Source organism: Chiloscyllium plagiosum, unplaced genomic scaffold (assembly GCF_037043375.1).
Source record: "Chiloscyllium plagiosum isolate Xiang-an unplaced genomic scaffold, Cpla_swu_hap1 HiC_scaffold_48, whole genome shotgun sequence".
NCBI lineage: Eukaryota > Metazoa > Chordata > Chondrichthyes > Orectolobiformes > Hemiscylliidae > Chiloscyllium > Chiloscyllium plagiosum.
The window spans coordinates 25143936-25216024 of NW_028270186.1; the positions used below are offsets into that span (position 1 = coordinate 25143936).

The 72089-nt window shown below is 41.2% G+C and overlaps 1 long non-coding RNA gene across 4 annotated transcripts; it reads right to left on the minus strand.

The window, feature by feature from the left end:
- Positions 1-32077: 32077 nt before the first annotated feature.
- On the minus strand, positions 32078-59696 carry LOC148135757 (uncharacterized). 4 transcript variants are annotated; one of them, XR_015754943.1, is made up of 6 exons: positions 59629-59696; positions 58969-59074; positions 56745-56827; positions 54933-55032; positions 37202-37319; positions 32078-32852 (listed from the first exon to the last, which is right to left on the minus strand). It is a non-coding gene; the product is annotated as an uncharacterized LOC148135757 (long non-coding RNA). The 4 variants fall into 4 exon arrangements; XR_015754944.1 differs by lacking the exon at positions 59629-59696 and adding an exon at positions 59246-59321; XR_015754941.1 differs by lacking the exon at positions 59629-59696 and having other exon boundaries at positions 58969-59309.
- Between the last annotated feature and the right edge of the window lie 12393 nt (positions 59697-72089).

Sequence of the window (72089 nt, forward strand, 5' to 3'; positions counted from 1 at the left end):
AACAAATACAAGTTGAGAAAATGTTGGATTGAAAAATAATTCAATTGACACTTAGATATTTTCAAATCAACTCTGAGGTGCTTTGACACATCTCTGTTTAAGGTGGGAATTGAACGCCTGCCTCCTGGTCTATTAGTACAGACATTACCCGAGCCCTCCATAATGTTCCCATGCAGGAAGGGCAGTTCTATAATCACAAACTTACTGTGGTTACTCTCAGGGAAATCTGCTCAGATATTTATTGTGATAATTGGACTAGGATTGTATTAGACAGTTCCAGTGTGTAATGGATAAAAAGAATTAGTAATTTCTAAAAATGATGGAACGAAGCGACAATGATCTTAAATAAATATAAGTTTCATGATAATCAAATAATTCAATATGTTTGAAGCAGTTATTCACATACACAAATTAAAATTAAACTGCTTTGTAAAGCACATGATTTGGAAATAAAGCATTGGTCATTCAATGTGACTACTCAGCGAAAGACAACTTCCCTCAGTTTCACAAAATTGTGATTTTAAAGATTTCAAGATTTATTGTAAAATAATAGATCAAACTTTTGTTAATTCTGGTTTGTGTACACAAGAAACACATGAAATTTAAATAATGTTTAATGTGAAAAATGGTTATCTCTTTTGTAATAATCAGAAATATAGAAATGTTAGCATTGAAGTGAAATACAATCAGTAGAAGAATGCAAAAAAACTGTGGATGCTGGAACTCAGAAACAAAATCAGTAATTTCTGGAAACCAACTCAGCAGGTCTGGCAGCATCTGTGGGGAGCATTCAGTGTTAATTCTTTGGTCCAGTGACCCTTCCTCAGAATGTATTTTTGCTCACAGCCAATTTAATCCAACTAAGCTTCCACACTGAAAATTATTTTGCTAAGATTAAGAGAGTGTAGAGTGCAATATTGTTTGTCAGTTGATGTATTGAGCCATTGTTCCACATCGACAGCTGGATATATTGCATTTAAACAATGATTACCAGTTAGACATTAGCAAAAATTAGTTTTAAAATGGCTGAAACCAAATTTAAGGTTGACAAGAAAATCCCTATTTCAATATAATTGTGCAGTATATCGGAAAAAAACTGAAATATTGAAGTGAAAAATAATTAGCCATCTCTTCATTGATAAGGCTGATTAATAATCCATCCATTAATATGAGAATTCAAATGAAAGAGAATGAGATAGTTACTATAAGTGTTGGGTGAGAAAACTTTGGTTAATTCAGATGTGTTGACCTGAAAAGAATATTAATATTTCATTATGACACTGGCATTAAAAAAATAATGGATTCAACTAAAATGTGAATCTCATGATGGCGTGAGAATTGAAATGACAATTAAATTAGATTAGATTACTTACAGTGTGTAAAGAGGCCCTTCGGCCCAACAAGTCCACACCGCCCCGCTGAAGCGCAACCCACCCATACTACATCTACCCCTTACCTAACACTATGGGCAATTTAGCATGGCCAATTCACCTGACCTGCACATCTTTGGACTGTGGGAGGAAACCGGAGCACCCAGCGGAAACCCACGCAGACACGGGGAGAATGTGCAAACTCCACACAGTCAGTCGCCTGAGGCGGGAATTGAACCCGGGTCGCTGGTGCTGTGAGGCAGCAGTGCTAACCACTGTGCCATAATGTTAGAACTCAACACTTAAACTGATTCAATATATTCAAAGCAGTTTGTACTGGATATTCATTAAGATCAGTAAACTGAGAATTAAAATATTGGGTTAATTTGAAAACAAAAATCACAACTTCAGAGATTATTCATCAGAATTGTTATGCCATTGAAAAAAAAAACTCATGTATTCAAGAATTCTGCATTTCCCTCATTTTCTGTCTTTTTCCCACAAGGATCTGTACTGGAACCCTTCTGGTTACAATACAAATATATAGAAGTGACATGGATTAAAATCTAATTGGATGAGTTAATAAGGTTGCAGATGATACAAAGTTCAGTGCAGTTGTGAATAATGTAGAAGGTTGTCAAAGAATGCAGCAGGAAAAAGATAAACTGCAGCTATGGGCAGAGAAATTAAAGATAAAGCTTAATCCATACAAGTGTGAGGTGTCTCACTTTGGGAGCTCAAATGTTAAGGAAAAGTAGATAGTTAATGGCTGGACCTTGAACAACTTCAAGGGATCTTGGCATTCAAGACCATGGCTCCCTGAAAGTGTCCATGCAAGTAGATAGGGTGGGAAGGAAGGCAAATGGCATTATTGGTCAGGGAACTGGTTCCAAGAGTCAGGATATCATGTTGCAACTTCATAAGACTTTGGTTAAGGCATACTTAAAGTATTGTATTCACTTCTGTTCGCCACATTACAGGAAGGATATGGAGGATTTGGAGAGGGTACAGAGGGCATTTACCAGGATGCTGCCTGGATTTGAGAGGCGAGAAAAAACTCAGGCTGTTTTTTTTTTGTGGAGTGGCGGTTGCTGGGGGAAGAATTGATTGAAGTCTATACAATCATGAGATACATAGGTAGAGTTGTCAGTCAGGAGGTTTCTCACCAGAGTTGAAACATCAGAACTATGAGGCATGCATTTAAGGCTAGGGGGAAAAGTTCAAGAGGCATGTGAGGGACAATTATTTTTTACACAGGAAGTGGTAGATGTCTGGGATGAACTTCAAGGGTTGGTGGTGGAGGCAGATACATTAAGGCTATTTAATGTTCATTTTGATAATTTGGATGGATATGGATCAAGGGTCGGCAGAAGGGATGAGTTTCTTTTGTATTATGTTCAGCATAACACTATGGGCCAAAGCTCCAATTCCTGTGCTGCACAGATCTTTGAGAGAAAACTAATGCTTCACTCATATAACATTTAATCTAATCAATATTTAGCCACTGGTGTCAGAAATAGGAAGAAAATAAGTAGAGAACGAACTTGACTATAATCTAAAGTTAGAGTCAATGACATTTACAGAGATAATTTTATGATTTTTTTAAATTATAAGATTAATAACTTTGGAGATGAGTTGAAACCTTTTGCAGTTACTGATGTACTGAGCCAAAATTACCATTTTTAAACTGAAGATTGGACTAGAAACCTGTTAGAAAACTTGAAAACATTCAGTAAGGTGTGATGCACATCATAATTTAATCCATTGATTATTACTGCCAATACTACAATAAAAAAAAATCAGGTCTACACCAAAAAGCATCGATTTTCCATCCAATGCTCATTGGAAATATTGGAATACTACTCATTTCAACAATCAAAGTAATCACAGCCTCATCGATTAAGAGATATCTAATGACATTTCACCAATAATTACTGTTTATTTCGAACAAACAGCATTGGGAAGTTTCTTATTAACACGCAGTTCACTGACAGCATACTAATAATTTAGTTATTGCTAATATCTAACCACTGATCAATCCAGTAAGGGATAGAAAAGTGGAATTATGGCTCAGTACATCAACTGATGGGAAGATATTGCAGTGTTCACTCTCCCAATTATTGTGAATATCGATGTATATTTTGATTGATTTGATTATATTTTTCTTCAACACAAAGATTTATTGTAATTCTGATCACAGTAAGATTTCAATATTTTAAAACTAAAAAAATTTAAATTCGTGACATTTTTTGTAAACAAAACAAAATAATTTACAGGTGTTTGCTCTTTCCTTTATCAATCAGAATACATTTGGAATTGTTGCAAGTTATACATTTGTGGAAGGAAGAGAATATGTCTGCAGCTGAATAGTCACAGTGAATGACCTTTTCTTCCGATTCCGTCCGACTGCTAAACATTCTCATTATCTTTTTCTGTATAACTGCTTTAAACGTATTCAGCAGTTGTATTTTTTATGAATTTACAATAAGCTCATGATGTGTCGATTTATCTTTCTTCCAATTATTCTGATATTAATATGTAAGTAAGAGCATATGTGCTTAGTACCGTCATTATTGTGAATTACTAGTTCATTCTCAGTCCATTACACAGAAACAGTCTAATTAATTCCCAGCCCAATTATCGGAATGAACCCTGGTTAGGTTTCATTTGAGTAACCCCAATTGATAATAATCCCAACCTTCCTTGCTGGGAAGATCATGAAAGGCATTTGTGTAGTTCTAGTAGTGTGTCTCCTAAGAGACCAGATAACCAGATGCAGAGCCATAGCCTTGAAAACTCGTGCTTCCAAATAAACCTGTTGGACTATAACCTGGTGTCATATGATTTTTAACTTTGTCCACCCTAGTCCAACACCGACATCTCCAAATTATTGTTGCACAAAGGAATTCTCGTAATTTTTAAAAGAAAATATGACATTAATTAAGATCTTTAACACACGATTATTAATCCCTTCCTATATTAATATAATATAATTGCAATTGAAAAGAAATGCTCACTGAACACGGCACATACAACCACTCAAATGTCTTCCTGGTCATCTAATTACTTCTCAAGAGAAAAACCTGAGTAAATATCTTATTGTTTCTGAGAACAAGAACCACAGTAAACATTTGGTGAGCAGTTCCATCCAATAAATGTACTTGATTTCTTACATTTCACTTCAGTAATTGCACACGAAATATTTCGCTAAAACCAATAACAATGAGCGAGGACGCTAACATCAGCATACATAGATTTCCAATCCAGTTGAAGTATCGCAAAATAAAATAATGCATTTTGGCTTAGTACAACCTGTAGGTGAAAACATTTTGAGCTCGCACCTTAAAAATCTTTATCTGCTTATTCAGACAAAATAGTGAAAGTTGACACTGTAAATTTATTTTGACTTTCACTCACGAAAATACTCATGTGAATCGCTTCTCGTTTTCTTCCTAGTTCTGATATAAATGTCGAAATATTTATGATAATAAAACTTTAGGAATAATAAGAGTGTTCTTTGCAAGGACGACATGGAGATGTTCAAGGTCCTCGAATTACTGTTGAGTAGAATACTCTTCATAAGGGTCTTACTGTCTCGAGCCGATGTTTTCTGTGACTGGTATTTTTTTGACTAGTGACTGATGTGTTTTCAAATCATGTGCACTGCAGAAGGATTTTTTTAATTTTCAATTTGTTATGAGCAAAAAAACTGCTTTGAACATGTTGATTTTTTTTTACTCCAAATTTATTCATCAATGTACAATCATCACAAAATTATGGAAGTTCCCTGCATCTTACGTTCACTGTCATATGCACTTTCACTATCTACTGATTAACTTCCTACTTCTGACAGGAATGGCTAAACATTGGTCATGAACAAAAGTATATAAATTAAAAGCACGTCTCAAGAATCAAACCAATGGATGGAAACATGTCATTCTTGTAATCCTGCATGTTTGACCCAAAAATAATTCTGCTGAATAAGAACTGAATGGATCATTTTTGTGAATCCATAAAGCTAGCCATTATATTGTAATCCTCAGTTTACCGATCTTAATGAATATCCAATAATCATCACAGCAAAGTGCTTTTAGAATATTAAATCAATTTATTTTTTCAGATTATAATGTTAGTTTTCCAGTCACTGCCATTACATTAATTGCACAATTATTGGAGTTAATCTTTCTAACAAATATAGTGAGAATCGCATTTTAATTGCATCAATTGTTTCTGACTACGAACACTACAATATAAAAATCAATTTACTGTTCAGGTGAACGATCCCATATTGGAACCAATGACTTCCCATTCAATGCCTCATTGTAAATATTTGATGATTGCTCATCTGAATGATCACGGTAATCTCAGCCTGAAGCGTTCAGAGAACTGTAATTACTTTTCATTAGAATAATTCCTGGTCGTTTCTTCACATTGTTCAGTGAAATAATCAACTAAGATTTCTCAGTATTCTTAAATTAACTGATAGAATTTTGACAACCCAATTGCTGCTATTATCTAATCATTGTTCAATATAGTTCAGGGTATATCTGTGGAATTATGGCTCATACATGAAATAATGTAAAGATTTGCAGCGTGTGTTGTAAATATCAATTTTTATTTTAACCCTAGCAAAAGTTGAATTGATTTAATTATGTTTTGCTTACATGTTAACATTTACTGTATTTATAAACACAATACAAATGAATCATTTTTCATGGAACAAAATCATTTAAAATTCTTGTGACGTTTTGAAGTACAACAAACGGAACTAACATCTCTATTGTTTCATGAAATAGTCACAGTACATATTGAACTTTGGGAATTTGAACATTTCTGGAAAGAAGGGAAGTTGTCTTCAGATGAATAGTCACATTGTGTGACTAATTCATTTATTTTCCTATTCATTTATGTTGCAAAAACATTTTAATTTTCCTTTTATTCTGTGAAAACTTGCTTTGAACATATGGAACTATTTTATTGATTTTTGTTCATCAGTGTGCAATGATCAAATGATTAGGCATTTTTTCCTCTCATGGGTCATCCTGAGATTCATATTTAATTAAAGTCATTACTGCTTTGTTCCATCATTACTGTAAATACTAATTAATTTTGTCACTTCATTACACACAGGAAATATGTAATTAATTCCCTTACAAATTATTACAATAAACATCTGATTAAATTTCATTTGTGTTGCCACAGTAAGCATGTGACTATGGTCCGACCCTTCGGGGGTGGGAACATTATGAAGGGTCCTTGTGGAGCTCTGACAGTGTCTCTACGACAAGATCAGGAGGAATGATTTCAATTCCCACCTTCAGCAGAGATGTGTCAGAACGGCTCCAAATATTCATGAGAAAATACCTGAGCATAGACTGAACTGCTTTTCAAAACAACATGAAATATACTTTAATCTGCTGTGCATTTCAGTCATCACCATATCTATTACTTATTTTCTTCAGGTCACTAATAAAACGATGCATCTAATTCTGCCGGTTCGACATTCCTTGAAAAAGTAATTGAGAATGTTGCAATCTTAAAGTTGGAAGAGTCTAAGAAATGATACTCACTGATTTTTTTTTCTGTTTGAAAGAAGCTAGTTCAGACATTTCAAGCACATAAATCCTTATTCTCCAGTATTATAAAGATGAAAAAATAAACAGTCGAAATTCCTCTTCAGCAAAATAACCAAATGCAACTTCATATTATTCATTGGTCAGTTAATCACATACAATTGTAACTAAATATTGCAATTCATCTAAATGTTGTGATGTGCTTTGAACAAATTAAATTTCTTATTACTATTCATTCTTGAATTGTCAGGAATTTGTTTTTATTTTCCATTCACCTATTCATAATTCATAAGATTGATAGGCTTTCAAAATATCGACGTGTTCATTTGAACATTTAATTTGTCTCTCTCTCACTTATCTCACTTCATGCATGATAGCTTCAATGCATTTTGCTAATTAACTCTACGAAACTTAAAAATGTTGTTGACTTTACTTCTTTTGGATGCAAGTAAACAATGTAGGTACAACCATTTGTTCTTTAGCTCAAATAACATTAAATTTTAAATTATTGAAAAGACTACACTGGGGGAAAAAGAACGATTCTTCATCTCAAATATCACATTAAATGACACTTTTTCAAACCATGTGACCTCTAAAATGATTTATATTTTAATTTCATTATAAGAAAAAAAACCTGCTTTGGAAATGTTAGAATCTGTTTCTTTTACTTCCAGCATTAGTTGTCAATGAGCAATAATCACGTAATTATCAGTCATTTTGTGCAAAATAATTTTCTGTACCAAATGTCATTTATTCGACCTTTTGTTCACAATAGTACTCACTTTCCCGGTCTAATTATTTTCTTTCTTATTCTGACATAGGTGTCTAAACATTTATCACGATAAAAATTAAAAGAATAAACATGACTCAACAAAAAAACTCAATTTTGAACTGTGTCAATTGTTACTGAGTAATTTTTAGAATTATTAAAGTGACTTTTTATATATTAATTTTCTGTTTATCAATCTTAATTATTACGCAATCGAAGTCAGAGCAAAGTGCTTTCAAAATATCAAGTTAATTTATCTATCAATATTTTGGAAACAATTAACAATTACAATAATTTCACAGCACTTTGTGCTTGTAAGAAAGTCTAAGTTAATGTGTTTTTAATATTTTCCATGTTTCTTATTGTGAATGCTACAATATAAAAACCTGTTTGGTTGGGCCAATACACCCAGAAAAGACCAATAACTGCCCTTGCGACATCCTTTGTAAATATCTGACTTTTGCTCATTTGAAAGATCACAGTCATCTCAGCCATTGATATTCAGAGAACACCAATTACTTTACACTGCAATATTTCTCTTCATTTCTGCACATTACTCAGTGGAATAGTAAGATGATATATCTCATTATTCTTAAATTCATTAATAGTAGTTTTAAAATCAATTTGTTGCTAATATCGAATAATTGTTCAATTTGGCAAAGAATGTAAATGTGGAATTATGGTTCCATATAATAACTGTTGCAAGGACTTAGCAATGTACAATCTCTCAATCATTGTGAATATTGCTTTTCATTTTAAACTTGGAAACACTTCTGAAATGATTTGATTATAATTCACTTCAATATTAACATTTATTGTGCTTCTAATCACAATTATAGTTGAATATTTTTCTTGTGCAAAATTATTTAAATTCCGATGAATTTTTTTGAAGTACACAAAAAAAGGATTGACATCTTTCTTGTTTCATTAAACAATCACGGGAAATGGTGGCTTCTTAGAAACCAGACATTTTCAGAAACAATGAAAGTTGTCTTCAGCTGAATAGTCACATTGACTGACCAATTCATCATTTTGTTCCAATTTACATGTAGAACAAAAAAAATTACATTGCGTTTCATAAAATGAGAAACTATTATGAACATGTCGAATGATTGTATTCATTTGCATTTATCAATTTACAGTAATCACACAAATCTGTCAAGTTGTCATTCCACAAATTATCATAAAAATCATATTTAATTAAGACATATGTTAACTCCCATCATTATTGTAAATTACTATTTAATTTTAAGTACATTACACACAGGATCCATCCATTTAATTCCAATCCAATTATCACAATAAGCATCTGATTAATTAATGACACAATTATTACAATCGCTTTATATACCACCCAGCAGTGACTTCATTGTTTGTTTAGTTTCATGCTCATTTCATGATCTATTAATTCTCTTCCTAATTCTGACACTTTGATTATAATATTAATCAACGTACCATCTCTACAAGGAATCCAGTGGAAAGAAATTCACAATTTTTATATTGCATATATTTTTGAGTTCAGAAAAGAATTTTGTTCAATAATCACTGAATGTCTCATTTTTTCTTTAATACATAAAGCTAGCTACTATGTTTTATTCCTTAGTTTACTGATCTTAATAAATATTCAATCGACAACACAGCAAAGTGCTTTTGAAATATTGAATCATGTTATTTCTTCATATGTATTGCAGTGTACATTCTCTCATTCATTGTAATAATCAATATTTATTTTACCTGTTGAAACATCGTTGTATTAATGTAAATATATTTCACTTCAATGCTAACACGTAAGACTTAAGCATTTTTCATGCAACAAAACCCAATGAAAAAGCATCAGCATCTCTTTATTGTTTCATTCAATAATGACAATAAATTTTGAATTTTTGGAAGTTGAACATTTTTAGAAAGAAGGAATGTTGTCTTCAGTTGAATATTCACATTGAATGACTTCTTCACTGTATCTGCTGTTTATTCTCTTCTTCGGGTTCCCAGGAAAAGAAATTAACTAGTTCTGCTGGTTCTAAATTCCTGAAAAATATTTGAGAATGTTGCGGTCTTAAAGGTGAAAAGCTAAGTGATCGTAAGTGATCAGTTTTCTGTTCGGAAGAGCTTGATTCAAACAGTTCGGACATTCACATTGTTATTCTGCTGTGTTACAAGGGGGGTGGAAATAAGTCGCTTTCTTCATCTGTAAAGTAAACATATGCCACTTCCAATTATTCATTAGTCAGCTAATTACCTACATTTGTTATTAAAAATTGCAATTCATCTAAATATTGGAATGACCTTTGATCAAATTAAATTTCTAATTATTTTTCATTCGTGAATTGTTGAGGATTGTTTTTTTTTGTTTTTCATTCATCGATTCGTATTGAATGCAAATTTTACATGCTTTGACAATAGCGGAGGGTGTTTATTTGAAATTTGTCTTTGCAAACTTCTCACTGATTTTACTTATTGCATATAGTTGCACAGTGGCTCAGTCATTAACACTGCTGCCTCACAGTGCCAGGGATCTCGGTTTGATCCCATCCTCGGTGACAAAAAGAAAGTGTAAATTTGGTTTTGTTCAACTGCCAAGGCTACCATTTTCTGTTCATGTCCATCACAAATATTTGGAGAAAGTGAGGGAAAGCAGATGCTGGAGATCAGAGTCAAGAATGTGGTGCTGGAATAGCAAAGTATGTCAGGCAGCATCTGAGGACCAGCAGAAACCACGTTTCAGGCATAAGTCTTCATCGTCTTATTGAATTATTTCAGGAGGTGACCAAGCATGTGGATGAGGGTAGAGCAGTGGATGTAGTGTACATGGATTTTAGTAAGGCATTTGATAAGGTTCCTCATGGTAGGCTTATGCAGAAAGTCAGGAGGCATGGGATAGAGGGAAATTTGGCCAGTTGGATAGAAAACTGGCTAACTGGTCAAAGTCAGAGAGTGGTGGTAGATGGTAAATATTCAGCCTGGAGCCCAGTTGCAAGTGGAGTTCCACAGGAATCAGTTCTGGGTCCTCTGGTGTTTGTAATTTTTATTAATGACTTGGAAGAGGGAGTCAAAGGGTGGGTCAGTATATTTACAGATGATACGAAGATTGGTGGAGTTGTGAATAGTGAGGAGGGCTGTTGTCAGCTGCAAAGGGACTTAGATATGATGCAGAGCTGGGCTGAGGAGTGGCAGATGGAGTTCAACCCTGTCATGTGTGAGGTTGTCCATTTTGGAAGGACAAATAAGAATGTGGAATACAGGGTTAACAGTAGGGTTCTTAGTAAGGTGGAGGAGCAGAGGGATCTTGGGGTCTATGTTCATAGATCTTTGAAAGTTTCCACTCAGGTGGATAGAGCTTGTAAGAAGGCCTATGGTGTATTAGCGTTCATTAGCAGAGGGATTGAATTCAAGAGTCGTGAAGTGATGTTGCAGCTGTACAGGACCTTGGTTAGGCCACATTTGGAGTACTGTGTGCAGTTCTGGTCGCCTCACTTTAGGAATGATGTGGAAGCGTTGGAGAGGGTGCAGAGAAGATTTACCAGGATGTTGCCTGGAATGGAGAATAGGTTGTACGAGGATAGGTTGAGAGTGCTAGGCCTTTTCTCATTGGAACAGTGAAGGATGAGGGGTGACTTGATAGAAGTTTATAAGATGATCAGAAGAATAGATAGAGTAGACAGTCAGAGACTTTTTCCCCGGGTACAACAGAGTGTTACAAGGGACATAAATTTAAGGTGAAGGGTGGAAGGTATAGCGGGGATGTCAGGGGTAAGTTCTTTACCCAGAGAGTTGTGGGGGCATGGAATGCGCTGCCTGTGGGAGTGGCAGAGTCAGAATCATTGGAGACGTTTAAGCGGCAATTGGACAGGTACATGGATGGGTGCTTAAGCTAGGACAAATAGTCGGCAAAACATCGTGGGCTGAAGGGCCTGTTCTGTGCTGTATTGTTCTATGTTCTATCGTGAATCTCCGGCTCCATGGTTGCTGCCTGGTCTGCTGTGCTTTTCCACCACCACACTTTCGACATAAAAAATATTTGTCAGCTTATTTGGAGCTAATACTCTCTTTTTTCCTCTGTAATATAAATTTACTGTGCTTTCTATTCACTCAAGTTCTCATTTTAATAGCTCCTCGTTTTCTTCTTAACCTGATACAAATCTCAAAACTCTGGGCACAATAAAAGCGATATGAATTATAAATTAGTATCTGGACAAGAGAACCAATGAACAGCTACATAGACCTCTTGAACAGCCATGATATTTGAATGAACAAGCAATGCCTCCGAAAAAAAAGCTCTGCACGTCTGTATCCTTTTTCAATTCAACAATCCTGCAAATAGCTTATAATTGTCAGTTGATCTCTCTTAATGTGTATCTAATCAATGTCATTGTAAACCACTGAAAAAATTGAAACTTTTATTTGTTAAAATGCAAAGATTCATTCTCAATTCGTTATTAAAACAATAAGTGATCCATATTTACCTGTCCACTAAGGTCAAGTGACCTGTCGCCCATAATTGAACATTCTAATTATTCCTAAAGCTTGAGAAATCAGAGCTAAAAAGGTCAAAGTAAAGCAAACATTAGACAAAATAACCAGTTCCAAAAACCAGTGGAAAGCCCGGTTAAAGAGCTCACAACATTTCTGGAGATCCAGTTGCAACCAGCCCGAGAGCTGTGTTTTGGAGAGGTTGAAGCAGACTTCCTGGCACCTTAACTTGCAGCGTTAGACACCTCGCTTGAGACTTACGACAAGTGAAGGGTGTTTGCACGAAACCCATTGAATGCTTAGAACCCAGAATTTTGGTAAAATGTTGTGAAACATTTCTTAGATCATGGAAATCAGCTCAACATTATTGAAATCAAAGTACTCATAATGGTCTTCAAGACAACCTAATTACTGTTCGGTGAAAAACACTTTGTACATGCCTTATTGTTCACAGCAAACATCACAGTCTCACCGGATCCAAAGATATGTAAGAGACACCTTATTATAATTTACACACTACATCTTTCCCAGACCAATGATGACACCTTATTACTTCTGACTGAGGATACTGCTCGTACCATGTATCGAGATGAAGCAAGTCTTAAATATAGGAATCTTTTTCTGATAGATTCCCAATCCAAAAATTATGATAAAAATGTAATTGTGGCTCATTACATTGTCAACAGATTCCCATTAAATGTATTTATCCGTTTATTCAGAGAAAATATTGAAACAAATACCTTGATAAATGCTGTATGCTTCTGTGAAAATAAATCTTCCTTATTGACTTATGTTCTTTATAATTCTGACTCATATGTCTAAATGTTGATGATATGAAAAATTGCATAAATTAAATACAATGCAAAATTTGTTCTTATTATATATTATATTTCTCCAGAAGAAAAGCTAAGAAACCAAGTATAGAAATCTTGAAGATCTGAGAATTTTGAATGACAAACCATTTCTGATTAACGTTCACTGAATGTCTAATGTCTTGCCACATCATCATGCCAGAATTTGTATTCTCAGCTAACAGATTAAGAAATATCTAGTCAACATCAGAGCAAACCCGTTTGGAAATATTGAATCACTTACTTTGCCAAAGTTCTAAAAATAATTATCAATTCATTGTCTCTCCAAAAATCTCACAGTAATTCAGTTTAGGTTTTGTAACAAACATCATCTAATTCACATTTTAATTTAATCCATTATTTCTAAGTGTCAATATTAAAAAGGAATAATAGTTCTCTTATTCCAGGTCAACACAAACACAAACTAATTAATGATTTTCCCATCCAACACTCACAGGTAATATCTGTTCCTTTCTAATTTGAATGTTCACAGAAATCATTGGATTAATATTCGGCCTTACATATTAAGTGATGTCTGATTTTTTTTTTTGAGTTTAGATTACTTACAGTGTGGAAACAGGCTCTTCGGCCCAACAAGTCCACACCGACCCACCGAAGCGCAACCCACCCATACCCCTACATTTACCCCTGCCCCTAACACTACGGGCAATTTAGCATGGCCAATTCACCTAATCTGCACATTTTTGGACTGTGGGGGGAAATCCACGCAGACATGGGAAGAATGTGCAAATTCCACACAGTCAGTCGCCTGAGGCGGGAATTCAAGCCGGGTCTCTGGTGCTGTGAGGCAGCAGTGCTAACCACTGTGCCACCGTGCCGCCCATTACACTCCAACAAATGATGTTCATTTTTACATATGACAGGCAGCGATATGAGATTTCTAATCAGCTGTCGTGACAATAGAAGAGTTCGTTTGTCAGAAATAGTTATTATTTTAAAGTTACTAAGAATATTAAACAAAGGTTCTAATTACAGATTCTTGACAATCATAGAGGTAATTTGTAACATAATTAGATACACGTAACCAATGCCTATCAAAAAAAAAATTATAGAAAAGCATTTAGACTTAGATGTGTAGTTAGCTAGTTTGAGGAATTAACTACAAGGTATGATGTTGACTGCCCATTAATTATAAAGTCCTGACAGTAAGAGTAGCTGTATAACTTTACACAATGTAACGAACATTAGAACACAAGTCATATTACTAATCTTATAGCAAGTAAGTTAAAACTAACTGTATTTTGTATTTCTTTGTACATATATAATTAGGACAGTGAACAATATGAGAAGTAATTGACTTTGATAAAATAAAATATAATGAATAGCAGAATTCAAAATGTCCCAACTGATAAGGCATCCTGAGAGGCCCGAGGGAGTGCAGGAATAACTTTGGAATCTGAATTAATAAACTGCGTGGAAAGATCCCAATGTCTGGAGATTATCGTACCTGTTAAACTACATGAGAAGAAAGGAATTTGGGAATGTCCATTAGAATGTCCATCTACAATTAAGTGTTTGAATTGGGTGAGGAGGAGAGGGCTGTAACTACAATGCATGTGGCCATTGTGGTGCAGAAAGTCCATAAAAATGCTGATTTTTATTGTATATGTTACAGTGTGTCATGGATCTCCCTTCCGAGATTGGCCTCGGGGGATGATCCCTTCATTAACTGATTGCTGCATGAGTAAACATCTTCCACATGCCTGAACTCAGCCTGCCTCCTGAGTCCTCATTCCCTGTCAGGGGAAAACACTTCTACAACTATGATGACATTTCAATTCAATACATACATTTATTGTGTGTGAAATTATTACATTCAGAGTGATATAATTTTCATGATAAAATTGTTTTACATTTGCTTTTTTTGGTGTACAAGAAAACAATTTGATTATATCCATTTGTTCTTTAGTTCAACCAACAATAAGTTTTAAATTATTGTGAAGACTACAATCGAGGAAACGGGAACTAGTCTTCAGCTCAAATGTCACATGATGTGACTGTTTCTTTTTTTCAAATCTTGTGTCCTCCAAAATGATTTTTATTTTCATTTCATTATAAGAAAACAAATGCTTGGAAATGTTGGCAATTTCCCTTTTCCTTCCATGTTAGTTGGCAGTGAATAATAATCACACAATTATGAGAATTCCTTTCCGTACCAAATGTCATTGACACTACTGTTTGTTCACAATAATAGTCATTTTCATGGCCTAAAACTTTTCTCCTAATTCTGAAATAAATATTGAAACCTTTATTGTGATAAAAATTACATTAACAAAATTAACATGACTCTTCAAGAAAGCTATTGGAAGCATATAACTCTTGCATTGCCTGCAGTTTTGAACAAAATTGTTTTTTTCCAATTGTTGCTGAATGATTTTTTCACACCATCCAGTTAAGTTTTATGCTTTAATTTTCAGTTTCTTAACCTTAATGTATCCAATCAACATCAGAACAAAGTGCTTTCAAAATATTAAGTCAATTTATCTGTCAGCATTATAAAGGCATTTATCAATTACAATAATTACACAGCAATTTAACTTAGACTTTGTAAACATGCAGTGTTTTTTAAAATTTATTTCATTATTTCTTATTGTCAATGCTACTATATTAATACCTATTTGTTCAGGCCAATCCAAATACAAAACGAGCAATAATATCCCTTGCAAAATTCTTTGTAACTATCTGATTTTTGCTCATTTGAAAGATTATAATTATCTCAGCCTTTGAAATTCAGAGAGCTCCAATTATGTTTCCCTGCAATATTATTCTTCATGTCTATATATTACTCAGTCTAATATCAAGATGAGATTTCTCATTAATCTCAAGTTCACGAATATGATTTTTAAAATCCCTTTCTTGCTAATATATCTTATATATAATAATTGTGCAATCCAGTAAGGGGTATAAATGTGGAATAATGCTTCCGTACAATAAATATTGCAAGGACATTGCAAAGTGCAATCTTTCAATCATTGTGAATATTGTATTTATTTGAAACTTGGCAACATTTTTGAATTGATTTGATTATAATTTACTTTGATGCTGACATTTACTGTATATCCAATCACAATATCAGTAGATTATAAGGAGGTATCATCGTTCATTCCAATAATCACAGTATCTGCTATATACTTTCTTCTGGTCACTAATAGCAAGATGTATCTAATTCCACTCAATCAATATTCCTCAGAAAATATTTGAGAATGTTGCAGTCATATAGCTGAAATATACGAAGTCATGATAGTCATTAATTTTCTCTTGTTCTGTAGATCTTAGTTAAAACAACACATAGAATTTTATGTTCCAGTGCTATAAATATGAGAAAAGATCAATTAATTCTTCAGTAAAATAAACAAATGCCACATGATATTATTTATCATTTTTTAAATTACTGGTCAGTTTATGAATTGTGTGAGATTTGATTTTAGCTTTCCAGTCATCTATTTATATTGAATGTGACATTGAAATGGTGTGAAAATATTAGGGTCTGTTCATTTGAAAGTTGGATTTGCCAACTCTCACCTATCCCATTGATTGCATGATGGTTTAAGAACGTTTCACTCAGCAATCGTAGTAAATATCAAAAACTGTCAGATTTTAAATCAGATCATTCACATCCAATTATCAATCTGTTCCTAATTCATGTAAATATCTCAATTTTAGTGAAACCAATGTTCACACTAAACAGTACACATAGAGCTACACAAAGACTTCCATCACCATCTGATTATTGTTCAGTGAATAACCTGAGTAAGTACTTACCGGTAGCGGGCAGCAGTGTTTTTTTTCTCTCTACACAGAAAGACCGGGTGCAGCGGGGGACGTAGCGACGACCAGAGGGGCAGCCGGGAAGCAGTGAGTTTATAAATCAGGAAGGCAGCTAAACCCGAGACTCTACAACCGTAGTGTCTCCTACCCGCCCTCCTCCTCCTCTAACCTCCTTACTAAGTACTGTTTATCTATTAATTGTTTTTTTTTTAAAAAAGACTATAGCAGAGAGGTATCAGGAAGTATTTTAACTCAAACCTGTACAAAGTAATAAAATAATTAACTAAGCAGAGATGGCTGTACAGGTGATGTGCTGTAGCTGTATGATGTGGGAGCTGGCTGTTCCCATTGTGAATGGCAGTGACCACATCTGCAGCAAGTGTTGGTTGCTGGAAGAACTCCGGATCAGAGTTGATGATCTGCAATCTGAGCTTCAAACACTGCGGCACATCTGGGAGGGGGAGAGTTACCTGGATGCTTTGTTTCAGTAGGCAGTCACACCTGGGAGATTAAGTAATTCACATTCAGTTAGTGATCAGGGACATCAGAGTGTGACTATAAGTGAAGCAGGTAGGGGGAACCTGAGTGCAGGAGCCTCAGCCCTTGACCTTGACCAACAGGTATGAGGTTCTTGCTCCCTGTACAAATGAGGAAAAGGGCTCTGGATAGGATGAGCCAGCTGACCACGGCACCATTGTGCAGAAAGCCATTCAAGAGGGGGGAGCAAAAAGAAAGTAGTTGTTATAGGGGATTCTATAATTAGGGGGACAGATCCCAATATCCTTTGCAAGCCGGATCGGGAGTCTCGGACGGTGTGTTGCCTACCCAGTGCCAGGGTTCGGGACATCTCTGACCGGCTTGAAAGGATAATGGAGCGGGAGGGGGAGAATCCAGTTGTTGTGGTCCACACTGGGACTAACAACATAGGCAAAGCTAGGGTGGAGGACCTGCTTGGGGATTATCGAGCACTAGGAAGGAAATTGAAGTACAGGTCCTCAAGGGTCATAATCTCCAGATTACTGCCCGAGCCACGTGCCAATTGGCATAAGGATAAGAAAACTAGGGAAGAAAACACGTAACTCAGGGATTGGTGTGGGAAAGAGGGATTCCACTTCATGGGGCATTGGCATCAGTTTTGGAACCGGGGGGATCTGTACCGTTGGGACGGTCTCCACCTGAACCGATCAGGTACCAATGTTCTAGCGAAGAGGATAAATAGGGTGGTCAGTAGGACTTTAAACTTCTGAGTGGGGGGGAAGGGAAAGTGAAAGCGACCGAGAGTATGGAGTTAAATGGAAAGATAAGTGGCAGGATAGCATATGTGCAGGCAGATTTAAACTTGAGACAGACTGGGAATGCAGCAAAAAGGAAGGATAACTTAGGACATCTTATGACCTCCAATATCTCTAATGATAAGAAAGTTAGTATTAAGGCACTTTACCTGAATGCTGGTAACATTCATAACAAAGCAGATGAACTAAGGGCACAGATCATCGTGAATGATTATGATGTGGTAGGCATCACAGAGACGTGGTTACAGGGGGGGGGGTCAGGACTGGCAGTTAAACATCCAAGGGTTTTCAACTTATCGAAAAGACAGGGAGGTGGGCAGAGGGGGCGGGGTGTCCTTGTTAGTTAAGAACAAAATTAAATCTATGTTGCTGAATGACATAGCGTCGGATGATGTGGAGTCTGTGTGGGTGGAATTGAAGAACCACAAAGGCAAAAAAACCATTGTGGGAGTTATGTACAGACCTCCTAACAGTGGTCTGGACCAGGGGCGCAACATGTACCGGGAAATAGAGAAGGCATGTCAGAAAGGTAAGGTCACGGTGATCGTGGGAGACTTCAATATGCAGGTGGACTGAGTAAGTAATGTTGCCAGTGGATCCAAAGAAAGGGAATTCATGGAATGCTTACAGGATGGCTTTTTGGAACAGCTTGTCATGGAGCCCATAAGGGAGCAGGCTATTCTGGACCTAGTGCTATGTAATGAACCAGACTTTATAAAAAAATCTTAAAGTAAGGGAACACTTAGGAAGCAGCGATCATAATATGGTAGAGATCAGTCTGCAGTTTGAAAGAGAGCAGGCAAAATCGGATGTAATGATGTTACAGTTAAATTTATTTATGAGGGCATGAGAGAGGAACTGACGAAAATAGACTGAAAGCAGAGCCGAGCAGGGAAGACAGTAGAGCAAAAATGGCAGGAGTTTGTGGGTAAAATTGAGGACACTGTCCAGAGGTTCATCCCCAAGAAGAGAAAGATTATCCGGGGAGGGATTAGACAGCCATGGTTGACAAAAGAAGTCAGGAAATCTATCAAAGAAAAAGAGAGAGCCTATAAAGTGGCCAAGAGCACTGGGAAATCAGAAGATTGGGAAGGTTACAAAAACAAACCGAGGATAACAAAGAGAGAAATAAGGAAGGAGAGGATCAAATATGAAGGTAGGCTAGCCAGTAATATTAGAAATGATAATAAAAGTTTATTTCAATACATAAGAAACAAACGACAGGCAAGAGTAGACATTGGGCCACTTCAAACTGATGCTGGAAGCCTAGTGATGGGAGATAAGGAAATAGCAGGAGAACTTAATAAGTACTTTGCGTCAGTCTTCACAGTGGAAGACATGAGTAATATCCCAACAATTAAAGGGAGTCAGGGGCTGAGTTGAGTATGGTTGCCATTACAAAAGAGAAAGTGCTAGAAAAGCTAAAAGGTCTTAAAATTGATAAATCTCCTTACCCCGATGGGCTACATCCTAGCGTTCTGAGGGGGGTGGCTGAGGAAATAGCGGAGGCGTAGGTTGAGATCTTTCAAAAGTCACTGCAGTCGGGGAAAGTCCCGGATGATTGGAAGATCATTGTTGTAACCCCCTTGTTCAAGAAAGGATCAAGGCAAAAGATGGAAAATTATAGGCCAATTAGCCTAACCTCGGTTGTTGGTAAAATTCTAGAATCCATCATTAAGGATGAGGTTTCTAAATTCTTGGAAGAGCAGGGTCGGATTAGAACAAGTCAACATGGATTTAGTAAGGGGAGGTCGTGCCTGACAAACCTGTTGGAGTTCTTTGAAGAGGTGACAAGTAGGTTAGACCGGGGAAACCCAGTGGATGTGGTCTACCGAGACTTCCAAAATGCGTTTGATAAGGTGCCACACGGGAGGCTGCTGAGCAAGGTGAGGGCCCATGGTGTTTGAGGTGAGCTACTGGTATGGATTGAGGATTGGCTGTCTGACAAGGCAGAGAGTTGGGATAAAAGGTTCTTTTTCGGAATGGCAGCCGGTGACAAGTGGTGTCCCGCAGGGTTCAATGTTGGGGCCGCAGCTGGTCACGTTAAAAAAATGATCTGGATGAAGGGACTGGGGCATTCTAGCGAAGTTTGCCGATGATACAAAGTTAGGTGGACAGGCAGGTAGTACTGAGGAAGTGGGGAGGCTGCAGAAGGATCTATACAGATTGGAGGAGTGGTCCCGGAAATGGCTGATGGAATTCAATGTGAGCAAATGTGAGGTCTTGCACTTTGGAAAAAATAATAGAAGCATGGATTACTTTCTAAACGGTGAGAAAATTCGTAAAGCCAAAGTACAGAAGGATCTGGGAGTGCTAGTCGAGGATTCTCTAAAGGTAAACATGCAGGTTGAGTCCATGATTAAGAAAGCGAATGCGATGTTGTCAATTATCTCAAGAGGGTTGGAATATAAAAGCACCGTTGTGCTACTGAGACTTTATAAAGCTCTGGTTAGGCCCCATTTGGAGTACTGTGTCCAGTTTTGGTCCCCACACCTCAGGAAGGACATACTGGCACTGGAGCGTGTCCAGCGGAGATTCACACGCATGATCCCTGGCATGGTAGGTCTAACATATGAGGAACGGCTGAGGATCCTGGGATTGTATTCATTGGAGTTTAGAAGATTAAGGGGAGATCTAATAGAAACTTACAAGATAATACATCGCTTGGAGAGGGTGGACGCCAGGAAATTGATTCCGTTAGGCGAGGAGACTAGGACCTGTGGACACAGCCTTAGAATCAGAGGGGTTAAATTCAGAACAGAAATGCGGAGACATTTCTTCAGCCAGAGAGTGGTGGGCCTGTGGAATTCATTGCCGCGGAGTGCAGTGGAGGCTGGGACGCTAAATGTCTTCAAGGCAGAAATTGATAAATTCTTGATGTCACAAGGAATTAAGGGCTACGGGGAGAATGCGGGTAAGTGGAGTTGAAATGCCCATCAGCCATGATTGAATGGCGGAGTGGACTCGATGGGCCGAATGGCCTTACTTCCGCTCCTATGTCTTATGGTCTTATAAAAAATTGTTCTATAATCACTGAATGGATCATTTTTTTCTTCAATCCATAAAGATAGTTACTATATTGTATTCCACAATTTACCAATTTTAATAAATATTCAATCAACATCACAGCAAAGTGTTTTTGAAATATTGAATCATTTTAATTGCTCATATAACAACATTATCAAGTCATTGTCATGATAATAATTACACAATTATTTCAGAAAGTCTTTTGAACAAGTAAAGTGAGATTCACATTTTAATTTGACCAATTGTTTCTGAGTGCCAACACTGCAATATGAAACTTTATTTCCAGGTCAAGTTTCCCACGATGGATCCAAGGACTTCCCATCCAACATTAATTATGAATGTCTGATGTTTGCTTATTTGAATGATTTCCGTAATCACAGACTTTAAATTCACAGACCTGCAATTACTTTTCATTGCAATAATTCCTGTTTGTTTGCATATATTCCTCAGTCACATAGCAAAACGAGATTTCTCATTATTTCTAAATTCATTGATCGAATTTTATAATTCAGTTGTTGCTCATACCTAATAATCATTCAATCCAATATTTGCTGTAAATGTGGAATTACAGCTCTTTACATAAATAACTAAATAGATTGTAGTGTACAATCTCTCAATCATTGTTAATATTAATTCTTATTTTTACCCGCGGAAACATAGTTGAATTCATTTAAATATATTTCACTTCGATGCGAACATTTATTGTACTTCTAATCACAATAAGATTTAAGTATTTTTCATGCAACAAAATCATGTAAAATTCCTGCGTTTTGTTAAGTCAAATGAAAAAGAATTAACAGCTCTGTATTGTCTCATTAAACAATGACAATGCATTTTGAATTTTTCGAAGTTGAGCATTTTTGCAAAGAAGGGATGTTGTCTTCAGCTGTGTAATCACATTTAATGACTAATTCACAGAATCTGCTGTTTATTCTCTTCGAGTTCCCAAGAAACCAAATTAACTAATTCTGCTGGTTCTGAATTCCTGGAAAGTAACTGAGAATGTTTGAGTCTTAAGGATGAAGAAGTCAATGTGATTGTACTGATTTTTTTTAATTGGAAAGAGCTTAATTCAAACATTTCAGGCACATAAATCACTATTCTACAGTATTGCAAAGATGAAAAGCAAGTCAATTTCTTCATCAGTAAAACAAACAAATGTCACTTCCCGTTATTCATTAGTTGGCTAATTCCCAAATTTGTAATTAAACAATGCAATTCACCTGAATATTGTTTTGTCCTTTGATCATATTAATTTTCTAATTATTGTTCATTCATAATTTGTTAGGGATTTTTACTTTTCGTTTTGCACGTCTCTCATTTATTTCACTTGTTGCATGGGGGCTGGGCATTGAGAATAGAGGATCAGTGGTTAGCACTCGTGTCCTACAGTGTTATGCACTTGGATTTGATTCCATCCTCGGCCACATGTTTGTGTGGAGTTTGCATGTTCTGGTTTTCTCCTACAATCCAAAGATGTGCAGATTAGGTAAATTGGCCATGCTAAACTGCACGTTCTGTTCAGGGATGTGTAGGTTAGGTGCATTAGCCAGGGGTAAATATCCAGTAATCTGAGAGCAGAATGGTGCCGAGTGGATTATTCTTTGGAAGGTCAGTGTAGACTTGTTGGGCCAAATGGCCTGTTTCCACACAGTAGGATTTCCATATAATTAGAAATGTCTTTCGCTAAATAAAACTGACATTTTTTAAAAATGTTGCCTTTAAAACTTATCTTTAACAGTTAATTGTCAATCTTGTAAAATATCTCAATGTTACTGAAATCAATGTTCAAACAAAACAGTGCACATAAAGCCACACAAAGATCTTCATGACCATCTAATCACTGTTCAGTGGAATAATCACAGTAAATATCTTATTGTTCCTGAGATCAATCACCACCATCACATTAAGGATCTGGTTATCATTCCCTCCAATAAATGCAATCGTTATCCTCTGGTATTTCAGTTCAGTCGTTACACACCACACTGGCTGTTCAAAGCATGGTTATTCTTTATTATGAAGGGCCAAGGGTTCTAACGGCAAGAGATGTTGTTCGATCTGATTTGTTGCATGTTCTCAAACAGGTTTTCTCTATAAACATTGCAAAAAAAAGTGTTAATTTGGTCTTGTTCAACTGCTGATTCTAACATTTTCAGTTCATGTTCATTAAACATATTCGGAGAAAATGAGGAAAGCTGAAGCTGAAGATCAGAATCAAGAGTGCGGCATTGGAAAAGGGCAGGCACATCCAAAGAGCAGGAGGACCGACCTTTCGAACATTAGGCCGTCATCAGAAAAAAATCCTGATGAAGGGCTTATGCCCAAAACGTTGATTCTGCTTCTCCTCGAATGCTGCCTGACCTGCTGTGCTTTACCAGTGCCACTTTTGACATTAGAAATATTTGACTGAATATTCAGAGATTATACTAAAAGTGGCTTCTGTCAATTTAATTTACTTTGCTTACTATTCACTAAAGTTTTCAGAAACTTTAGTGAATAGAAAGTTTCTCCTATTCACTAAATTAATTGCTTCTCCTTTTCTTCTTAAATCTGATACTAATCTCAAAATACAGAACACATTAAAATTCACATGAACTATAAATTTGTATTCTCGACAAAAAAAAACAATGGAAGGCGATGTAGAATTCTTGAACAGCCTACACATTTGAATGAAAAAGCAATTCCTTCCAAAAAATGTTTGCACGTCTGTATCTTTCTTTCAATTCAATAATCCTGCAAATAGTTTATAATTGTCAGTTGATCTCTCTGAATGATTACCTAATCAATGTCAATGTAAACAGCTGAAACATTAACAACAGATTGATAATTGGGTGTTAAAGATCTTATTTGAAGTGAACAAATGTTTGGAATTTATTCGAATTCCACCAGAAAACATCCTTGAATCATAATACAAGAAATGACTTATGTGAGAGATGTGCAAACCTTATTTTTAAATGAACAAACTCCAATATTTTCAAAGCTTTTCAATCTTACGGTCAAAATGAACAGGTGAATGGAAAAATAAAAACAATTTTCTGACAATTCATAAACTGAACAACAATTACAAATTCACTTTGATCCAAGGACAGAGTAATATTTAGATAAATCACAACATTTAGTTACAAAGTAGGTAACCAGCTGACTGGCAAGTAATAGGTGGTAGAATTTGTTAGTTTATTGAAGAAGAAATCAACTTTATTTCCAATTTATAGCACGACAGAATAATGTTTAATGTGTTTCAATTGTTTGGACTTGCCCCTTTGGAACAAAAAAAAGATCAATCTCATTACTTAGACATCGTAATCTTTAATTCTGCAACATTTTCAAATATTCTCCAGGAACTTATAAGCAACAGAATTAGATACAGGTATCCCCACGATCCGAAAGTAGAGCATTACGATGAAACCTTACAGAAGCTGAAAAGGGGTAAATCAAAGAAGCATTAATCATTTTATTTTTTTTGGTAAAAGTGAAAAACCTCTTCAGATTTCTTTCAGTTAAAGAAAGCAGGGATAGATGTAAATCTTTTGTAAAAGCAAAGTGGCTAAAACAAACTTTCCAAAAGTGGGGGATACGTGTACACATATTTCTTGGTAACCTGACACAAATAAGTATCAGATTTTGTGATTATTGATATAATAGATAAAAGCAGATCTAATGTTGGATTGAAAAGCAATTCCATCTGTGCTTGGGTACTCTCTAATCAACATTCAGAGCAGCTCCTGATATATTTCTGTTGAAGGTGTGATTTGAAACCTTCCCTCGGGTCTAGTAATAGAGACACTGCCACAGCTTCAAAATGTTCCCATTGAGGACGGCAGGACTGCAATATTATGTTTATTGTGGTTACTCAAATGAAAACTAATCAGCTGTTTATTGCAGTAATTTGAATGGGAATTAATTCTGTAGTTTCTGTGTGTAATGGACTGGAAATTAAACAATATTTTACAATAACAGTAGAATAAAGGAATGATAGTCTTAAATAAACAGGAATCTCATGACAATTCTTTGAAAGACAAATTGACAAAACTGCGTGATCATTGTACTTTGATTTTTAAAATGCATCAGTCATTCAATATGAATATTCAGCTGAAGACAATTTCTCTTCCATTCAACAGTGTACAACTTCCACAGATTCAAAATGAACAGGCATTGATAAAGGAAGGAACAAGCAGATGTTAATTCTATTTTCTTTACATAAACATGCGATTAATTTTAAGTAAGTTTTATATATGTAAAAAGGAAACTTTTATTGTGGTTCGAAATACAATAAATGTTAGCATGAAGTGAAATAGTATCAAATCAATTCAAATTTTTTCTCAGTTAAAATATAGTTCAATATTCAAAGTAATCGAGTGGTTGTACACTGCAATATATGTTGACATTAATTCAATGCTGAGACATAATTCCACATTTATACCCCTTATAGTGAAGCAAACTTGTGCCAGGAGTCAGAGGAGGTAGGGGAGGCCCTTAATGAGTATTTTGCTTCAGTATTCACGAGTGAGTGGGACCTTGTTATTTGTGAGGACAACGTGAACAGGCTGATATGGTCGAACAGGTCAATGTTAAGACGGAGAATGTGCTGAAAATACTGAAAAATCATGGGGGTAGAGAAGTGCCCTGGGCCAGAAAGGATATAACTTAGGTTGTTATGGGAAGGGAGGCAAGGGATTACTGTGTTTTGGTGACGATCTTTGCAACCTCACTGTCCACTGGAGTCATACCAGATGATTGGATGGGTGACAAAGGTTATTCCCTTATTCAAGAAAGGCAATTGAGATAATCCTGGGAATCATCGATAAGTCAGTCTTACATCAGTTGTGGGCAAATTTTTGGAGAGGATTCTGAAAGACAGGATTGATGATTATTTGGAAAAGTATAGATTGATTAGAGATGGTCAGCATGGCTTTGTGAGCGGCAGGTTATGCCTCACAAACCTTATTGAATTATTTGAGGATGTGACAAACACATTGGTGAGGACAGAGTAGTGGATGTGGTGCATCTGGACTTTAGCAAGATGTTTGATTAGGTTCCCCATGGTAGCTCATTTAGAAAGTAATGAGGTATGGGATACAGGGAAACCTGCCTGGTTAAATAATAAATTGGCTGGCCCATAGAAGACAGGGTGAGATTACATGAATAGTTTTCAGCTTGGAGCACGGTGACCAATGGTGTTCTGAAGGGATTAGTTCTGGAGCCTCTGCTCTTTGTGATTTTTTATAAATGACTTGGATGAGGAAGTGGAAGGGTGGGTTAGGAAGTTTCCAATGACACGAGCGTTGGTGGAGTTGTGGATAGTGTGGAGGGCTTTTGTAGGTTGCTAAAGGACATTGAGAGGATGCAGAGCTGGGCTGAGAAGTGGCAGATAGAATTCTACCTGGGAAAATGTGAAGTTATTCATTTTGGAATTTCAAATTTGAGTGCATATTTTCAGATTAAATGCAGGATTCTTGACAATGTGGAGGAACAGAGGGATCGTGGGGTGCATGTCCATACATCTCTCATAGCTGACATCCAAGGTGATAGGGTTATTAAGACGGTGTATGGTGTGTTGGCTTTCATTAGCAGGGAGATTGAGTTTAAGAGCCACGTGTTTATGCTGCAGCTCTATGGATCAGTGGTGAGACTACACTTAGAATATTGTGTTCGGTTCTGATCATCTCATTATACATAGGATGCGGAAGCTTTAGAAAAGCTGCAGATGAGATTTATCAAGATGTTGCCTGGACTGGAACGCATGTCTTATGAAGAAATGTTGAAGGAGCTGGGGCTTTGCTCATTGCAGTGAAAGAGGATGAGAGCTTACTTGATAGCTTTGTGTAAGATGATGAGAGGCATAGATAGAGTGGATGATAAAAGACTTTTCCCCACAAAGTGGCATAATTTTAAGGTGAATGGGGGAATTTGGGGGGAGATGTCAGAGATAGTTTCATTATAGATAGTGTTGGGTGTGTGGAATGCACTGCCAGTGGTGGTAGTAGACTCAGATCCATCAGGGACATCTAAGCGACTCTTGGATAGGCACATGGATGATAGTAAATGAAGGGCATGTTGGTTCGTTTGATCTTAGAGTAGGATAAAAGGTCGGAACAACATCGTGGCCAAAGGGCCTGTACTGTGCTGTACTGTTCTATATTCTATGGACTGAAATGAACAATGATTATATATTAGCAACATATAGATTTTCAAAATTCTATTAGCATACTTAAGAATAATGATAAATTTCATCTTGCTATTTGACTGTGCTATCTGCAAAAACGAACAGGAATTGTTGCAGGGAAAAGTAATTAGGTTTTTCTAAATTTATAAGGCTGGGATGACAGATCATTCAAATGAGCAAAAGTCATATTTTTAACAGTGCGTGTTGCATCAGAAATAATGGATTCTTTTGTAGATGTGTTGATTGGAAATAAAATTGATTTTTATATTCCTGTATAGGTACAAGGGAAGATTGGATTAAATTCAGATATAAACTTCACTGTAGTTGTTAGCAAGACTAAACTAAAGCATACTATAATTATTGTAATGCAAATGCCTTAATAATTACTGTTAGAATCCTGAAAAAAAGATATATTGTACCATTTTTCCAATAGTCAATAAATTAAATTGTGAACCTCAGTATACTTGTTACCCAGACCAATTATGCAATTATTGCAATGGTAATGACTTGATAACTAATGCTAAAACCTAAACAGATAAATTGGTTCAATACTTTGTAAGCATGTTGCTCTGAAATTGATTGGATATTTATTAAGATTGGTTAACTGAGGGACAAAATATAATAGCTCGCTTGATAGAATTGAAGGAAGAAATGAGACAGAGTTTATTGAACAGGATTGTTTTTGTTTAAAAATGTAGTTGATGCAAGAATAATATATTTTCCGCCATTGAATTTCTTGTAGAGACATGATTTTTTCAAAACTTTTGTTATGATTCAATGTTGAGACACTTGTGTCAGAGTCTGCAAAGGGGAGAGTGAGAGAGAAATAAATTTTAAAAAAGCAGAAAGGAAAGGAACTACCGAGCAGATGAGCTCCAACTGTAGTGTCTCACCCTGCTATCATCTTATTGGGTGAGCTGGAATGCAGACTAGTCAAGCAACAACCTGACACAATTATACACACAGAATCATAGCTTACAGTGTCCTAGACACCACTGTCACCATCCCTGTATGTCCTGTCCCACCGGCATGAAATGCTGGAACATGCAGGGTTATGGACTAAGGTCTGCACAATGTAACCAATGTGATTTATTTGACATTTCTCCAGAATATTAAACTCCAGTCCAATTTGAAAAGTTAATAGCGTCATCAGACTTGAACTACAAATGTCAGGAAAAAAAATCAGCAAGTTACAGCACAGATCGAGGCCACTTGGCCCATCCTGTATGTGTTGGCTGTAATAGAACTCCCCAGGCTTTACAGCTTTTTGTATTCACCATTGAAAGCAACAATTTCAGACTGTGAACTCTGCCCTCTATGCTTTTATAATCTGTTTTTTAAATGTATTTCTTTGACAGCTGCACACCTTGTTTCCTTGTTTCTTTCCCAGCCCTAATTCCATTTCCCGTGGCCTTGAGGGACTACCATTTCTGCTGTTTAATCTCTCCTGTGACAGACAGTCTTTTTGTCCTTGTCTCACCCCCACCTTGCTCACAACCTGTTACATTTCTAATGGTTCCCAGACCTCTGTAACTTTCACTGCGCCCCCTGGGTCAACGGCGCAAGTTTTGAATTCTCTTCCTCCTGAGATAATCAGAAATCTTTCCGGTTGCAGTTTCCCCCAGATTTTATTTTAAAAAGCAGAGCATTTGAGTCAGAGTCAAGTTTTTGTGAGCCTTCATCCACAATTCCGAGCATTTGGGTGTAATTTGTGACCCTCCCCCTAATGTGTAACGTTACTGGATTGGACATTCTAAAATGGCTGCAGTGTGCAATTTAGGTGAGTTGGGCTAGCCATGGTTAATGTGAGGTTATGGGGGTTCGGTAGGTGAGCAGGTCATTGCAGACTCGATGAGCCGAATAGACTCCTTCTGCACCTACTGGATTCTGTGATTCTAACTAGTTGTGATTGTTGACACATTTTCCTAATGCCAGGTTCATTCAACTCAGATACATATGATTGTGTGGGTGCTCACTCACTCCTTCCCTTCAGTTTTACATCAATTTCACACTGTATGTGAGGGTGGGAATGGATTTATAAATATAAATACACCAACCGAAACCCCTCACAGGTCAGGAACTGTTTCTGCTACTTTCATCACTCACAAGGAACAGGAAAATAAAGGTTCAGTCACAAATCTCACAGGAACATAGCGGTAATAATCACCAGAAAAGGCTGAACAGCTCAAAACGCTTTTCTCAAGAAAAGAGGAGGCTCAGAGACAGCCTGGTACAAGTACAAAGCTTTGTGTCTGTGTTTTCAGAGATTTGTGGTTGCAATTATTGGGTTGGAAGCATGTTTCATTGCCCCAAATCATCAAAGGTGCTATCTAAATGTGCATCTTTCTATCTGTCTGAGTTAACAATCAGATGGACAGGTCAGTGCCTGAGTGTCTTACCAAATCCCTGATTGAATCTGCCTCCCCCACAAACTCAGGTGCCTCACCACTCACTGGGTCATGGAGAAACTCTGCCGTTACAATGAGAACTGTCTTTGCTGTCGCCGCTCCTCGTGCTTCCGCCTAATCCCCACTTCCCTTCATTAAATCCCAGCTGGCTCTAGTCCACCCACATGGACATGTTTAAGAGCATGACAGGAGAATGGATTGAAACCGAGAGTTCAATAGCCAGAATGAGAGAGGAAGAATGAAATAAACGGTGATTGTGGACCCCAGTGGATACAGACTGCAGGCTGAGTCCTTTGTGGGCATTCCCGCAGTAATACGAGACAGCATTCCATGATGAGAGTTAAACCCGAGTGGCAGAAGAGGGAGCCACAGAACATGAGCAGGTTTAGTTCAAACACAGGAGGTTTGTTCAGTCAGTAACAGTGTGTTCGACGTGGAGGTGAAGTGAGCAGTGAGGGGAAATGTTACCACAAGTTGCCGATGGATAACTTTCATTGGAACAGGAGAAGGCCATTCAGCCCCTCAACCCTACTCTGCCATTCAGGATGATCATAGCTGATGTGTGACCTAACGTACAACTTTCAAACCCCTCTAATCTCATCAATAAACTCCTCTGCAACAGACAAGATGAGTATTGGAAAAGCAAACATCTGGAAATGCTGGGAAATCAGAAATAAAAACAGAAATTGCTGGAAACATTCAGTAGGTCTGGCAGCATCTGTGGAGAATGAACCGTTCATGTCCAGTGATCAGTCAGGTGACCAGCTGCAGCTGACCATTCTGCTGTTTCTGTAACACTGGAACGCGTTCTGGTGCGAGGGGAATGAGATTGTCAAAAACAACTGAGGAAACAGGAGGATGTACTCAGTTAGAATTAGGAATTCAGTGTGGGAGAAGGGATTCAGGGATTCATCCTGTCTCCGAGACCCCAGCGGGTTCACACTGGGTAGGAGCTGTTCACCCCTCTGTGTAACAAGGGATTTGCTGCATCTTCAACACGACTGAGAGCCCAGTGAGTGCTCACAGGGACGTGGTCATCCCCCTGCTCTGTGTGGACTGCAGGACTCTGATTCTGATGTTACTGTCCATCAGAGTTATGAGTGGACCTTGTACGGGATGACACTGTTGGAGTATTGATGTTGTTGTTAACCACATTAACTGGGCTGGAGGTGACTGAACTAACATTGCCACTTTCTAAACCTCAGGATATCTCTCAGGGCAGTAAGTCTCCACAAACAGCAATGTGACAATAAACAGGGATCATCTGCTTTGATTTAATTTGTGACTGTAGCACTGCTGCTTCACAGCATCAGGTACAAGGTTGGAGTCCAGCCTTGTCCAACGGCCGGAGTCCAGCCTTGTCCAACGGCCGGAGTCCAGCCTTGTCCAACGGCCGGAGTCCAGCCTTGTCCAACGGCCGGAGTCCAGCCTTGTCCAACGGCCTGTGTGGAGTTCCCACATTCTCCCCACGATAGTGTGGGGCCCTTCCAGGTGCTCTAGTTTCCTCCCATAGTCCAAAGATGTGCAGGTCAGGTGGATCAGTCGTGCTAACGTGTCCACAGTATACAGGATTGTGCAGACGAGGTGGATCAGCCATGGGAAATGCAGGGTTACAGTGATAGAGTGCTCTGGGTGTGATGTTCTTCGGATGCTCTCCTTCCACACTGTAGGGATTCTATTCCATGATTGAGGATAAAGGCTACACAGCTGGGTGTCCTTGGAGAAGGAGCATGTGGTGTGCATCAATTCTCTCAATGCCTTTAGATAGAGGTGGGCACCGCAGGGGATATAGTGCTTTATCTCCACTGCTGCCCCCTCCCCACAACTCTATTTTGATTTAGTCCCTTCTCACTCGGTCACTTGTAATGGTTTGCTTGGCGCGTAATGGGCTTTGTTTGGAAATATTCAATTGGTTACACAAATGGTTTACTGCTGGTGATGATATGTCTAGATCAGAGTGGTGCTGGAAAAGCACAGCAGGTCAGGCAGGATCCGAGGAGCCAGAAAATCCACGTTTTGGCATAAGCCCTTTTCCAGCACCACTCTAATCTAGGCTCTGGTTTCCAGCATCTGCAGTCCTCACTTTTGCATTGCTGGTGATTATATGTTAACCAAAAGCAAAATGGCGGAATGATGATTTTGATGGTGGGAAGGTTGCTGTGATAACATTTCTGGGTCGGAGAAATGGGAAAAAGAACGCTTCACAGCTCACAGAACGAGAACTGAAAAGCAGTTAAATCAAACCGAAGGTTCAGACAGGGAGGAAATATTTCCCTGGAGTTTGAGTAGCTGGAAAGTGATGGTGTCCGGGAATAGACAGGGTTTTGTTTTACACAGGTTGAAAGTTTTAAAACTGTTATACTCAGACAGTTTACGTTATTTTCTTTAATTTTATTTGCTCTGCAAAAAACTTTTACAACATTTTAAAACCAAAATTTACAAACCTTGTGTTAAGGATAAATGTTAAATAAAATCCATCAAACCATCCCTCACTGAAAACTATTGTGGAAGTGCAATCTCCTGGAGAATCCCTGCCTACTCCTTCCTACCCGGGCTCCATGGGAGACCTGGGAGATAGCAGCAGGAGGAGACGATTCAGCCTTTCAATCCTGCTCCACCATTCAGTGGGAAACAGCTGACCATCCAGCTCAGTCTCCTGTTCCTGCTGTGTTCCAATCCCCTTTCATGACTTTACCTCGAAGAACTATATTTAAGCCCTCCTTTGGCTTCACTGCCTTTTGTTCCAGTGACGTTGCTGTGTTACTGTGTGGGTGTAGGCAGGGATATTGTGATAGTTCTGCCCCCTGGAGGATGCACTCAGCGTCCCTCATTATCCTGCAGGAACAGCAACTGGGTTTCAGCAACTAGAGATAGAAACCATTTCTAGGATATGGGCATCACTGGCTCAGCCAGCATTTATTCCCCATCTCTAGTTACCCTTGAGAAGACGGTAGTGAGCTGCTGTCTCGTACCATTCACAGTCCATTTGGTGCAGAAAGACCGACAATGCTGGGAGGGATAGTGTTGCAGGATGTTGGCCCAGCGAGTCTCCATCTTTGGTTCTTCAAACACTGGGTAACTTAATCACAATCTGCAATGATTTTGAGATTTCAGTCTGCAAATCTTCACCATCTAGCACCCTGTATAAAGGAATATGTACAGGTTAGAAATTCAGAACAGACAATTCTAGTTTCTCTGGAATATCTTTTTCCACTTTCTTCCCCCAATACTGTAACCCTCCAGCTCACTTACTCTCTCCCACCATTCTGACTCCACTACCCCCTAAAGTGCACCCTCCCCATTCTCATGGAGTTGCTGATAAACAGATGCATGCCACCACTTTCCGTCCCTGGTTAGACGCTGCACCCTTTCTGGGTTCACTTCCTTTCCCTTCAGTTGCTGCAAGTCAATAATGTAACAGCAGAATGAAACAAAAGGAAACAGACAGGGAGGTGGCAGATCCTGGATAGAAGAGGAACCTTCAGGCTGGGAGAATGGGTCACATCCTTCTTAGTTCCCCATTAGTTGATTCCCACCATTACAATGAATTGGGGATGGAGAGTGGTCCTACATGGGTGTAGTGACACTTTGAACCCCCACTGATCAATACTATGAGCAGATACATTCCTCCTCCAGCCAATCACAGTGTGAAATACTTTCCGCAAAGTATACTTACCCAAAGCACATCTCCAAAACCCACCCACATTCTGTACATGTACAGTGCCGGGTTTCCCCCCACACGTGCACACAAGGACTGCACAAAACACTATATAGGACAAACAGGAAGACAGCTAACAATCCGCATACATGAACATCAACTAGCCACGAAACGACTACTATCCTTAGTAGCCACACACGCAGACAACAAGCAACATGAATTCGACTGGGACAACACTACTATCATAGGGCAAGCCAGACAGAACAGCCAGGGAATTCCTTGAGGCATGGCATCCATCCACAAACTCCATCAACAAACACATCGACCTGGACCCAATATACCGGCCACTACAGCGGACAGCTGAAACTGACAACCGGAAGCGGCAGGGACAGGCCACTATAAATGCCAGAGGAAATACCACAGAAGTGCTTCACAGGAGGCTTCCAAGCACTGGGGATGTCACCTAGACAGGGGACGAAACGTTTGCAACAAAAATTTCCAGCTCGGCGAACAGAGCCACAACAACGAGCACCCGAGCTACAAATCTTCGCACAAACTTTGAATCCCCATTCAGATACACAGAACATATAGACTGTCACTGGGTTTTACTGAGATATCTGCTTCCACAACCTGATTTTCTGATGTAAGGAATATAGATTCAGCCAACTGGGGCGTGGGGAGGTTAATAGGAGGAGGAGATTTTAAGCAGAGGTGGCTCAATGGTTAGCATTGCTGACTCACAGCGTCAGGGACCTGGATTTGGTGCCAGCCTTAGGCGACTGTGTGGAGTTTACATGTTCTCCCCGTGTCTGTGCGGGTTTCCTCTGGGTGCTCCAATTTCATCCCACAGTCCAAATATGAATAGGTTAAGTGGATTGGCCATGCTAAATTGCCCACAGTATCCATGCGTGTGCAGGTTAAGCCAATAACCATGGGAAATACAGGGAATGGGAGAGTCTGAATGGGATGCTCATTATAGGGTTGGTGTGGACTCCATGGATGATTACCCTCTTTCTGCACTGTAGGGACTCTATTCTATTCTCATGAAGAAGAATGTACTTATCTCAATGTGCTGTGAATCTGGGGAATTCCTTATTCAAAATGCAGTGGATGCCAGGACAATGAGCAAATTTAATGAAGAGATACAGATGTTGATTTTGCAATGAGTTGAAGGGTGAGAGAGAGCAGGCAGGAAAATCCAGCTAAGACAGAGGTGAGCTCAATCATCACCGTTTAAAATGGTGGGGCTGGTTCGAAGGGCTGCATTGCCTCTCCTGTGCCCAGTGCTTATCTTCTTACGGTAATAACTGGAAAGCTGAATCCAACACTCACCACCTTCACCAAAGGAGATTTTCGAAAAAAGCAGGATAGTCAGGTGGATTAGCGTTCCAAACTTAGATAGTGAGGAAGCGTGTAGGAGATAATGATTTTACATTTTTAAACTGAGGTGAGTTAAAAATCACACAACAGGTTATAGTCCAACAGGTTTAATTGGATCAGGATGACGCAGCAACTCTCCGAAATCTAGTGTGTTTCAAATTAAACCTGATGGACTATAACCTGGTGTTGTGTGATTTTTAAATTTATACACCCCTGTCCAACATCAGCATCTCCAAATCATGTAAACTGAGGGGAGACAGTGATTTATGGTTTTAGACTGTGTAGTACATTCACACCGTCCAAAATACGTTGTTGTGAATATCTATCCTGTACTTTATTACAAAGCCAAGGTCTCTGACAATGAAAACCAAAACACCCAGGTAACATCGCCTCACCTCGTAATCTGATAAAAGACTTGTGATAAGTATGGTTAAATTTAGAATACAGTTGGAAAGCGGGAAGATTAAATCCAATCCCAAGATCCTGTACTTCAACAAAGGAGACTACAATAGGATGAGGAGGCAGTTGGCTAATGTCGACTGGAAGCAAAGATTTTAGGGTGGGACAGTTGACAGACAGTGGAGGAATATAAAAGAATTTTTCAAACTGCTCAGCAAAAGTATATGTCAGTGAAAAGGAAGGACTGTAGGAAAAGGAGTAATCTGCCATGGGTGGCTAAGGAAATAAGGGAGTCTATCATATTGAAATAGAAAACATACAAACTGGCAAAGACCAAGGAGAAACTAGGAGATTCGAAAATCTTTAAAGATCAACAGAAAGCTGGATGGGATTGGGGGAGAAAAGTGATGAGTAGCTATCCCCAGGGCCGGAATAGCAGTTTACACTGCTAGAGGGGAACCTATTGTGTGGGGAACATATGGCCTCTGTAATTGTTGAAGCACTTAACTGTTACCATAGAGATAATCCTGATCAAGTTACAAATCACAGCACACTCCAAAAGCTTGTACTTCCAAATAAACCTGTTGGACTATAACCTGGTGTTGTGTGGTTTTTAACTTTCTGGATCAGTGGTGCTGGAAGAGCACAGCAATTCAGGCAGCATCCGAGGACAGGCAAAATCGACGTTTCGGGCAAAAGCCCTTCATCAGGAATAAAGGCAGAGAGCCTGAAGCGTGGAGAGCTAAGCTCGAGGAGGGTGGGGGTGGGGAGAGAGTGGCATAGAGTACAATAGGTCAGTGGGGAAGGAGATGAAGGTGATAGGTCAGGGGGGAGAGGGTGGAGTGGATAGGTGGAAAAGGAGCTGGGCAGGTCGGACAAGTCAGGGGATCGAGTTGCTGGAGGTTAGAAGCTAGGATGAGGTGGGGGAAGGGGAAATGAGGAAACTGTTGAAATCCACATTGATGCCCCGGGGTTGAAGTGTTCCGAGGCGGAAGATGAGGCGTTCTTCCTCCAGGCGTCTGGTGGTGAGGGAGCGGCGGTGGAGGAGGCCCAGCACCACCATCTCCTCGGCAGAGTGGGAGGGGGAGTTGAAATGTTGAGCCACTGGGCGATTTGGTTGATTGGTGCGGGTGTCTCGGAGATGTTCCCTAAAGCGCTCTGCTCGGAGGCGCCCAGTCTCCCCAATGTAGAGGAGACCGCATCGGGAGCAACGGATACAATAGATGATATCTGTCACTATCCCCACCCCCCAGAACCCCGAGGGGAACACTACCCCTGCTCGTGACTCTACCCCCATTCCCCCCACCATCACACCCACTCCAGGTACTGGCTCCGACCCCACTCCCAGCTCTACACCCACACCAGCTCCCAGCTCCCAGCCCTGCCAAGTTTTCGCCATCCCTCCAGACCTCCCCCTCACTGAGGACGAACGATCAGTCCTCAGCAAAGGACTCACCTTCGTCCCCCTCCGTCCACACATCAATGAATTTAATACACGCCGTGACATCGAACAATTCTTCCGTCGCCTCCGCCTCCGAGCTTACTTTCACAATCAGGACTCCCGCCCACCTTCCGAGGACCCCTTCGCCCACCTCCAACACACTGCATCCACCTGGACACCCCGCGCTGGCCTATTACCTGCCCTCGACCTCTTCATTTCCAACTTCCGCCGTTTAATAACTGAAACCTACACTGCACTCATCACATTTCCAGTGTTTCCCCATGGCACTGCAACCGACGTGACAACGTCAATGGATCACAAGCCATGATCGATAATTAACTCCTTTACGACAATCCTGTTTTCATAGCATTTTCCATGGTGCAGGCATCCTTGTGTCTTTCTGGTTGCATGGTTAATTAAAAATTTGTCCTCACACAAAACAAATCTGTAGCTTAATTGTTCCTGGGAAATGTGCCATGTTTCTTCAGACATTTAACAACAAATGAACTCTCTCTCCACACTCACCACACTAACATGGACTTGGCTGTACCTCAGTAATGTTTCCAGTCACAGTGACATTTGAAATATTCGCCCATGGACAGAATACACACCTTTCCTTCCACATGAAAAGGCCAATGATATTCAGATCGGCACGGATCAAGTAACTATCAAAACGGAACGTGAAGTTCAATTTGAATTTCTCATCCACAAATCCACCCTTTCAGAACCCTACAACAAAGAAATCAAGTCACCACCGTTAACACAGGATGGAAATTCATAAGACAGTGATAGTATTAAATTGTAGTTTCTTTGTTCCCCCAAAGCTTTAAATCTCAGTCTCACAATTGCTCCCTTCTGTGAACTGAAATCCAAACCAATCTCCTTACCCTTTTCCTCCACACCCAATTCTCACACACTCTCTCTTCTCTTTGAAATCAGCTTCCTAGCTCCTGCCTGCAGACTAAGAACCAAAAAAAGGTCTCCTCCCACAATCCAAATATGCGCAGGTCAGGTGAATTGGCCATGCTAAATTGCCCATAGCGTTAGGTGCATTAGTCAGAGGGAAATGGGTCTGGGTGGGTTACTCTTCTGAAGGTTGGTGTGGACTGGTTGGGCCGAAGGGCCTGTTTCCACACTGTAGGAAATCTAATCTAATCAAATCAATGAGTCTGACTCGGAGCCTCCTGGATGTTGGTGAATCCTTTCCCCACCTCCCAGGTTTCCTTCCTGGTCAGAACCAAACTGATTTTTTTGCCCAAATCTGGAACATTTTATTTATTTCCCCCACACGGACCCTCTGATGAGAACCATCCTGCACACACTGGCCAAGTCATATCTGATTGAAGTAAGATGAACCAAATTAGAACGTTAATTGCAGGCCCATCTGTGTTCCTTTCCATAACATTCCTGAATCTTCACACGAGTTCTGATAACTTTCTGCAAAATGCTCCCCCCACTGATAGCTGACCACTTGTCACGATATCAGGGGCAGGGGACATTTCCCTGGGTCCTGTTCCCAGAGGGAGGAAACTGCGAACGACAGATTAATCCCACACACGCACAGCCTCCCTCCTGGCCCTGACCAGCCCTGCACATACACCAACAATTGGCCAGCACTGCGCCCGTGCACTGGTCTCCCCTCCGACAGCACATGCTCCAGGTCACACACGAAGCTGGGTGATTGACAGCAGCTGCTGCCCAATAGGGTGGAGGGGGCAGGGCTGGAGATTGTAAACAATGAATGAATGTGGAGGACACTGGGGGGTGGACAGGTCAGTGAGGGACAGGAGCAGTGCAGCAGCAGGAGGGGACCCTGGACAAAGTTAGCAATGGGAGAGTCTGACAGGAGAGAAACGACAGGAAAGCTCTGTTGAGGCTCAGGCAGGGACAGCTGGGAGACAGTATGGCCTGGCGGCTTGGGCACGTTTTCCAATCAGCCTTTTCAAAGATGCTGTTATTCAACTCTGAGCCCGATCCTCCTGGTTCAGAGGTAAGGACACTACCACCATTTCCTGGTGGGCTAGTGGAAAGAAGGGAAGATTTTCTCAATCTCTCTCACATGGAAACTCCATGAGCTCCTCCCACTTACTGTCTATGGTGGGGATGGAAACAGAGCAGATGGGAGCGGGGTTCGGGATATAGGGACTGCCTTTCAAATGGAACTTACCTGTGTCGGTTATATTAACATGACTCAATACACAGTCACCAACACAAACCTGGTGTACTTGAACTTTATACAGAATATTAACACTCATAACTGGGTGACACAGATCCCAATGTACAGAGTTAAGTCCTGGATATTAATAACGGCTTTGTGTATGAGAAATCACGTCTCATGAACTTGAGTCAATTTTTTTGAAGTAACAAAGAGGATTAATGAGGGCAAAGCAGTGGAAATGATCTACATGGACTTCAGTAAGACGTTCAACATGGGAGACTGGTTATCAAGGTTGATCCCATGGAATACAGAGAGAACTAGCCATTTGGATATAAAACTGGCTCAAATGTAGAAGACAGATGGTGGTGGTGGAAGGTTGCTTTTCAGATTGGAGACCTGTGACCAGTGGGGTGTCACAAAGGATCGGTGTTGGATCCACTAATTTTCATAATTTATATCAATGATTTGGATGTGAATATAGGAAGTATTGTTAGTAAGATGACACCAAAATTGGAGGTGTAGTGGACAGTGAAGAGGATTACCTCAGATTACAACGGGATCTTGATCAGAGGGTCGAATGTGCTGAGGACTGGCAGATGGAGTTTAATTTAGATAAATGTGAGGTGCTGCATTTTGGGAAAGCAAATATTAGCGGGATGTATACACCTGCTGGTAAGGTCCTCGGGAGTGCTGCTGAACAAAGAGACCTTGGAATGCAGGTTCATAGCTCCTTGAAAGCAGAATTGCAGGTAGATAGGATAGTGAAGAAGGTGTTTAGTATGCTTTCCTTTATTAGTCAGAGCACTGAGTATAGGAGTTGGGAGGTCATATTGCGGCTGTACAGGGACATTGGTTAGGTCATGCTTGGAATATTGCGTGAAATTCTGGTCTCCTTCCTATCAAAACAATATTGTGAAAGTTGAAAGTGGCCAGAATAGTATTACAAGCACGTTGTCAGGGTTGGAGGATTTGAGCTACAGGGAGAAGACAAATACATTGTTTTCCCTGGAGCGTCAGATGCTGATGGGTGACCTTATAGAGGTGTATAAAATCAGTAGGGGCATGGATAGGGTAAATACACAAGGTCTTTTCCCTGCGGTGGGGAGGAGGCACAATGGGAGGTGGGAGACAGAGGGGGGAGACCGAGAGGGGAGGGTGACCGTTATTTTGTAGATCTACAACACAACCCTGTTCCTGTTTTCTCCGCATCCCCTTCAATCCCTCTGAAGGGCTCAGAACAAGTGCACAGTCCCTGGAAAGTAGAGTTTCAGGGTGATCAAGTGCTGAAGGTTGCATTTGGGACGCTGACCTTTATTGGTCTGTGCACTTATCAATAAATGGACCTGGGTTCAGTTCCACTGTCCTGGATTCATGTCTGTGGCCACAGACGCGCCTGTCACTGACCCTGACTACTGCATCCCCTGTCACTACAGCTCTGCCATTCTCCTTCCTCCCGTTCTGTGCAGCGGAGCTATCTGTGGTGTCATGTCATCATCTGTTGCTGATTTCCCATGAGAGTCCACCCCCCTTATAAAATCCCAAGCTGTGCACAATATCTGTTTGAGAAGCGGAGCGATCAGTGGAGAGTCCTGCACTTCCTTCCTGAGCCTCTTACTTGATCTGATGGTCACCCATTCCCTTTCTGCCTGTGTAACCCTCACCTGCAGTATGACAAACTCACTAAACGTGCTCTCCATAACATTCTCAGTATTGCTCCACAGTGAGTCCACTCTCAGCTCCAGGTCTGAAAAGCAGTTTCCCGGTAGTTGCAGATGGGCAGTCTTCCTGCACACATAGCCGTCACGGACACAGGAAGTGCCCCTTATTTCCCACATTGTGCAAGAGGAGCACACCACTGGTCTGAGGTCTCCGATCACAATGTCTCTCTCGTTTCAGTTAGTTACTCCCATTAGGAGAATTTAAATGAGCTAGTAACCTTCCTTCTCTTCAAACTTTTCCATTATAATCAAAAGTCCCGATGTTTACTTAAGCTGATATTTTATACTTTAAAAACTGTTTTAAAAAAACTCAGCAGGTATCGCTTACAACTTGGCTGTTCCCATTGGGACCATGTGAATTTCTGAATGGCCTGCACTAAAACTGAAGCTGTAGTTCACATTCTCCCTGTCTCCCCTCGCTCTGTTTACAACCAACTCCAAAACACTCTCTTTAGCCAATCAGCACCCACAGTGCAGCCCTATCATTTTCATTGTCTGCTCATACCTACATTGCCCCAGCCTCCTGTACTGTTCTAATTCATCTCAATGGGAGCTCAGGAACAGCATCTCATCTCTCAATTCAGCCCTTTGTAATCCCAGAGTCAACAAGGACTTCAGCAGTTTCTGAATGAACAGACAGTTGTCAGAACCTGGAACATTCCACCTGAAATGGTGCTGGAATTTGAGTCCATAAGGAATTTTAATGAGAAGTTTGCAGGAATTGAAAATAAGGAGTTTACAGATTAACATCATGAAGTGGGTGATTGGGTCTAAATCTGACAGTTCCTATAAAGAGACGAGGTGTAATTTGGATAAATCTGTGCTCCCTCTCAGGCCAATACCTCCTTCCACAGCTGCAGGGCCCAGAATTGAACACAAACCCCAAGGGTGATCCAACCACTAATTTGAACATCTTTCTGCTTTTTGCTTGAAATAAAAACCAGATACTTTCCCACAGACAGAACAGACACACCTTTCACCTTCCACAGTTAAATGCCAATGGTATTCAGATCCTGATGACCCTGCTGACGGTAGAATATTGCTTTTGGGATCCCTGTCTCAATTATTCTCAATTAATATCCTATAAAATGAATTGACAAAACAAAACTCACAGTCAGTGCAGGCTGAACAGTAAAGACAAATATTTCTCTTGGTATGTGTTTGATGTGTAAATGCTCCTCTTGAAATCACCCCGCCCCCACCCAGGAAGAGGACATGTCTATGCGCCTCTCTGTACCTTGCCCCCAATAAAGATGGCAGCCATAACCCAGGACCTATCACCGCCTGAGGGCCACAGCCATTTTCCCATTTGCTGTAAACGTGGGACCAAGAGTTTCTAATTCAGGCCTAACTACCTGTACAGAGTGTAATTAAACCCTCCCAGTCGAAACCGGATCCAACTCCCCTTTCCCGTTTCCTCCTCCTGCACACACCAAGGGTCATTCTAGATCCAGTGACCCTTCCTCAGAACTGACGGCAGCTGGGAAAATTAGAATCCCTACAGTGTGATAACAGGCCATTCGGCCCAACAAGTCCACACCCACCCTCTGAAGCGTTTCTCAACCAAACCCATTCCCTGACCCTCTTATTCTACATTTCTCCTGACTAATGCACCTAACCTATACATCCCTGAACACTATGGGAAATTTAGCTGGGCCAATGCACCTAACCTGCATATCTTTGGAGATAGGGATATAAAGAGTAAATAATAGGTGGGGATGGAGCCCAAAAGAGTCAGTAACATTTGGAAAGACAAAGGAGTGGATAACAATCTGCCTGGGAGGGTGCATAGCTGTTAATGGAGGGGACAGGAACCTGTGTCTGGCAGCATCTCAGTGGAGGTGCTGGAAATGGCAGCTGATGATGTACGTTCTGCTGCAAAACAGACCCCGAGCTTCCAGCTGCCTGTCACTTTAACACACGAGTCTGCTCCCTGGCCAACATCTCTGTCTCATGCTTACTGCTGTGTTCCAGTGAAGCTTGATGCAAGCTGGCAGAACACTCCAGGGCATACCAAAACACCCCGTATTTCAAGGACTGCAATTTCCCCTCCCATGTGGTCAACAATACTCTCCAGTGTATCTCCACCACTTCCCACACCTCTGCCATTGAACCAAACCTCTCCAACTGCAGCAAGTATAGAACCCCCCCAGTTCTCACCTTCCACCCAGATACAATGTATCATCCTCCGCCATTTCCACCACCTACAATCAGATCCCACCAGAGATATATTTCCCTCTCCATTCCTTTCAGCATTCCACAGAGACCATTCCCTGTGAACTCCAAGTCAGATCCATGCCTCCCAACAACCCGACTCCCAGCCCCTTCACTTGCCAATGCAAGAGGTGTAAAACCTGTGCCCACACCTCCTCCCTCACTTCCAAAGGACCCTTCCACATCCAGCAGAGATTTTCCTGCACATCCAAACAACTCACCTATTATGGCCTTTGCTTTCGATGTGGTCTCCTCTCCACTGGGGAGTCAGGACACCAACTTGCGGAATGTTTCAGGGAACATTTCTGCGATGCATGCACCAACAAACCCCACCATCCTGTGGCCGACCACTTCAACGTCCCCACCCACTCCACCAAGGACATGCAAGTCCTGGGCCACCTCCACCACCAAATCCCAGCCACCCGACGCCTGGAGGAAGAAAACCTCATCTTCCACATTGGGACACTTTAACCACAGAATCAAGGTTTCCTCATCTCCCCTCCCCTGCCTTATCCCGGATCCAACCCTCCAACTCGACACCACCCTCTTGAACTGTCCCACCTGTCCATCTTCCTTTCCAATTATCCACTCCACCCTCTCTCCAATACCCTCCACCTACATCTACCTATTGCCTTCCTAGCTCCCTTCCCACCAACCACACACATCCCTCTTATTTATCTCTCAGCCCTCTTACTACTCCCCCTCCCCCACCAATCCCGGTATTCCTGATGAAAAGAATATGCCCAAAATGTCAATTCTCTTGCTCCTGAGATGCTGCCTGACCTGCTGTGCTTTTCCAGCGCCATACGTTAATGCAAGCTGGAAGAACAACACCTCATATTCTACTTGGGGACCCTGCACCCCTCTAGCCGCAGTATCAAATCCAATAATTTTAGGTCCTGAACTCTCCAATTTCCACACACCCTAGCCTTTTAACCCACATACCAGGCCTTGTTATCGCATAGCCTACCATTACACATTATCTATGGTTAGCCACTAACTGTCCCCATAAACAGTTATTCACCCTTCCCCAGCCAGATCTTTATCCACTCCTTTGTCCAACTGCTCCCATCTCTTTGGACTCTATCACCACCTATCATTTACTCCTTAACGCCTACCTTCTGCATATAAACCGACATTTCTTTTCAGTAACATCAGTTCTGAGGAAGGGTCAGCAGATCCAAAATGTTAACTCTGATTTCTCTTCACAGATGCTGCCAGACCTGCTGAGCTTTTCCAGTCCCTTTTGGTTATTGAGAGAGATTTACAGCATCTGCAGTTCTTTTGGTTATAATTTACAAGGAATTTCTTATTCAGGTCTAGCAGCCTAAAACCGTGCATTTATAAACCCTCCCAGTCCACAATAGCTCCATTTCTTCCCCAGACTTTGCAGTCTCTCCCACTCCCTTCACACTCACTAGGTCCCCCCTCACCGTGACACTGCGCCTGCACAGCTTATGGCCACGTGTTGGCCTGCTGGACTCACCCCAATTCACTCCTATTGGCTGGAGGATGACGCCAATTCTTCTATTGGTCTGAAGCTGCTGTCAATCACCCGGGCCCCATTGTGACATGAGTGGGCTCCTCCCAAGGGCATCGGATGCTGAGGGGTGACCTCATAGAGCTTTATAAAATCCTGAGGAGTGTGGATGGGAAAAATAGACAAGGTCTTTTCCCTGGGGTGGGGGAGTCTAGAACGAGAGGGTGTGGGTTTAAGGTGAGAGGGGAAAGATTTAAAAGGGACCCTAAAGGCACCTTTTTTCACACCGAGATTGGTGCAAGTATGGAATCTTCTGTTCAGGGAAATGGTGGAGGCTGGTACAATTACACCACTTGGCATCTGGATGGGTATGTGAATAGGAAGGGTGTAGAGGGATACGTGCCAAGTGTTGGCAAATGTGACTAGATTAGTTTGGGATATCTGGTCGGCATGGACCAGTTCGACCAAAGGGTCTAATGCCATGCTATAGGTCTCTATGACTCTGTCCTGGGATGAGCTTCATCATTCACAGTGAATGGGGCAGTAACACAGAGCATAGGGGTTTGGGGCTATTCAGCCCATTGGGGCTGTACTCTCTCCCCCTGGAGATGGTGCCAGTCTATCCCAACTCACCTCCCATTTGTCTGTAGCCCTCCAAATCCTTCCTTAAAAAAGTTAAAATTCCAAATTTGTTTTGACAATAACTACTGAATCTGCATCCAGCTCTCGGTCAAACTGTTCCAGATGATCAGAACTTAGTGAGTAAAATAATCTTCACATTTTTAACCTGCATTATTTGCCAGTTACCTGAAGGTAGTTACTAAAAATTGTGACGTTAATAATTTCTCCCTCTGTCTCTCTGTAAATTAAATATCCTGGAAACAAATCTGCTCCTGGTCGAAATCACTGCCTAACCTTCTCAGCTCCAAGGAGAATTATCTGATCTTCTGTTAACTCTCCATAAAAGAGAAACCCATCTTAATTTTATTAGTGCCATAAAGATGTACAGCAGAGAAACAGACTCTTCCATCCAACTTGTCCTTGCCGACCAGATATCCTAAATTAATCTCATCCCATATGCCAGCACTTGGCCTATATCCTTCTAAACTTTTGCTAATCACATACAACATCTCAAAGGCATAATTGGGTAATTGTACCAGCCTACACACTTCCTCTGGCAGCTCATTCCTTAAACGTACCATGTTCAGCTAGAAACATTACTCCTTAGATCCCTTTTAAATCTTTTCCTGTGAAGCCTGTGCCCCCAAGCTTTGGACTCACATATCCTAGGAATAAGACCCTGGGATTTCACCCTATCCATGCCCCTCACAATTGTATCCGATGCTCCAGGGAAAACAGCCCCAGCCTATTCACCCTCTACCTACATAGCTCAAACCCTCAACCCTGGCAACATCTTTGCGGATCTTTTCCGAACCCTTTCAAGTTTCACAATATCATTCCGATAGCAGAGAGACCAGGACTGAAAGCAGAATTCCAGAAGTGGCTGAATCAATGTGCTGTGCAGCCGCAAAATGGCGTCCCAACTCCACTACTCAATGCACTGACCAGTAAAGGCAAGTACACCAAACACCTTCTTCACTACCCTGCCTATGATTCCACTTTCAAGGAACTATGAACCTGCACTCCAAGGTCTCTTTATTCAGCAACACTCTCCAGGACCTTCCCATTAAGTGTATAATTCCTGCCCTCATTGGCTTTTCCAAAATGGAGTATCTCACATTTATCTGAAATAAACTCGATCTGACAATCCTCAGCCCATTTGATTGAAGTCCCATTGTACTCTGAGGTAACCTTCTTCGCTGTCCAGTGCACCTCCAATTTTGATGTTTACTGTAAACCCACTAACTATACCTCATTTATTCACATAGAAATCACTGATATAAATGATGAAAAGCAGTGGACCCAGCACCGATCCTTACACCATATTGCTCATCACAGGCCTCCAGTCCGAAAAGCACTACCCTCTGTCTCCAACCTTCCAGCCAATTTGTATCCAAACAGCTGGTTCTCTCCGTATCCCAAGGTGGCTAACTCGCTAACCAGTCTGTCATGTGGAACCTTTTTGAATGTCTTTCTGAAGTCCAAGTTAGTGATTTATGTACAAAGGCATGCTGACTATCCCTAATCACTTCTTGCCTTTCCAATTACATATAAACCTGTCCTTCAGAATTCCTTCCAACACCTTGTCTGCCACTAACTTCAGACTCCCCAGTTTATTGTTCCCTGGCTTTCCTCATCACCTTTCTCGCAACACCTCACCTGTGGCTATCAGTGATAGAAATATCTCAGTGAGGGCCTGGCAATCACTTCCCTAACTTCCCACAAAGATTTGGGATACACCTGATCAGGTCCCACAGATTTACTCAGCTTTATGTGTAAGACATCCAGTACAACCTCCTCTGTAATATGGACAGTTGTCAAGTTATCACTATTTATTTCTCCAAAGTCTCTAGCTTCCATATCCTCTTCCAGTAAAAGCTGACATGAAATCCTCAGATAGTATATCTCCCACCTTCTGTGGTTCCACAGACAGCCTTGTTGATCTTTGAGGGTCCATATTCTCTGCCTGGTTACTCTTTTGTCCTTCGTGTTTTGTAGAATCTCTTTGGATTGTCCTTAAACCTCTTTCCCCCCAAAGCTATCTCATGCATGCTTTTTGCCCTCCTGTTTTCCCTCAAGTGTACTCCTACTGCCCCAAAACTCCGAGGGATTCACTCAAACCCAGCTGTCTGTACCTGCCATATCCCTCCTTCATCTTTTTGACCAGACCCTCAATTTCTCTAGACACACAGCATTCTCTACACCTACCAGACTTGGCAATAACAGGAACATACTGTCTATGTTCTCTTGTTGTCTCATTTTCACAGGCCTATGGAGGCAATGGCAGATGAGGACATGGAAAGAGTCATTCTCAGTAAAGAGGTAGTGTTGTGAAAGATAACAGCCCAAAAGTACATGGGTCTCCTGGCCATGATGGAATGCATCCCAGGGGACTAAAAGAGATGGTGAAGGGTCTATTGACCTTCCTTGCTAGAGGGATGGTTATGCTGCAGCTGTACAGGGTGCTGGTGAGGCCACACCTGGAGTACTATGTACAGGTTTGATCTCCTTACTTCAGCAAGGATGTACTGACACTGGAGGGGATACAGAGGAGGGTCACTAGTTTGAGTCAGGATTTGAGAAGGTTGGTGTATGTGGAAAGATTGTATAGACTGGGACTATACTTGTTGGGATTTAGAAGAATGGGAGGTTGTATTGGAAAAAAATAAAATTAAGAAGTGAATAGATAAGATAGAAGCAGGGAGGTTATTTCCACTGGAGGGGGGGGGGGGGGGGGGGGTCAGCCGAGAGAGCATAGCGTCAAAATAAGGGGGTATCTGATTTAGGACAGAGTTGAGGAGGAACTTCTTCAGCTAAAGGGTTATGAATCTGTGGAATTCCCTGCTGAGTGCAGTAGTTGACATTATCAACTCGAATGCCTTTAAGGCAAAATGTAGATTTGCCAACAGGAAATGAATTAAGGGTTATGGTGAGGGAGCAGGAAAGTGGAGCTGAGGCCATGAAAAGCTCAGCTCTGACCTTATTGAATGGCAGTGCAGGCTTGAGGGGCCAGATGGCCTACTCCTGCTCCTATTCCTTCTGTTCTTATGTTCCCACTTTCCAGCCGTCCCTTTACCTGGGGGTTGCAAAGAAATATTGAAAGTTCTCGCCTTGTACCGTCAAAATTCACCTTTGTCCAACTTCGAACACCAACTTTTAGATCTGGTCTATTATTTTCTGCAACTATTTTAAAAGTAGTAGAATTATCGTCAGAGAATCCCAAGTGTGGAAGCAGGCCATTCAGCCCATCACATCCAGACTGACCCTCTGAGCCTCCTATCTTACCCCTGTAACGCTGCATTTCACATGGCCAATCCACCCAACCTGCACATCCCTGAACAATATGGGCAATTCAGCCTGGATTATCCACACAACGTGCACATCTTTGGACTGTAGGAGGAAATCAGAGCACCCGGACGAAACCCACACAGACAACCTCAATAAGGTGATCATCCTGTTCCTATTTCCCAGTTCCACACAAGTAAGTTCACCGGGCGAACTCCCATGAATATCCTCCCTAAGCACAACAATAATGTTATCCCTAATCAAAAACACCATTCCACCTTCTCTCTTATTCCCCCTTTCTATCCTTCTTCTTACATCTATTCCCTGGAACATTAAGCTACCTGTCCTGTCCAACCTAAGCCACGTTTCTGTAATACCCACTATATCCCAGTCCCATGTTCAAAACCATATCTTAAACTCATCTGCTTTCCCTGTCAAACCTCTTGCACTGAAATAAATGCAGTGCAGTGCTATCAAAAGGACAGACTGATGGGCAGAGTGGGTAAGATGGCCCTGTTGGTGAGGGATGACGTTCAGTCCCTTGCGAAGGGGGAGACACAGAATCAGGAGATGTAGAGTCAGATTGGAGGGTGGCTAATGATTAGATTAGATTACTTACAGTGTGGAAACAGGCCCTTCGGGCCAACAAGTCCACACCGACCCGCCGAAGCGCACCCACCCAGACCTAACACTACGGGCAATTTAGCATGGCCAATTCACCTGACCTGCACATTTTTTTGGACTGTGGGAGGAAACCGGAGCATCCGGAGAAAACCCACGCAGATACAGGGAGAATGTGCAAACTCCACACAATCAGTTGCCTGAGGCGGGATTTGAACCCGGGTCTCTGGCGCTGTGAGGCAGCAGTGCTAACCACTGTGCCACTGTGCCGCCCTAATGTTGTCCCACTTTTCAAGAAAGGTGGGAGAGAGAAAACAAGGAATTATAGACCGGTTAGCCTGATGTCAGTGGTGAGAAAGATGCTGGAGTCAATTATAAAAGATGAAGTTACAGCTCATTTGGAAAGCAGTAATAGGATTCGTCAGAGTCAGCATGGATTTCCAAAAGGGAATATACTGACTTGGATTGAAAATTGGCTGGCTGACAGGAAGCAAACAGTAGTGATAAACGCTTCCTTTTGGAATGGCAGGCAGTGACTAGTGGGGTACCACAAGGTTCGGTGCTGTTTACAATATACATTAATAATATAAATGAACATATTAAAAGTAATATTAGCAAATTTGCTGATGACACAAAGCTGGGTGGCAGGGTAAAATGTGAGGAGGATGTTATGAGAATACAGGTTAACTTGGACAGGCTAGGTGAGTGGACAGATGCATAGCAGATGCAGTTTAATGTGGATAACTGTGTGGTTATCCACTTTGGAGGTAAGAACAGGAAGGCAGATTACTATCGAAAAGGAGTCAAGTTTGGTAAAGGGGAAGTACAACGTTATCTAGGTATCCTTGTACATCAGTCAATGAAAGCAAGCATGCAGGTACAGCAGGTAGTGAAGAAAGCTCACTGCATGCTGGCCCTCATAACAAGAGGAATTGAGTATAGGAGCAACAAGGTCCTTCTGCAGCTGTACAGGGCCCTGGTAAGACCGCACCTGGAGTATTGTGTGCAGTTTTAGTCTCCACATTTGAGGAAGAGCATTGTGGCTATTGAGGGAGTGTTGGGTAGGTTCATGAGGTCAATTCCCGGAATGGCGGAATGATCACATGTTGAAAGATTGGAGCGACTGAGCTTGTATACACTTGAGTTTAGGAGAATGAGAGGGGATCTGATTGAGACCTCCAAGATTATTAAAGGGTTGGACACTCTGGGGACAGGAAGCATGTTTCCAGAACCAGAGGACACAGTTTAAAAATAAGGGAGAGGCCATTTAGAACAGAGTTGAGGAGAAACGTCTTCACCCAGAGAGTAGTGGCCACATGGAATGCTCTGATCCAGAAGGCAGTGGAGGCCAAGTCTCTGGATACTTTCAAGAAAGAGATGGATAGAGCTGTTAAAGATAATGGAATCAAGTGTTACAGAAATAAGACAGGAACAGGATACGGATTGTGGATGATCAGCCATGATCATAATGAATGGTGGTGCTGACTCAAAGGGCAGCATGGCCGATTCCCGCACCTATTGTCTATTGTACCTTGTCAGTCCTACCTCATTCTGTGCCTTGCCCTTGCCTGCCTTGCCTGTCTAACTTCTCAACTGTACCAGTCTCAGACTTACCTCCTTTCTCACTACCTCTTTAGGTTTACCCCCCACTCCCTCACTGGTTTAATGCCTCCCGTGTAGGACTAGCAAATCTCCCTGCTTGGATATTAGACACCTTCCAATTCAGGTCTAATCCATCTTTCTTATGCAGAGATTCCAATGATCCAAAAATGTGAATCCTTGTCCCCTGTATCAGATCCTTGGCCACGCATTCATCTGCCGTACCCTGCTAGTCCTAATCTCACTAGCATGTGGTACCGGGAGTAATCCAGATATTACTACCGACAAGGACCTGCTTATTATCCTACAGGCTAATTTGATTAGATTAGATTACATTACAGTGTGGAAACAGGCCCTTCGGCCCAATAAATCCACACCGACCCACCGAAGCGCAACCCACCCATACCCCTACATTTACCCCTTACCTAACACTACGGTGTAATTTAGCATGGCCAATTCACCTGACCTGCACATCTTTGGACTGTGGGAGGAAACTGGAGCACCCGGAGGAAACCCACGCAGACACGGGGAGAATGCGCAAACTCCACACCCGGAATTGAACCCGGGTCTCAGGCGCTGTGAGGCAGCAGTGCTAACCACTGTGCCACCGTGCCGCCCACACTTTGCTATATTCTCTCTTCAGGACTTCATCCTTCTCTCTTACGTCATTAGTACCAATGTACAGCGACCTCCCACTGATCATTCTCCCCTTTCAGAATACTCTGCACCCTCAGAGCCATCCTTCACCCAGACAGTAGGGAGACACCACCCCATTCTGATGTCTCACTGTTAGCTATAGAAACTGCAGTCTGTACTGCAGACGAGAGAGCCCCCTATCACCATCGATTGTGTGGAACTGGATATACCTCACATTACACTAGATAGATCTATTACACTAGGAACTTGGCTGTCAGTGCGATAGTCCCCTGAGAGTCTGTGACCCCCGACGCTTTCCAAAACAATATACTTGTTTGAGATGGAAATAACCACAGGAGACTCCTGCACTACTTGCCCTCCACTTCTCCCTTTCCGAGAGGAAACCCATCCACCTGACTGGATCGGCAGTTTTCCTACCTTTCTGAAACTGCCACCTATCACACCCCCCGGCTCCAGTAAGTTCTTCATTACCTTTAACCATCGCTCCATCTGATCCATGAAATCCTACAGGATTTGCATCCTCACTTCCTGCAGACAATCAGGATCACTGAAACTTTCCTTAATCTCCTACATCCAACAGGAAGAGCACATCACTGTACAAATGGCCATCTCTGCACCTGAACAGTCCACAGACCCAGAAAAAGGCACACAGTCTTACAGCTTTACAAAACACTACTCTAGAATAAATTAGTACCAATATTTTATATTAAAAAACTTAATCAAAGTATCATAAGATGTGTATTTAAAGAAATAAACCATCACCCTACTGAATGTTGTAGCTTTACTAAAATAAAACAGACTAAGATTTATCTTTGAAGAGACCGAAACCCACTGAGCTGTGAGTCACAGATGAACAGCACTAAACAGAACCTTCGCTCAAATTTATCCATGTCGACCAGATATCCGAACCTCATCTTACCCCTCTTGCCAGCACCTGGGCCATATCCCTCTAAATCTTTCCTATTCATGTCAAGTATCCAAATGCCTTTAAAATGCTATAATTGTCAGCCTCCACCACTTCTTCTGGCAGCTTATTCCATACACGCACCACTCTCTGCTTGAAAAAGTTGCTCCTTAGTTCCCTTTTATATCTTTCCCCTCCCACCCTCAACCTATGCTCTCTATTTCTGGACTCTCCTACTCAGGGAAAAGACCTTGTCTGTTTACCCTATCCATGCTACTACTGATTTTATAAACCTCGACGGAGGTCACTCCTCAGTCTCTGATGCTCCAGGGAAAGAAAGCCACAGCCTTTTTGCTCTCTTCCTGCAGCTCAAACCCTGGCAATATCCTTGTAAATCTTTTTTGAACCCTTTCAAGTTTCACAACATCCTTCCGATTGACGGAGAATATTTGCACACAATATTCCAAAAGTGGCCTAACCAATGTCCTGTACATGACCTTCCAACGTCTATACTCAATGCTCTGATCAATAAAGGAATGTATTCCAAACACTTTCTTCAATATCCTATCTACCTGCAACTCTACGTTCAAGGAAATATGAACCTGCACTGCAAGATATCTTTGTTCATCAGCACTATCTAGGAATTTGCCACTAAGTGTATCAGTCCTGTTAAGATTTGCTTTTCCAAAATGCAGCACGTCACATTCATCTGAATTAAATTCCATCTGCCACTTCTCACCCATCTGAACAACCTCCTTATTGTAATCTGAGGTAACCCTCTTTGCTGTCCACTATACCTCCAATTTTGGTGTCATCTGCAAACTTACTAACTATACCTCCTATGCTCATATTTAAATCATATATATAAACGACGAAAAGTGGTGGACCCAGCACTGATCCTTGCGAGACTCCACTGGTCACATGCCTCCAATCTGAAAAAACAACCCTCCACCACCACCCTGCCTTCTACATTTGAGCCAGTTCTGTACCCAAACGGCTTGTTCTCCCTGCATTCCATGAGATCTAACCTTGCTAACCAGTCTACCATGGGGAAGCTTGTCGAGCGCCTTACTGAATTCCATAGATCATGTCCACCTGTCAGCCCTCATCAATCCTCTTTGATACATCTTCAAATAACTTAAATCAAGTTTGTGAGACATGATTTCCCACGCACATAGTCATGCTGACTATCACTAATCAGTCCTTGCTTTTCAGAATACACGCGCATCGTGTTCCTCAGGATTCCCTCCAACAACTTGCCCAGCATCAATGTCAGGCTGACCGGTCAATAGTTCCCTGGCTTGTCCTTACCACCTTTCTTAAATAGCGGCACCACGTTAACCAACCTCTAGTCTTTCGGCATTTCACCTGTGATAATCGATGATACAAATATCTCCACAAGAGGCCCAGCAATCACATTCCCAGCTTCCCAGGGTTCTAGGGTACACCTGATCAGATGCTGGGGATTAACCAAGCTTTACGGGTTACAAGACACCCAGCACGTCCTCCTCTGTAAGGTGGACATATTCAACATGTCGACATCTATTTCCCCACATTCTATATTGCCCATGTCCTTCTCCACAGTAAACACTGATGCAAAAGATTCAGTTAGTATCTCTCACATCTCCTGCGGCTTCACGCATAGGCTACCTTACTGATCTTTGAGGAGCCCTATTCTCTCTCGAGTTACCCTTTTGTTCTTAATGTATTTATAAACACCCTTGGGATTATTCATAACCCTATTTGCCAAAGCTATCTCATGTCCCCTTTTTGCCCTCCTGATTTCCCTCTTAAGTATACTCCTACTGTCTTTAATGCTCAGGGTTTTTGGGAATTTTTGGATTGGAATAAATGCAAAATATTACATCTTGATAAAACAAACAAGGGCAGACTTACACTAATTAAAAACAGGGCCTCGAGTAGTGATATGGAACAAAGAGGCCGAGGGGTTCGGGTCTTTCAAGTCTGTGTCACTTGTTGACAGGGTGGTTAAGAAGGTGCCGAGCACACTTGCCTTCATTGCTCAGACCTTTGCGTACAAGAGTTGGGACATTATTTTGGATGTTGGGGAGGCCTTTTCTGGAATTCTGTGTCCAGTTCTGGTCATGCTGATATCGGGAGGACATTATGTAGTTGGAGCGGATTTAGAAGAGATTTACCAGGATTTGATGGGAATGGATAGTTTGAATTATAAGCAGAGACTGGATAGGCTGCGACTTCTTTCACTGGCGTGCAGGAGGCTGAGGAGTGACCTTATTAGATGTTTCTCAAATCATGGAGGGTTGGTATCAGTAATGTGAACAGCAGGTGTCCTTTCCAGGAAGGGACGCGATTCAAGACTGGGTACATACCTTTTAAGGTGACAGCACAACAGCTTTAAAAAGGCGTTCGGGAACTTTTTTTTTATTTTTGTTCAGATAATGGTTTATGTGTGGAATGAAATATCAGAGGAAGTGGTAGTTGTGAATCAAATTACAATTTTAGGGTGGCACAGTGATTAGTACTGCTGCCAGGACCCCAGGTTCAACTCCAGCTTTGGACAACTGTCTCTGTGGAACTTGCACATTCTCCCAGTGTCTGCATGGGTTGCTTCCAGGGGCTCCAGTTTCCTCCCTAATGACAGAGCAGCCCTATGGTCTGGTAGGACAATGCTGCCTTTACCTTTTACACAGCGATGCCACTGTGTCTCTGGGGTGGGGAGAGGGAATGCTGAAGGTGGTGGATGGGACACCACTCAGGCACAGTGCTTTGTCCTGGAGGATGTTCACTTTCTTTAATAGTGTTGGGGGGTGCACTGATGCAGGCAAGTGGAGAATGTTCCAACACAACCTGATGTGTACCTTATAGAGAGCAGACAGACATTGGGGAATCAGGGGTTTGGGGAAACTGAGGTGTTCTCCTTGTAGCAAAGGCAATTGAGAGGAGCTGTGACAGAGGGGTTTAGAAAAGTTACCCGTTATAATAATAAACCTTACACCCATCAGCTCATTATACAAGGATTACAGGACACACATTAAAGGTTTGGGAAGATTCAAAGGAGAACTTTTATGTAGCAAATGGGATTTGGATGGAATACAATACTCACACACAATGAGAATATCCAAGTCCTGATGAATTGAGTAATTCAATCAGAGTTAGGTGTTACAATGACTGAGATTACCATCTGAATGTCCACCTGTAGTATCCTGTAATACAAGTTTATAAAATCCATCACTGTCAGTTCAGGTTAGAAACTCGCACCATCCCCTCCTCCTGGCCCAGGATGACTGGACACATTACCCCTTGTGGAGGTCAGCAGTCAGTTCAGGTTGAAATCTATGTGGGTTTCTAGGAGTTTCCACCTTGGAATTTCATGTGATTGAACAGGGCAGATCTTTGACACATGGGACAGAATATTCCAAGAGTCAGTGAGATGTGGAGAGCAGGATTTGCTTCTTTTTTTTTCCTTCCGTGCTGCCGCTGTGCCTCATCAATAAGACATGGGGGGTGAAAGGCTCATGCAGTTCGATGGGCAAGTTTTTTCCATTCTGACCAATGGGCAGCAAGCTCCTCCCATAGAGTATCTCTAAAAACAGAGCAACTCTGCATGCTTCACACTGCCCAGTGCTCCCAGTAAATGTTTAGAAGGGGGGAGGGGAACTCCTGGAAAAGGCATAACTGTAAAGTCCTAAGAGGTTTGTGAACAGAGAGAGATGCACAGGAGAAGGGGGCAACAAGTTGCCAGATGGAGTATAATTTGGGAAAATGGGAAGTTGGTCATTTTGGAGGGGATAATAAAAGAACAGAGTGCTATTTAAATGGTGGAAACTGTAGAAAGCTGCACCACAAAGGGACCAGGGTAATTGTGCAGGAAACACTGAAAGCAGCAGATTCTGGGTCAGTCACGAATCAAGGGTTCATTTCAGATTCATCAAGTTTAAGGTAACACCGACACGGGTAAGGGGTTTCAGTAGCAATGGAGCTGGGGTGAGGTGGAGACAAGCAACATTTGAGAGTTTGGAATTCCTGGTGTTTGAGATTGCGTAGATGTTTGATCAGAAGGTCACCTTGGGGTTACAGATATGACAGCAAAGTTGTGAAGTCTAGTTCTATCTCAGACTGCACCCAGTGAGAGGGAGGGGCTCAGCAGTAAGGGAAAGGAATTTGTAATAGCAACTGAGGGTAATGGATTTAACCGTAACAATGTCTCTTTGGAGGAAATTGCAGTGGGAACGTGATAAGCAGTTTGGTAACTGAGTAACAGTGGAGCAATGGAGAGGGATGGTGGGGAGGGAGAGCTGGGCATTGTCAGTGTACATGTGAAACCTCACACTGTGCTTTTGGACAATGTCACCTCCTGGCAGTGCGTAGGTGAGAAACAGGAGGGACCAAGGATAGATCCTTGAGGGACACCAAATACAAGAATTCAGAAAGGAAAGGGAGAGTGGAGATGGAGCAGGATTTACAAATGATGGTGAGGTCAAATGTTAGTTTTTTTTTGCAGAATGGATGAGAAGAACATAACCAGAAAAGACAGACAGACAGAACAAGGAACAATACCTGTGAATTGGCGAGGGGGAGTGATGAGGAGGAAACAGAATTGGAATGTCTGTAGTTTAGTGAGACTAGTAAAAGATCAAGGTGAGCTCTGATAATGCTTGACAAGAGACTGGAGAAAGGTGTAAGTTTGGGACAAAAATCAGGAACACCATGTGAGGCAGTTTGTCTCGGTGGGCTAGTGGGAGGGAGAGAAGCAGAAGAGGCAGCTGATCGGATTGTCTCAGTCTTAGTGACAGAGAAACTCAATGTGCTCCTTGCTCTTGTCGTTGGAGGGAAGGATGAAGGAGACAGGATGATGGACAGTGTTTTACAAAGAAACAAAACCAGGGTTAGTGATATTTAAAATGAGTGAACAAACCTAATATATTTAACTTTTATCCAGAATATTAAAATGTACAACTGAAGTCCTTGCTCGCATCCCAGCTCGGCAGACGGTGGAATCTGAATTCAAGAAAAAAATAACTGGAATTAGGAATCTCCTGATCTCCATGGAACCATTGTCAATGGTGAAAATAATCCTGACAACCTGACAGTTGCCCAACAAGCTACTCACTGTATTAATCACTGCAAAGTCTCAACACAGGAATGAAACTGGATGGAGCACTTGGCATCTAACAAGGCATTAGGAAATACAACCACAGAATCAGCCCTCTCGACTCTGCAATTCTGCTCACTAACATCTGGGTTTTTTTGTGCCAAAACGTGGTGAGCTGTCTCACAGACTAGTCAAGGAACAGCCTGACATAGTCATACTCAGAGTAACCCCTTACAGATAATGGCCAGACACCACCATCACCATCCCTAGATAGACAGTGTGATGATGGAAAAGCACAACAGGTCAGGCAGCATCCGAGGAGAAGGAGAATCGACGTTTCGAGCCGAAGCCTTTCATCAGCCTGACCTACTGTTTTTTTCCAGCACCACACTCTCGGCTCTGATCTCCAGCATCTGCAGTCTTCACTTTCTCCTGAAATCTCTGGATATGTCCTGTCCCACCAGCAGGACAGACCAGGCAGAGGTGATGGCACAGTAGTGTACACACAGAACCATTTGCCCTGGGAGTACTCATGGACACCAGGAAGTCTCATGGCTCCTGCTGATTACCACGTACCGTGCTCCCATGGCTTATGAATCAGTGCTCCTCCATGTTGAATAACACTTGGAGGAAGCACGGAGACAATAAAATGGTGACAAGCCTACTCTGGGTACAGGATTTCAATGTCCTCTACCAAGAGTAGCTCAGCAGCAGGATTACTGACTGAGCTGGTCGGGTCTTCAAGGACATAGCTGCTCAACTGGGTTTGCAGCAGGCAGTAACGGAACCAGCAATAGGGAAAAACATAAAAGATCTTATCAGTATGAATCTGCCAGCTGCAAATGCATCTGTCCATGACAGCATCGGTAAGAGCGACCATCCCACAGTCTTTTTGGAGACAAAGCCTCACCTTAAAGTTGAGAAAAACCTCCATTGTGCTGAGTAGTACAATCACCGTGCTAAATGGGACAGATGTAGGAACTCAAACTGGATCTCTCTCAGGCACTGTGGGACAACAGCAGCAGCAGAACTGTACTCCAGCACAATCTGTAATCTCATGGGTTTGTACTGATAGCTTGTGCTCCAGAACTTGCCACTCACCAAGCTACGTACCGCTCCAGCACTGTCATCGACCGACAATGTGGAACATTGCCCAGGGATGTTCAACACAAAAACACAGGGCAATCCAACCCAGGCAATTTCCCTCTGTCAGTCCACACTCGATCAGCAGTAAAGTGATGGAAGTAGTCATCAACAGGGCTATCAAGCAGCAGCTGCTCAGCAACAGCCAGCTCAGCGACACTCACTTTAGGCTCCACCAGGGCCACTCAGCTCCCGATTGTGTTACCGCCCTGATTCACAATCTGGCAACCAGCTGAATCCCAGAGGTGAGGTGAGAGTGACAGCCCAGTCCCACTCCAAGATCACTAATTCTAGCTGGTTCCACCCTCATCTCAGCTCATATACTGAAACTCTCATCCATCGTGTGTTATTTCCAGACTTAATTATCCAAACACACTCCTGGCCAGCCTGTAATCTCAAGAAAAAAAATGAAAGGTCTATCGTGCACGTGCTCACTTCTCCCCAAACATGTTCATCAGTCAAAAGGCTCCTATTCACAAGCAACAACAATTTAAAATTCTCATTCTTGATTTGATTCCTGGCTGTAATCATCCCTAGCTCCCTGCACCACACATTCTTTGTCGAGGTCTCAACCCATTTTCTTTGAGACTCCCAACGATTTGTTAATTCATTACTTCAACTGTGTGGCTGATTCTACAGTTACTAAAGCAACATGGTCTGGAATTTGCAGAAAAAACCTCACAGGTCTGCTTTCTACCTTTAAGACATCCCTCAAAACCTGCTTTTTGGCAATGCTTTTGGTCACCTGACCTAATATCTCCATCTCTGGCCTTATATCTAAAGTTCTCAATAGTATTTTTATGAAATTATAAGTATGACAATAAAACTACAAACTGTTGTTGATTTGGACATTATCTTCAGATCTTTACTGTTGCTGTAATGAATAATCTGTAACATCTCTTACCCAACACATTGTGGGAGCACCTTCACCACACAAACTGCAGCTGTACAAGAAAGTCAAACATCACCCTCTCCACAGGCAACAGGGCTTTGGCATTAATCACTGGTATCTGTGGAAGGAGAAACACAGTTGATGTTTCAGGGAGTGCAAAATGGATTCCAGGGAATGAAAAAGAAAAAAGTAATCTGATAATAGAGCAGCACATGGTCAGGGGCTGGGCCTCAGTCAAAAACTCATTTACAAAGGGTCTATAAAAGTAATAATACAGTAATAAACAGACCAAAAATACACCCATGGTTCGAGACTGAGGAAGCTAGATATTGACAAAGTGGTCATGAGGGAGCCCAGAGGTGAATCAGAGCAGTATGGGCTGATGTGATCACAATGACTCTCTACCAGAGAAAGGCTGCACATGCGCCTGGCTGCACCTTGCCCCCTACAAAGATGGCGGCCGCGCACGTGTCCAGTGAATCGTTGTCCCGAATAAAGATGGCGGCGCTCACTCAGGCCTGCAGCCGCGCTGAGGCCATTCCTCATTTACTGCAAACACGGGACTGGGACGTTCAAATTTGTATTTTCCGACATACACAATTTGTTTGTAAAACCTCTCCGCTCATGGCAATACAGTTTTTCTCCAGTTTCCCTGTTTATTTCTTTCCTTACCGTATCCTTTCTCTCCATAACTTCCCGAACATTCATTACTGCGACTCTGCGCCGCGCGCGAGGGTGATCACATGGTTTAGTTTAGCTCCGCCCTTCATTCACTTTGATTGGTTGGAGGACCAACATCCCGCTAGGTCATCCAGCTCCGCCCACCGTCCTTTCATTGGTCCGGTGCTGACATCAATCACCCGGAGTCCCTTTGTTGGCGAGAACATGCGCAATGTGTCCTGCTTTAGCTGATATGTTGGGTAATGTGATGGGAGAGTTTACTGAGGGTAAGAATTCCCTTTGTGTGAGCTCTGCAGTAGATTTCCTTTATTCATGGAGGGAATTGCCTTCCTACTCATGGTTGTATAGCTATGGTTGATGAATCAACGCCATCTGAATCAGTACAAAAACACCACTTTTTCACACCTGAGATCTTTAGCACATTGTATCACGCTCTTCTTTGGAAACAAAAAAAAACATGAAATGGAGCCTCAAGGAAGCGGAGCAGGAGTAGGGCATTCATTCCCTTCAGCTTGCTCCCCCATTCTATCAGATCATGGCTGGGCCAACCCAGACCTCAACACCTCTTTTATGCTTAATCCGCATAGCCCTCAACTGCTCAATATTTCAAAAATCCATCTGCCCTCTTAAAATAATTTGAGATAGAATAGCAGATTCCCGACTGTGTAGAAACAGGCCCTTCAGCCCAACAAGCCAGAACAACCCTCCGAAGAGTAACCCAACCATTCCCCTCCCACACTTAACTTTCACAATTGTTTGGGTGAGAAAATTCTACCCATTCACTGAGAGAAAAAATTATTTTCTTTTTCTAAAATGAATGTTCCCTTATGTAATGTCCCCTGGTTTGAGACTTCACTGGTGCTCGAAGATCTAGTCAACATCTACTCTGTCAAGCTCCTCAGAATCTTGTTTCCATAAGATCACCCCTGCTTATCTATTCTTGATAGGCCAACCCTTTCGTCCTCGAAGCAACAAAGTGAATCTTTTTTGAATGGTTTCCGATGTTGGTTTATCCTTTATTAAATATGGGAGCTAACATTGGAGACAACACTGCAAGTGAGGACTCAGCAACAGCCAGTGTGGTAAACCAATCCTCAATCCATGCTAATACATTACCCCAATACCATGAGCTCCTAAATTGTGCAATTAACTTTTATGTAGCACCTTATCATTTTGATTTTTAAAATCCAAATACAGAACATCATTGGATTGCCCTTTATCAGCCCTTCTTGTTATCTCCTCAATTAACTGTTGCAAATTTGTCAAATATAGTTTGTCTTTCACAAAACCCAGTCTATCATGTTTAATGATAAGCTTTCCTAAATGTCCTGCAATTTCTTACTTTAATATTCGACTCTGTAGATTCTTTCAGTAGATTTGCTAAGTATAATTCCCCTCTCTTAAATCCATGCGGACTCTGTCCAATCCTGTCACTGTTCAGTAAGAAACTTGACTGTACTCCAATGTAATTAGTAAATGTATCTGTATTTATTTTAAAAAATCGATTACTTATCAATGCTGGACCCATGCAATATCAATAAATTAGTGACTCTGAATTTGGGTTATAATGTTTTTTCTGTTAATTCCTTTTCATACTGTGTTATGCAGACAGCAACAAGTGAACACTCTTAATTGTGAGTAACTTTGAAAATAATATGATTGAAAAATGACATCCCAAAATGCTGCCTCATTATTGTGCAAGGAGGATTTTGAATTCAATAGTTTGCAGATAAAATTGAACAGATGTTTGCTGCAATTTGGCCAGACCGAAGGTTACACCAAAGTGGCAACTCTGCTCTCAAATTCTTACTTGACACTGCCCAAGGCGATACTGATGGGTTTTCACTTTGCCGTTCTTGTTCACCAGCTTTATTTCCAGGTTTAATTCTATAATCATTCTAGAGCTTGTAATTTTAGACAACTTCTCTTTTAGGTACATATGTAAATATCATACTGAAATGTTGCACTGAATGGTACCAAATCTGAAATTAGTCTCTAATCTGATAGTAACGTGCTTTGACCCTTCTACGTCTGTGTTGGCATAAGTCTATGCCAGTTATTTTTCTGAAGCCTGTGATTCCTGATGAAGGGCTTATGCCCGAACCATCAACTCTCCTGCTTCTCGGATGCTGCCTGACTTGCTGTGCTTTTCCAGCATGACATTTTTCGACTCTGATGTCCAGCCTCTTTGGTCGTCACTTTCTCCTTTGAGTAGATTAAACCAAGAATAAGTTTTGCTGATCAAAGTGCAATAGGAACCAATTCATGAAATTCAGATATCTCACATGTACCTTAACTATGTGAAGGCTAAGACATTACTAAATTATTGCCAGTAATTGAAACCGTGCTGACAAACTTGTGCAGTATCAGTGCCTCAACTTTAGAGTGTTCCCAGATATCATGCAGCTGCAGTATTTTGTTTTGCACTCAGCTATATGTTGTTCTCACTTGTTTCTTTGCGAAAGATTACAAAATTAACTTAGATGAATCAACTCATGATTTCTTTAACCAATGTTGGGAGAAACAAAATGTCAGTATTTGAAGTGCTGATAAAGTAAAATAAACTGATAATCAGTCGAAAGGGTTTAAGATGGATATGGAACAAATGCTGGCAAATGGGACTAGATTGATTTTTGATATCTGGTCAGCTTGGGCAAGTTGGACTGAAGGGTCTGATTTTGTGTTGTACAACTGTGACTTCATTCTCTCAATTATTCAAGAAGTTAAATACTTCGAGGAGGAAAAGGAGAATTTATGCAGAGAATGCACTTGAAATGATGATTGAGGTATATCAAACTCACATTGTTTCATGACCTTTTCCTCTGGGTTCTTCAATGAACAAACTTATTTTGTTTTCTGAACAACTATGTATCATGTGATTTGTTTTGCACAAAATATTTCGTTCGGATCTAGTGAACGATTAAGAAGTGTTTATTTTTAAAAGTTAGGCAGCTTGATTGTTAAGCAAGAAAAGATTTGCCTTTTACTCCCACTGAATCATTGCTCTATAAAAGATAACAAGCTTTTTATCTTTTCTGGGCACTGAATATATGGAAATCAATTCTGAAGGAAAAAATCCTCGTCGGTAATTGAGTAATTGCTTCTGGTCACTCTTCAGGCTATAGAGGCTCGGAAAGAAATGAGTTGGCCAAAGTTAGCAACATCATTTGGATGGACTATGCTCATTGGGGAAACTTGGAGGATCTGTAGAAGAAACACGTGTTTCAGAGTGTATGCAATAAACCTGAACATTGTTATTTTTTCACAGAGCTTGGGACCCGACTGGAGCAGCAATGAAGCTTGTATTGTTTCTTAAATTTCCGAGCTTGCCAAATTATTGTTGGTAAATGCAGGTGATTTTATCAAAGCACATTTCACTCTCCCCAGCTAGGAATTTGGTCCCAATTCTGTCAGTCCATCCATTCCTATGGATAAGAGGTATTTTAAATGTGAGCACTCCATTTAACTATTTGAATTGAATACTTCAGTGGTTAAGTCCTCTTGGATTCTTAATTTCAAATTACCCAATGTGATTTTTTGTCCCCCCTGAATTTGCCAAGCACGGGGCAGTTCTGGAATATTCCAAATATTTACAATAGATGCATTCACACTATTGAAGGCAACCTGGCAGATTTGAACACCATTCGGGTAGTCAACAACAATACATAAGTAACTTTATGAATTGCTTACTGTACACCAACAATGTAAGCCAAGTACTATTGAAACCACAGATAATCTCCCAAGGATTCCCATATCTAAAAAGTGCATTCCAGATATGCTCACTATCACCATCTGGGAGCAGTCTCCCAAAGTTCTCCCAGAATTTAGAAAGCGCATAAACTGCCCTCCAAAGCTAAATCTGCTGTCACAGGCTTCACTCTTATTGCATACAATGACGTTTATTATCCAGTTCTTTAACGTGACAAATGATTTTACAAACAAGTTATAAAATACTTTAAATCCTGAAGAACTGTAATGTCAGCCCTTTGTAGAAGTGAATGGAAAGTGTGATGTTTGCTTGACCTTTGGCTCTATGTATCAGACTGAACTGAATCTTTAGCAAGATGTGGGATGTTTCCCACACACTTTGTTTAAAAAAACAAAGATTATGCTCTGAGATTTAAATGTTCAATCAGGTTTAATAAAACTCCTTCCAAAAATTGAGTTTGACTTCAGCTCCTTTAAAGAGACATGCTCTTGGCCTTCAATTTTGTGACATGTGATCATTCTTTGGTAAAGGTTGCTGTGTGCAACACTGCAGGATGTTGTGCTGAAGTGCCTCATTGGGTGGATGAGCTTTATTACTGGTGTAACTCGGCTAATTTTGAGATTGAATATTATTTTGAGTTAAATCTTGTTTTTAAACTGACACATGTTTGTGTAACTCAAGTGTGGAAACTATGCTCATGTTTGCAATGAACCTTTCACTTTTGGAGATTAGTATTTTCCGATCTGTTTGTAAATAAAGCTCAATATAGTAAGCACAGTGCTGGAGAACCACAGGTCCAGCAGCATCTCTGAGGGGAATTAAACATTGTAAGCTCCAAGTCTCATGACCATTTTTCCGTTCAGACGAAGAGTCAGTGAACTTGAAATGTAACATTATTTTTCTCTTCACCGATGCCCTCAGAACTGCTGAGTTTCTCCAGCATTTTGTTTCTGGGGTTCAGATCTCCAGCACCTGCAGTTTATTGTTTTGTTATCGATCCTATGGTTTGACTTGGGGAGCGAGAGGCAGCAACTGTGATCAACTAAAATAAAACTCCCCAACCATGAAAAAACACATAGTTCTTTATACTTTGCCAAACATGACTGTAAATAAGAAATGCAATTAAGCTAGGTGCAAGGCGGCATACCACCTGCCTTATCTCAAACTTGCTACTCATCTTTGAGGACTAATCTGTCAGAATTGTGTTTGCTCCCTTCCTTTGAGATCACAGTCCACAAATGTCCCAGTTCCAATTCCTGGGCCGGGCCCAGTTACCACATTGCAGTGGGTTGGGGAGCTTTGTGTCAGCCTGAAGTTTTTGGTAATAACAACATTGCAGGTTGAAGTTGACGGTTTTGACGAATATTGCGTCATCAAACTTGGAGGAAATCCTTCCGAATGTATTGATTAACTGGTCTGAGCCTGTTTACATGCAGCCCTGTTAGTAGTGCTGTAATATTCTCAGTTAATAATACACAACACCAGGTTATAGTCCAACAGGTTTAATTGGAAGCACACTAGCTTTCGGAGCACCGCTCCTTCATCAGGTGATTGTGTAGGGCACAATTCTAAGGCACAGAATTTATAGCAAAAATTTAGTGTGATGTAACTGAAATTATCCATTGAAAAATACCTTGATTGTCCGTTGAGTCTTTCATCTGTTTGAATACCATGATATTTTCACTTCTTTCATGTGTAAATCACAAAACCTTTTTTTATAAGTTGCATTCCTGACAGTGGCTCATCAAATCACTCATTGTATTAATCACTGCACAGTCTCAACAAAGGAATGAAACTGGATGGACCACATTACATCTACCGATGCACTGGAAAATACAACAACACAATCAGCCCTCTTGACCCTGCAACGTCAGTCTCACTGTGGGCCTAAACAGCAGCAGAACTGTACTCCAGCCCAATCTGAAATCTCATGGCCTGGTATATCCCCACTCAACCATTAACATCAAGCCAGGGGAATCAACACTACTTCAATGGAGAGCTCCGCAGGGAATGCCAGGAGCAATACCAGGCATACCTAAAAATGTGGTGTCAAATTGGTGAAGCTACCCAACCTGCATGCCAAACAGTGCAAGCAACACCAAATAGAACTATGTGATCCAACAACCAATGGATCAGATCTGAGCTCTGCAGTTCTGCCACACCTAGTCAGGAATGGTGATGGACAATTAAACAACTCACTGCAGGAAGCATCACAGATATCCCCACCCTTACTGATGGAGGGACCTCACACATCCATGCAACAGACAAGGCAACAGCATTTGCGGTAGTCTTCAGCCAGCAGTGCCAAGTGGATGAGCCTTCTACATTGGTCCCTGACATCACAGATGTGAATTGAATTGGTTGAAAACTTTTTCAAATAGATCAAGAAATGGAGAAGTAGTGTAAAGGCTGTCGGCCCTGCCAACATTGTGGCAATAATACTGATGGCTGTGCTCCAGAAATTGCTGCCCACCAGACAAGTACTGCTCCAGCACTGGCACCTACTGACATTGTGGAACATTGCTCAGGGATGTTCAACACAAAAACGCAGGACAGAGCCAACCCAGCCAATTTCCCTCCATCAGTCCACACTCGCTCAGCAGTGAAGTGATGGAAGATATCATCAACAGTGCTGTCACGCAGCTGCTCAGCAATAACCTTCTGTGACACCCAGTTTGGGTCTGCCAGGGCCACTCAGTTCCTGATCTTGTTACAGACTTGATTCAAACTGACAAACAGCTGAATTCCGGAGGTGAGGGGAGGGTGATAGCCCAGTCCCACTCCATGATCACTATTTCGACTTCAGTGATATCACCTGACCTCACCACAGTCTCAGCTCATTTACTGAAACTCTCCTTCATTCATTTTGTTAACTCTAAATTTCATTATCTAAACCCACTCCTGGCCAGCATCCCACAATCACCCTCCCTATAATATCCAGAATATTGAAAACTCTACCGCCCAAGTGTTCACTTGTACCAGAACTTGCTGATCCATCAAAAGACTCCCATTTATAAGCAACAACAATTTACTTTCACACCCTTGACTTAATTCCTGGCTGTAAGCATTCCTATCTCCCTGCACCACACACCCTTTCATATCTCAATAACTCATTTTAGTTTAGACTCCCAATGATGTGTTTATTTTTAAGTTCAGCTGTGTGACTGTTTCTATAGAGTCCAAGGCAACATGGTCTGGAATTCCCACCCTCTAAGATCTGCTTTCTTCCTTTAAGGCATTCCTTAAAAATTGCTTATTTGGCAATGGTTTTGGTCAACGGACATAATATTCTCCAGCTGTGGCCTTATGTCAAAAGTTCTCAATATTGAAATTAAAAACATGTTGATTTGTACAGATATCTTCTACTTTTCACTATCACTGAGTGAATAATCTGTAATGTCTCTTACCCAACCACGTTGTGGGCACGCCTTCACCATTCAAACTGCAGCTGTACAAGGAAGTCAAACATCACCCTCTCAACAGGCAACACGGCTTTGGCAATGATCACTGGTGTCTGTGGAAGGAGAAATACACATGATGTTTCAGGGAGTGCAATGTGAATTATAGGGAATGAAAATGGTGTAGAATGTGACTGTCAGAAATGGAAGAAAAATCCACTCACTATTGGAAAAAATAATTCTTGACTGTCAAAGATATTGTGGAAAAAATAACCTGATAATGGCGCAGCATACGGTCAGGAGTCGGGCAGCAGTGGACAATTCATTTACAAAAAGATCTGTGAACGTAGTAATAAAATACTAAACATGGCAAAAATACAGTCATGCGAGACTGAGGAAGCTAGATAACGAACAAGTGGACATCAAGGAGCCCAGAGATGAATCAGAGCAGTATTCACTTTTATGATCCCACAATCAGAGATGTCTGGCACAAAAACAGACTCTTCAGTCCAACCCATCTATGCAAACCAGATATCTAACCTAAACTATTCCCATTTGCCAGCACTTGACCGACATCCCTCTGAACCCTTCCTATTCAAATGCCTTTTAAATGTTACAATTTTGGTTGCTCTTTAGGCTCCTTTTGAATTTTCCCCTCTCACCCTAAACCTATATCCTCTAGTTCTGGGCTCCACCACCCCAGGGTAAACACCTTGTCTATTTACGCTATCCATGCCCCTCACGATTTTATAAACCTCTTCAACATCACACCTCAGCCTAAGACACTCCTGGGAAAATGGCCCCAGCCTATTATGCCTCTCCCTGCAACTCAAATCCTCCAACCCTGGCAACATCCTTAAAAAATCAATTCTCAAACCTTCCATGTTTCAGTGCCTCTTTCTGATAAGAGGGAGACCAGGATTGCGCACCATATTCCAAAAGTGGCCCAACCAATGTCCTGTACGGCTCCTTTACTCAATGCTCTGACCAACAAAGGGAAGAATCCCAAACAATTTCTTCACTATCTGATCTACCTGTCACTCTACTTTCAAGGAACTATGAACATGCACTCCAAGGTCTCTTTGTTTAGCAATACACTCCAAGACCTTACAATTCAGTGTGAGTTCTGCTCTGATTTGCTTTTCTAAAATGCAGCACCTCTCATTTATCTAAATTAAACCCTATCTGCCACTCCCCAGCCCATTGGCCCATCTGATCAATATCCCATTGTATTCTGAGACAACCTTTGTCACTGTCCACAATACCTCTAATTTTGGTGTCATCTGCAAACTTATGAACCGTACCAGCTCTATTCACATCCAAATCATTTAAATGGATGAAGAAACAAATCCAGGGAAAAAAAAACATCAATTTCTCTGGGTTTGAATGTGCTCTGGGTATATCCTGCCCTATGACTCTCTACCAGGGAGGGCTGCACATACACCCCTCTGAAATTTGCCCCCGACAAAGTTGGCGGCCGCGCACGTGTACAATGAATCTTTGCCCCGAATAAAGATGGCGGCGATCACACGATCAGGTTATTTTCCCGTTTACTGCAAAAACGGGACTGTAAGTTTCAAATTTTTATTTTCCGATGTGCACCAAATATATGTAAACCCTTTCAGCCCATACCAACATCATTTCCCTCCCACTTCCTGCTATTTTTTTCTTTCCTTACCAACAGCTCTCCATCCACACGTCCCGCACACCCGCGCCCACCGTGAGGATGATCACGTGGTATAGTCTAGTCCCGTCCCTCATTTACTCTGATTGGTCGGAGGACCAAATGCCCTGCCAGGTCCTCCAGCCCTGCCCCTGCCTTTCCATTGGCCTTCCGCTGACATCAACTACCAGGGGCCCATTGTTGGCGGGAGCATGCGCACTGCTTCGTGGCTTTTGTTGCCGTTTATCAGTTACAAGAGTGAGACACAAAGTTAAAAATCACACAACCACCTGATGAAGAAGCTGCAAAGCGAGTACTTCCAAATAAACCTGTTGGACTATAACCTGGTGTTCTGTGAATTTTAATTTTGTTCATCCTAATCCAATACCAGCACCTGAAAGTCAAGAGTGCAGGAGGAATGCAAAATATAACAACAAAACAACTAGGAACAGGAGAAGGCCGTCCTGCCCTTTGAGCTTGCTGTGCCATTCATTAAGATCATGGCTGATCATTTCGTGGACGCAGAACCATTTACCAACGTTCTCACCATATCCCTTAATTAATTAGTTATTTCTTTTTAAAAAAAAATTACCTTAGCTTTATTGAACTAGCATCAACTACGTCCCTGGGCAATGAATTCCATAGAGGTCAAGAAGTTGCTTCTCAATTCAGTCCTAAATTTGCTGCCTGTAATCTTGAGGTGATGCCCTCTTGTCCTGGCTTCATCTGCGAGTGGAAACATTCTCTCTACTTCTGTTTTATCCATTCCATTCATTATTTTATATGTTTCCCATTCTTCTGATTTCCAATGAATATAATCCCAATCTACTCAGTCTCTGTTAAGCCAACCCCCTCAACTCCGGAATCAACCTAGTTAACCTCCTCTGCACCCCCTCTAGTGCTGGTACATCCTTGAGCAAGTAAGGAGACAGAAACTGCATGCAGTACTCCAGATGTGGCCTCATCAGCACCCAATACAGCTGGAACATAACCTCTGCTTCTAAACACAATCCCTTCAGCAATGAAGGCTAAAATTCCATTTGCTTTCTGAATTGATTGTTGTACCTGGTGACCAACCTTCATGCAGAAGGTTACTCAGGTGACCCCTGCATAGCAAATGATGCAACTTTTAAAAAAGAGATTATTACTTCAATTTTAAATGTTACTCCATCCAAACAGTAGGACTTTACATTTATGAACATTCTATTCCAAATGCCAGACCATTGCCACTCACTCAATGTATTTATGTTCCTCTGCAAAGTTTCACAGTCCTCAGCACACTTTGTTCTGCTACTCAACTTAGTGTCATATGCAAACTTTGACACCCTACATGTGGTCGCCAACTCCAAATCATCTGTATCAATTCTAAATAATCACAGTCCCAACACTGATCCCTGAGGCACACTATTAGTCACTGATTGCCAGCCAGAATAGTACTCATTTATCCTCACACTTTGCTTCCTGTTAGTTAACCAATCTTCTATCCATGCTAATACTCTACTCCTAACACCATGCACCTTTATATTATGCAACAGCCTCTTGCACAGCACCTTGTTGAAGGCCTTTTGGAATACCGGGTACACCACATCCACTGGGTCCCCGTTGTCCACCTTGCTCGAAATGTCTTCATAGAATTCCAAAAGATTTGTGAAGCATGACCTGCCCTACATGAACCCATGCTCTGTCTGTCCAATGGGACAATTTCTATTAAGATTCCCTGCTATTTCTTCCTTGATAATAGACCCAAGCATCTTTCCCACTACAGAGAATAAGCTAACTTGTGTATAATTCCCCACCTTTTGTCCACCTCCTTTTTAAAAACATGGCATCACTTTTGCTGCTTTCCAATCTGCTGGGACTGCCACAGAGTCCAGTAAATTTTGGAAAATTACTGCCAGTGCATTTGCTATTTCTCCTGGCATCTCCTTTAGGGATGCATCCTGGGATGCATTCCTTCAGGGTCAGAAGACTTTTCTGTCATTACCTCAATTAACTCCAACAGTCCAACACTCGCTGTTCCGTAATAATGATAGTTTCCAAATCCTCACTTATCTTTGACTCTTTGCTAATTATTGGCAATATATTAGTTTCCTCCACTGTGATATCCCATAATTAAATGTTCCTTCTTATTTTCGAAAGGATCAACATTTACTTTCGCCACTCTTTTCTCGTTCAATATAAAATTTTGCTATCTGTCTTTATAGTCTGTGCTAGTTTATTTTTCTCATGTTCTATCTTACGTTTCTTTATAGCTCTTCTGTGGCTTTCTGTTGACATTTAAAGATTTCCCAGTTCTAGTTTCAGGCTGGTTTTGGCCACTTTGCATGCCTTCTCTTTCAATTTGATCGCTTTCCTTAGATACCCATCGCAGAGTATGCCTTTTCTTACAGTCCTTCCTTTTCACTGGAATATACCATTGCTGAGCACTTTGTAAAGTGCCTTTGAAAATCTTCTACTGCTCATCAACTGTCCCACCATAAAACCTTTGTTTCCAGTCTACTTTATCCAGGTTCTCCCTCATTCTATTGTAGTTCCCTGTGTTGAAGCACAGGACGCAGGTATTAGTTTTTATCTTCACACTCTCCATATGTATTCTAAATTCAACCATACAGTGATCACTTCTTTCAAGAGGATCCCTAACTCTGAGGTCATTAATTATTCCTGTCTCATTGCACAGGGCCAGATGCTGGATAGATTGCTCCCTTGTCAGTTCTATTTCATACTGTTCATGAAAACTATCATGGATACACTTAATAAACTCAAGGCTACCCTGACTGAGCTGGTTCAACCAATCTACGTGTAGATTACAATCACCCATGATAATAGCCATACCATTTTTACAGGCAATATATATTTCTTTGTTTATTGCCCATCCCAATGTGATGTTATTATTTGGTGGCCTGCACACTACGCCTATCAGTGACTTGTTAGAATTTTGAATGCATCATTCCTGTTTCTCCTAATGTACAGCAATAACAACAACTACTTGCATTGTATGGAACTTTCACAATGGCAAATCTCCTAAGGTGCTTCATGGATGATCAAAACATTGATTAAAGAGAATGATTTTAAAATACATCTTAAAGGAGGGTAGAGAAGGTTAGGGAGGGTATTCCACAGACTTCTGCCCTTGACAGCACCATTCGTGGAGTGATGCAGGTGGGGTGGGTTGGAAAGGAAACATGCAAAGGGGAAATGGAGGAGCACACGCAGTCCATAAGGTCTTAAGGACAGAGGAGGTTCCAGACTGAGTCTATCTGTCAGAGAGTATGGCTGCCTCATGGAGTTTGAAGCTCTGCAATAGGTCCATGCATGTCACCTTAGTCGAGGAGAGTATAACGGTGGCTGAGAGAACTTTTGATGAGGACTAGTCTCCTGAGATAGTGTGGGCTGAGGTTAGAAACAGAAGAGGAGAGGTCACACTGCTTGGAGGTTTTTTTTATAGGCCTCCGCAGAGTTCCAGGGAGGTGGAAGAGAGGATTAGCAAAATTATTCTGGATAGGAGTGAACGTTACATGGTGGTCATTATGGGGGACTTTAACTTCCCCAAAATTGACTGGAAATGCTATAACTGTAATACGTTGGATGAATCGGTTTTTATCCAATGTGTACAGGAGGGTTTCCTGACACAGTATGTTGAAGGGCCGACAAGAGGGGTGGCCACATTGGATCTGGTCCTTGG